A 72,089-nucleotide genomic window follows, 5' to 3' on the forward strand; every position below is an offset into this window, starting at 1 on the left:
GTCGTGGGGGCCAGGAAGAGAGATTCATAGAATTCATATTTTCACAGTGATCAGACAGTAGCATTCGCATACTGTGAACATGTGTCTTTCCTTCAAGGGAAGCCCTACTTCTAGGTCTTGTGCTAACACAACATTGGCAGAACAAGAACCCACATGTGAAAGGAAGGGAGTGGGAAAAAAGGCCTGGGAGTATGTTGTCCATTGTGCTTATTGGAGCACCAGCATCACACTTTGTGAGCTGCCTTTTTGTACAAGCCCTGCCAGCAGCAATGCAGGGCCAGAAAGGAGATGCCCCAAAGGCTGGCAGTGAGCTTTTCATAAGCCACAGCAGCAATGCAGAACCGTCTGTGCTTGTGGACTGAAGGTAAGACAGTATAGGATGCAAACCCTAGTGGGAATGAGAGAACCCTCCACAGCAGCCGGGCACATCTTGCTATGTGGCTGACTGCTAAAAAATAGTGGGCACTGTTTTTTGTTTTAATCTTCTGCAGTGCCACTAGATAGCTAGGTTTTCCCAGATTCTGGGCCCTGGTTCCTCTGACATCTGTTTCCCTGATCAGCTTGCCCGGCTTGCCTCTGTCACATCAGAAGGGCCTGCTCCTTGATCCCAGGTTTTGGCCTTAAAATCCTAGGGAGTGAGATTACTGCTCATGTGCCACTCCTAAACACAGAGGCACTCTCATTGGTGCCTCTCCCTGGCAGCCAAAAAGGACAAACAACAACAACAATAACAACAACTCTGCTTCCTTGAAGAAGGAAAGACCTAACATGGAAAGGATCAGTGGCAAAGGTCAAGATGGACAAGACACTCAGGCCCGCATGTCTAGCTATCTCAATTTATCACACACATCCCCATTGGTATTTTAATACTTATTATAACAAGCTGGGCAATGAACTAAATCACCCACATTCATTTTCCTCTTCCGCTCTTTCCCCTTACATACTCACACAAAACATGAGGATGGGACTTTCTTCAGGAGAGCAGTACAGGCAGAGAGCTATGACCTTCCATGTCCTGCAAGGAAGTATGCAGGAGTGAAAGGGCTGGGGATAGCCTATGGGGCAGCAACCTCTTTTCATTGGCGAACCAGCTTCCTGTCTGGTGCAAGGATCATTTGGTAAACTATTCCAAAAGCAAGCCTCTGCTTTCCTTTCCCTGTCTATTTATCTTAGAACTTCTCTTCCACATGTTTCTGCTTCTGCCGCCAAATCTGCAGCATGATTTATGTTACTGGAGTTGTTGGCATTGTTTCCTCAAGTGAGGTGTTAGCCCCACATGTGAAGGGAAACCTCTCGTGAGATAAAGGCTTTGTATGGCTCTCAGAACATCCTACCCCTTCTCCCTCCAGAGTCTTATAGGCACAGGGGAGAGGACTGGTAATATAGGACCCTGCCAGTCCATGCCAACCACCAGCTGGAGAGGAATGTCCAATAGAAACAGGACATATGCTTCCGTAAGCCCCTCACAATCCCCATTCATAGCTCCTTGGCATCTGTGCAGATGTTTTTATATGCATAATGTCACAAAAACCTGCAAACACCTGGATCTGCAAGCGCATAAAGAGCTTCATGATCTGTTCGTCATTAGCAATTCATTTCTCAAGCTGCCCCTCGCATGGTTTGTTATTGTGAAATTGTTGGCATTTTCGTGAGCCTCTGGTTACTCAGCCCAGAAAAATCCAGGTGCTGAGAATTCAAAGGAGACTATATTATAACCTTGAAAATGTATTGACAATGAGAGTTGCCAGGTCAGCAGCATCCTTTTACCTGGGACTTCAGAGGCAAAACCTGAGGCCGAGAGGAAGGTCCATGCAGAGCTGTAACTAGGAAAGGGTGACTGGGGCTTTGGCCCAAAATTTAAAGGGTGCAGATATTTGCTCCTGGAAGAGCACAAGCCCATCTACCCAAAGCATATATACTGCCTCCAGTTGCTCTTCCCCAAACACGACACACAAAACAGGTGGACTCAATGCAGAAACTATATGGCTTTTCCTCCCTGTTCCTTCATCCCTCTGTATGTGTTCCAGGCTCACATGACCAGGATTAACCAACAGGCCAGCAAACCTTTGCGTGTCAAATTGATACATTAAGAGGTTGTCCACACTGGTATATAAATCGATATATGGATTGCCAACGGTATACAGTGGTGCCTCGCACAACGAGCGCCCCGTAGAGCGATGAAGTCGCTCTATGGTGACGCTTTTGCGATCGCTAATGCGATCGCAGAGCGATGGCCCCAATGGGCGAAAATCACAGAGCGAAGGTCGGTAAGCGGTTCGCTTACTGACCTTCGCTTTGCGACCCGCCGATCAGCTGTTCCGCGGCTTCAAAATGGCCGCCGGAACAGCCGAAAGGGCCGGGCGCAGTGTTTTTGCGCCCTCCCCTCGCTTACCAAGGGTGTGAAAACGCTGCTGGAACAGCCGAAATGGCTGCGCGCAGCGTTTTTGCACCCTCCCCTCGCTTACCAAGGGCGCGAAAACGCTGTGGCCGGCCATTTCGGCTGTTCCGGGGGCCATTTTGAACCCGCCAGACAGCTGATCGCAGCCATTTTCGTGCCCTTGTAAAGCGAGGGGAGGGTGCGAAAATGGCTGCCAGCCATAGAGGAACATCGCACAACAGTGAGTATTCGGCCGAATTGGAACGCATTAAATGCTGTTTAATGCGTTCCAATGGCTTTTTACTTTCCGCTGAGCGATGTTTCACACAGCGAGGGTTAATTCGGGACGGATTAACCTCGTTGTGCGAGGCACCACTGTAGTTTGATTTGAACCAAATGATGCCGTCCACACACATTCCCACTTAGATCAATCCATCCTGACTCTTTAAGACTGTCGTGCACCGTCCTGGCACACTGGTAAGGCATGTATTCTTTTTGGTATGATTCCCTGTGATCCTAATTAGTTCATTGTGTAGCCTGTGTTGACAGTTAGCCTGCACCCAAGTGAAACCGTGGGTGCCGTTAACTGAGGAAACAATCCTGTGTAGTTTTAGGTGGTCGTGACATTAAAAGTTTGGATTGAGAAACTTCCTCTTCTATTTCCATCTTTGTCAGGGTTTTTGGCGACAGTAGAAATACGCAGAGTTATTGAAGACACAAGTTCTTCTTTTGTTGCAAGACGGTTGTATTTACAAGTATATACAGATATTTACAGGCAGGCATCTCAACAGCATGGCAGGAACTCTTTATACAATCAGGCATAATGCTTGGCAGCAAGTGGTAGAGGAGGAAGAGAAACACACAAAGACACAGTCCACTTATATACATGTACATGGCATTTTTAGTCCAATCAGAAGACAGATGACTTCATCCTTTGCACCTGGTCTTCTTCTGGTTTCAAGACATTGCATCATCTCCAGAGTGATTCAGCATTCTCACATCTGTGCACAATGGCAGCTCGTTAATGATACACTTATACATGTTCAGGCCTCCAAAATTTCTATATTCTGACAAACCTCCTAATTTTTATGCCTGAACATAACATTCCCAAGTCATTTATACTTTTCTCATGCTTCTGTGTACTCAAGGGCTTAGTCAGTATGTCAGCTATGTTGTCTTCAGTTTGGCAATACTCTAACTCAATTAATTTCTCTCTTATTGCCCCTCTTACATTATGATATTTAATATCAACATGTTTACTTCTGTTTTTCACTCTTTCTGTTTCAGCCATGTGTGTACAGGTAGTGTTGTCTTCCATCACTTTTATTGCACCATTTGTTTCAATTCAAGAACCATATATTTTCTAACTTTCATTTAAACACACATTTGTTACATGTAAGCTCTGTGTTCTGCAGGTAGCTTTGTTTCTGTAAACACCTTGTGCTTTTCCATGGATTTCATTTCCTCATCCATGGCATCTAGCCATTTCCTCTTTTCAAAATTAGGAAGTTCCATAACTTCTTTGTAATTTCTGGGTTCAACATACACATGACATACTCTCACTCCACCCATTCCAAATCTCTTGGGTGGCACACCCTTGTTTGTCCTTTCAGACCTCCTAAGACCCTGTGTTTCTGGCTCTATCTCTGACTGGCTAATGTGTTTTTCTTCATGTTCTTCGTGTTCTTCATGTTCTTCATCATCTTCTTCAGCAGAGGACTTCGTGTCTTGCTCATATGTTTCTGACTGTCTAAACTGACTTCTTCTTCTGTCATTTAATGGGATATATATTTGTGAATTCGCATGTACCTTATCCCAATTCTCTCCTTCATTGAAGCTAGCAGATCTGGAAATTACAATGTTTCTGTTACCATCCACAAACCTATATGCTTTTGATCCAGGCTGATAACCCAGGAACCTCATTTTCTTTGTTTTAGCTTTGCTTTTTCTTCTTAGCTGTTTTGTTACGTGTACCCAAGGAGTACAGCCAAATACCCTTAAGTGCTTTAACGAAGGTTCCTTCCCAAACAGCAAAAAATATGGGGTCTGATCTATGGCAGATGACCAAATTCTGTTCTTCAAAAAATTCGACGTCTTCAGGGCCTTGGCCCAGAACCCATGATGCATCCCTGCATCCACTAGCAGTGCATCCTTCATTTCGTGGAGCACCCCATTTCTCCTTTCAGCCATACCACTTTGAAATGGACTATATGGGCTGGTTTTTCTGTGTCTGATTCCTGTGCATTCTAGCCACCTTTGAAATTGTGTGTTCATAAACTCTAAACCTCTATCAGACCGCAATTGCACCACCTGGTGGCCAAAGCGTCGTTCAATTGATTTCACCCAATTATTAAATGTCTGAAAAACCTCTTTTTTTGATTTTAATGTAAAACAATATGAAAAACGTGTGGAATCATCAATTATCACCAATGCATATTTTGCCCCTCCTAATGAGGGTGGAAATGGTCCTATTAAATCAGCGTGTACCAACTCAAAAGGTCTCTTTGTCTCTCTGAGACTCTGTTTCCCTTTTGGAGCCACATGCGTTTTGCATTGTTTACAAACTTGGCAATCCAAGTAATTTTTACAATCCTTTATGTTTACACCTCTAGCAATGTTCTCCATTCTCTGCACGGTTTTAAAGTTCACATGACCAAGTCTTCTGTGTAGCAAGTGTATGCAACTGTTATGTTGGGGTTCGTTCTTATGCACCATGTGTGTGTCTCTATGTGTTCTGCTATTTAACACATACAAATTGTCCTCTTGCTTTGCTCTTGCAACTATGTTATTTTTCTTAATTATGCATTCCCCTTTTTCAAATATCACATAAAACCCCTGTCTATCAAGGGCTGAGACACTTAAAATATGATAGTCTATTGTGGGTACCAGTAAAACGTTACTTATTTCTTGCTTCAGACTGGGAACATACACTTTCCCTTGTGCTTCAACGTCTGCTTTCTGTCCATTTGCCAGCGTCACGCTCTTCAGCTCGGTGCTTCCTAAAAAACAAAACATCTCTGGATCATTAGTAAGGTGATTTACAGCTCCGGAGCCTATCAGCCACTCAACTGTGTTTGCGACCTTGGACGCCTTATCTCTTGTTTTGTTAACAAGAGAAATTACTCTCCTGCTGCTTTCTGCAGAGCATCTGTAATCTGCTGCTTCTGGTTCTCTTCTGTTTGAAATCATCTCTCCTTTCAAACAGTCTCTCTGAAAATGACTTCTCGATCCACATTTAAAACAGGCTTTAATCATCATGGCATGCCCACACTGCTCTCGGTCTGTAGCTGGCGTCCTTCTTCTCACGCTGCCGTCTGGAATCTGTCTCCAGCTCTCCCGGTCAGCTCCCACATGGCTTCCTTCTGCAGTTTGGGATCTCTCCTTCCAGTGATCCTCCTCCTGCAAAATTCTATTTGTACTGTACTCAAGTGACAGTTGTGTGTCAGGCAAACTCTAAACTTGTAATCAGCATATTATATTCAGGAGATAAACTGCTCAAAATCACGAAGACCTTCTGTTCCTCTGAAAAATGAACATTCATTAACTGCAGTTCATTGAACAGTCCCTTAATGGTTTGTAGATGCTTGGAGGCACTTTCCCCAGACTGCATCTGGCACTTATATAGCCTTCTGGTTAGGGAAATCTTCAAGCCTGCTGTTTCTCTCAAGTAAATACCTCTCAATCTGTCCCAGACTGCCTTGGCTGTGGTCAGTCCTTGTACATGCACTAACTGTCCGTCTTCAATCGACAAAATGAGAGTACTCAAAGCCTTCTCATGCTCTCCCTCTTGCTCCTCTGTTAACTGGGCTGGAGGATTACTCACATATGACCACAAAGATTCTCTTCGTAACAGCATCTCTGCTTTCACTGCCCATGTTCTATAGTTTTTGTCATTCAACCTGTTTATTGCTAATCCTCCTATGCTTCCTGTGCTGTACACCATCCTGCCTTCTCTTGCAGTTCTCTGTTTCCTTTCCCCTCCTGGGCTAACAGACGAACTGTCTTCTCCCAAATCTTCTATGTCACTGCCACTTTCGCTCTCCTCCTTCATTTATATACTTCACCCACGTTACTCACCACCGTCTTGACTTTATCTGGCTTGCGCAGCACACGTTGCTGGGCCCATGACCTCTGTCAGGGTTTTTGGCGACAGTAGAAATACGCAGAGATATTGAAGACACTTACAAGTTCTTCTTTTGTTGCAAGACGGTTGTATTTACAAGTATTTACAGATATTTACAGGCAGGCATCTCAACAGCATGGCAGGAACTCTTTATACAATCAGGCATAATGCATGGCAGCAAGTGGTGGAGGAGGAAGAGAAAGACACAAAGACACAGTCCACTTATATACATGTACATGGCATTTTTAGTCCAATCAGAAGACAGATGACTTCATCCTTTGCACCTGGTCTTCTTCTGGTTTCAAGACATTGCATCATCTTCAGAGTGATTCAGCATTCTCACATCTGTGCACAATGGCAGCTCGTTAATGATACACTTATACATGTTCAGGCCTACAAAATTTCTATATTCTGACCATCTTCTTGTTGTTTTTACTATTTCCCTAACTGATACAGTAACATTCTAAAACCATGCCAGGCTGATGCACTGCCATTTGAATATGTCACCTACTTTTTGGACAAACAAAGATACAAAAAGGAATGTCACCCCAGCTCCCTAAATTATGGCAGAGAGAAAAGGCAGGGAAAGGGGGCTATGTTGACCCCATGAATTCTGCCCCCACAAGGCAGCCCAGCCACAGCAGAGCCCCAGCTGAGGAGAAAAGCAGTGAAATAGGGCAATACCTCCCTTTCCTCTCCTCAAGCTTCACCCCAATGTTTTCTCCTCATGCCGCCACTGTCCTCAGCTGCCTCCTTACTTATGAGTAAACTGGGCAAACCTTGCTCTGTATGGATGAACTGCAGGGTAGATGGAAGGACTGGTTGAGAGTTAAAATGGACCACACTTAAGATAAGAACCTTTTAAACACAGACTGGACTATGCCAAATTTCCAATGTTTGATGCATCCATCAACTGCCTCCATTTCTGCTGGGACTTGCTCCCCGTGCAGCTTCATCAAATGTGTATATAACATGGGGGGATTCCCCCCCAAGCCCTGTAACACTGCTGGGGTATGCAAGTTTTTGTAGGCACTGCACAGCTGCTACCAAGGGTTGTGCAAGGAGGCAGCTCATCAGGTGCAGCTCTGGCGCTCCACTCTCTGCCTTCCTCCAATAGCTTGATGGGCCCCAGGTCCATTCACCTGCCAGATCACTCCCTAACAACCCCCTATTCCTTCTTGGCATTTTCCTGCACCAACATCACATGACAAAGAAGGCTCACAAGACCACATTTGTGGTGCCAGGTGGGAATAATTGGAGATGGGTGCCCAGGCTTTGAAGCCATTCCCACACAAAGGTCAAATTATCGGTACTGCGTACCCTAGGATTCTTCTCCCTCCTGGGAGACCCCGAGAATTATAGCTATTCCCTGACAAGTAGCAACACAAGCATTTCTTCTTCTTCCCAGAAATCCTAAACAAGTTGGGCTTAGGGAATAGAAAAGGTCTCCTTTTCCTGCCTAGAAGGTGAGTTTTTGCCTCAGGCCTGGTTACACGTCTAGCCTCCTGAAAAAGTAGGCTGGCAAGTGCTCAAGACGAAGCCTTTTGTGTAGCAACTAAGGATGTGCTTGGTGAAAACCTTGGGGTTTCATCCTTTTCAGGGCAGGCCTCATTTGTTTTCGGGTCATTTGGGCACCGATTCTTTATTTAAACATGGAAGGGAAAGGCTCTTTTGGGTTTTCTTGTTTCATTTTCCCTCATCTGTGTTTCTGGCACTGGACTGAATAAAGCGCACAGAATCCTAAAAACTACTCCAAAAAAGGAGGAACAGGGCAACAGACAATCACTGACTCAAAAAAAGCTGGGTTACAGCCGCAGTACATGAGAATGAAAATCATCAAACCTGTGCAAACACTAAAGGTACTTTAAACGTAATATTTATCATCCCATCACCATCGTGGCCCTCCTCCTCAGTTTATCAGCAGGAAACAGTACAGACGACAAAGAGAAATCATAGTCACGATCAACATCATCATAGCTATGTAGGGTGGCACTACTTTACATTCATCATTATAATCATAATCAATGATCATGGCAAACTGTTACCAGTGCCACCTAAACCAACAACAAATTCTTTTCACACCATCTGTATAAGAGAGTGCTGGCTGGCCTCAGATATGGGTCAGGTGCTTTTACATGTTTGGGTCAAACAAAGGGTCCAAATGAAGAAACCTGAATGAAATCTGAAATTTTCAGGTTCCTCTCATTCACGAAACCAAATGCTTCAGATTTCAGAGACTCTCTTTTTGGAAACAAATAAAAGAATCAAAAAGTGAAAGAAAGAGCCTCTTTCATGTTGTTTTTTATTTGTTATAAACTGGAAGTCCTGTCCCTGGTAGCAACACCCCACCTGTGGTACTCTCTCCTCCAAGAGATTAAGGCTATCTTCACACAGACTCAGTTTGTAAGTCCCAACTGCAGTGCGACTAGGATTCTTTAGAGCAGCACTTACATAAGTCCCATTGATGCAATAAATGTCCTCTTGTTCACATAGTTAGCACAAAAATCAAACCAGCTTTACCTTCTGGTGCTGCTCACCATGAGATTCTACCAAAGTGCTGCAGAAAAGGTCAATAAGATATGCAGGCGATACAACATTACTGGCAGAAAACATCATGACTTGAATGTCTACTGATGAAGGTTAAGGTTAAAGTGCAAAAGCAGGATTACAGTTCAACATTAAGAAGACAAAAATCCATGGCTACAAAAGAATTACCTGATGATATGTATGCCTTTGCAGAGGGAAGATTGGACCTCTTCGGGGTTCCTAAACTGTCTTTTACCTGCTTTGACCTCTGCTGACTTTTCTTCAACTTCAGATTGCTACCCTTAGGGTTGCCATGTGTCAGATATAACTTGATGGTATATAACATATATCTGAACTGTTAACAGAGCACAGCAAGGATGGAGGTGGTGTGGCCCTCCAGATGCTGCTGGACTCTGCAGCTTTCCTAGTTGCTCACCTCTACTTCTGCTAAGTTGAGTTGATGGACATTGTTGTCCAACCACATTTGGGGAGCCTCTTGTGTAAGCGCCATCAACATCTGTGCAAGCACGGAAATGGGTGAGAAAACTTTACAGTGGGCTTCAGCCCCTATGAACTAATGGAAGGACCAGTAGTAGAACTTGTGGAGAATCTTTGGCTTTTGCTGTTCAGGCACTCCAGTTTCTTCAGTGAGCCCCCCAAAAGTTCATTGTTTCTGTGTCTCTCTCTGTGTGTGTGCGCGTGTGTGTGTGTGTGTGTGTGTGTGTGTGTGTGTGTGTGTGTGAGAGAGAGAGAGAGAGAGAATTGCAACTCTTAGAATTCCTGATTAGAATGGCCAGTCTATGGTCATGCTCCAGATATGTCATTTAGATGTTCCTCACCATTCAGCCCCTCAGATGCAGCACTTACACCAATTGGAGTACAATCTTTAAAATAGTAAATTTATTTTTAAATGACTTGAAGAGTCAAAGTGGAAGAAAAGGAGATGAGAAGAAGCAAAGATGTTACAAAGATTTTATCTGCCTGTGTTTTTCCTCCCATGTATAATCTTATCTAGGTCTAGTCTCATATTGATTTCAGTGGTAACTATTTCAACTTTGAGTCATCTGTATTTCCAATCCAATGTAATTACACCTGATCTGCATTACTTTAATCTTCCCGGCATTTCATGCCCGGAAATAATGTTGCAGCTGTCCAATGTTTCATTGACCTTCTTGGCTGTATTTTCATCACAGTTGCATGAATCTGTGTAGCTTCAGCACAAAGGATGAAAGAGATATTTCTGAGATGATACAGTATTTTATTATCACCTACTGCTTTCCATAGGTATTCAATTATTTCTCCCCTTATCTCTATCCAAGATACTGGGGACAGGCTCCAACACATTCAGATGGCACCAAGTTGAAGAAGGCTGTCTTATTTCACAGATGATAAACCTGTTAATGACATTAGTTATGATGGCTGTATATTACCACCTGCATCAGAGGGGGGAGTGTCATGATGCAGTGCTTAAACTGTAGCACTGCAGCCAAGACTCTGCTCACAACCTGAGTTCGATCCTGGTAGGCTCAAGTGGCCAGCTCAAAGATGACTCTGCTTTCCATCCTTCCAAGGCTGGTAGGTTGAGTACCCAGCTTGCTAAGGGTGGCAATGTGTAGCACATGTGTAATTAAACTGCAAATTGCTCTATGGGGCAGTATATAAGCAGCACACTTTCAGCACCAGTTGCTGGGAAGCATTCCCAGGAAAGTGTTCTTGTACTCATGTCCTTCTTTTAGTTTCCCACAGGCAACAACCTACTCACAGATGCTGGACCAGAGAGAAGCCTTTGATGTGATTCAAGAGGGGCCCTCGTCTGTTCTTCCTCTTTTTTGAAAAAAAGTTTCTTTTTGCCAATTTCCCCCCAAAGTACGGCATATAACTGCCATTGTGCACAGCATTACATTCTGAAATTTAGTCAAAAGACAACATAATGTTATTTAATCACAACAACCAATAATATGAACACAGGGAGTGCAATCACACAGGGAAACAATCCGGACTGCTAGTGGAGTGGTTCCAGTGCAATCGTTTCTCCGGTTGATCACCAGATGCAAAGGGAAAGGTGCTCCAGCCCAACCCTAATCCATTACCAGGCTGAACACTTTTGGTCAGCTGTAGTGCTTCAACTTTTGTGGGCTGGGCCAAGTGACTTTTCCGCAAATGGAACGGTCCATTTAAGGGACCTCACTCCCATTAAAGCAACCCTTTCTGGTGCAATCAGATGCATTACTGCACCTAAAGTCAAGAAAAAGCAATCCTTTGGGACAGTTGCCATGTTAGGTTTAACAGCATGAAAGAATGTGCAACAATACTGGTAAAAAATGCAGGAAATGCTATGGGACTGGGGTGGGCTGATTCACATTTTTCAGTTGATCACATGGTGAATCAGCCCTCTTTCCCTAGTTTTGGTCTTTTGCCACTGGGACTGAGACAAGGCACTGAAGAGATTTCGTTCTTAGAGACTATAAAATACACCAAAAATCTAACATGGAGACAAAGCCTAATGAAAAATACTTAGTTCTTATTTCTGCTAACAGTCTGCAGGAACTGCAGACATTGTCATTTATTTGCAGAGCGCCAACAAAGAGGAAAGAAGAAAGAAGAAACTAGAAGGCGGGAACCTATCTGTGAAAGAAGACATTTGCCCATCCATATTCCCCTCCCAGAATCCTGACAGTCTCATGCAAAAGTATAAGCTGATTAACTTCACTCTGATCCCACCTTAGGATCCTAATGCCCAGGAGACTTTGGGGGCTTCACTGGTGTTCAGCTGTCACCCTCATTTTCCCATAGTGGCTTCCTCCTCATACCATGGTTTTACTCTCAATAATGCTGGAGTGAACTTGTGTGGTTTTTTTTAGGATGGCTGAATGACTGGGGGTGTCTTGCTCCACCCTGCCATCGGCGACAAAAATGCAAATACATGTTTCCATTTTGCAGCATTTCTCAGAAGACAGTGCACATGCTGAGTATTCTCTCATATTCTCTCTCTCTCTCTCTCTCTCACACACACACACACACACACACACACACACACACACACTTGCTTACTTTTAAGGGTACCTAGGACATAGAGTCAGGGTGACTTGATGGGAAGCAACATCAAGGACTATAGCCTTAACTCATGGCGCTAGTTTATCTTGTGTGCTTGGCCCACTGGGAAGGGCAGAGCTAGAGCTTGTCCACACTGGACAATTTCTCAGCTTTCCTTGCACCCACAATACCACCAGTTTTCCCACGGCCCACATGAGGCAGGACTGAAACTGCTGTCAGCGGAGTCAAAGCAGGACACAAACTCTTAATTTCCAGGATTTTCTTTTATACCACTACCTGGTTATAGTATATTTTTGTTGTGCTTTGCCCAAGTGCTTGTGTGAACCCTACAACTGTGTTGTTCAGTGTTGATCCATGCACTGTGCAGGTGTCTGCCATTAGATGACATTTACTTCTAATTGTGTTGCCACTGGTCAGTCTCTACCTCACTGTGTGAACTATCTGTCATTGTTAGAGGTAGGAGTGGCACTCATAGCTTCACAAGTTTGTGCTCCTGTTTATACAGTGCATGGAAAAAAATCATTTTCAAATATAACCAGAATATCCCTCTCAACCTGGCTGTGCTGGTGGTGGTTAAGGGATTCTGGATGTGATAATCCAGAAAAAGTAACTATTCCAAACTTAGAGATAATAAATGATAAGCAGACTTCTCCCGGCTTGCATTTCATAAAACTGTCCTTAAGAAGGATGCACTTGAAAGATGTATCTGACTAAAGTGAGCCAGCTTATTTATTCTTGTGGTTACCTCCGTGTTCAGGCTCTTCTAGGCTTCTATCAGCTAAATTGCAGTTGAAAACCAGAATAATTGAAATGGAAGCCCAGAAGGATCTTGCATTTAACGGAGCCTCTACATTTGCTCTTTGGTACGCATCAATTAAAGAGCAACATTGCTAGGAGGAATATCTAACAGAAGTAGGCCACAGTCATGCCAGGGGGGCATTTACTGTCCTGTGTGACTAACAATGCCATGTACACCTTGGGAGGAGCCTTATTAAAAAAGAACAAAATCGTGCTCCCAGAAGCCTGTTGTTTTTGTGGCGCTAATTGTGTTAAAGATTTACCACTTACACTGTCACAGTCTTTTTATCAGAAAAGATTACTGGGCATTGAAAATAAAGTGTCTATGCAAATTGTCTAAAAATGGTGCTGAGATCCAAAGCAAGGATACATTTTACACACAGACATACATACACAGACACACACACACACACATTCCAAGACGCATGTTCCCCTCCCAGCTATTTTTCACACTCCTGTACTAAAAGAAGCCAAACTGCCCTCAAGGGAGTTGAGGTAAGGGAGGGGCAAAAGAGAAGAATGTCTTGTTCCGATTGCCCAGGCAACCAGGCGACTGAGACATGGCATTGTTTTTACGGTTGTTGTGGACTGACCCGAAATCTATTAAAAGATGCAGGGTGGCGTATAAACATTTAAAAATCTGTCAGCTGTCATTGATCCAGTACGCTGATCTGTTGTAGTGAGGATACAAATGGGGAGAAGATTATACTCTACTTTGAGCAGGACATAAATGTACAAGTAAACAGACATGCAGCTGAGCAGTGGGGGGAAGCAGAAGCATGACATCTTGTCACTCATAAGAACCCACCCTCATTAATTACTGAGTTCCATGTGGAAAATATTTAAATGGGCCCTAGTCTTCAGAGCTTGAAAAAGTTACTTCTTTGGACTGGGACTCCTCAGATCCAAAGCTTGTCCAGTCTCTAGGTTTATTGTGAGACCTTGACAGTCCAATGTTGGTTGACCTACAAACCTATAAATAAAGTACTGGGGTTGTAGATCAGCAGCATCCCACTCCCTGGGGTTTCAGCACCAAACTTGAGACTAGCAAGTGGAGCCTTGTTGTGTCATCAGGTGTAGAAGAGTTGGGAAGAGGGCTTAAGGAAAATGCACTATCACCAGCTGTGATCGTAGGAGCTCTGTAAACACACTCAGCTGGGCACACTTACAGGCTCCTCAGCAGACTTTTGTGCTGAAAACACACAGGTCTGCGTGGCATCTGAATAGGGTAGAGATACAGCCTATGTGCCCATCTAACGTGCCATGCCATGATTAGATTCCTACCCACTTTCAGGGGTAACACCTGGAGTAGTCTCCCCAGCAATGGGTTCCAATTCTGTGTTGACATGCTGTTCATATTACCGGTGTGCCTCTTAGATTAAGCACAGCTTAAGGGGAATCTTGAGGATGCCACTCCAAAGATATTCTGAGACACTCCTTACAAACTTGGCACGGTGTTGGCAGCAACAGCCCGCCCTTTGATTTTATCAGATATTCCAAGACTTCATGGAGAGCGAGGGTCATTGTGGAGTGCTTATAGGATACTCTGCCTGAACTCTGTGAATGATACTGCTGATCATGAGGATATATGCTAGCAACATTGTGACTTTTGCCTAATGGGCTATTAAGGGAAGGACATCAGCAGGCTGTTGGATTGGACTGATTCAGACATTTAACTGATATGCTGGATTTGTAAATACCGTATGTTGCACACTTTTGGCCTAGCCACTAGATGCATTTGTACAGCAACATTCTTACAGAAGCAACAGAGACTTTTGTGCCATCTTAAGGACTAGCAACTCCTATTTGGCCTCAGTTTTGGTGGACCTTAGGCATTTTGTGGGATGCACACAGTGTGCAAATGGGCTGTCCAAAAAATACAGAAATAATTGCAGTCCCAAGTAATAGGTGTTAGTTTTGAATATGCCACAAAACCATTGTTTTTGCTGAAAGACCAAAATCCCCCTGCAATTTGTGGAGCAGTTTAGATTAGCAGAAAGCTATATGGCAGAAGGGACATGGTAAGAAGAAAAGTTGTGTAAGCTTGGAAGAAAGAATGAGAGCTCCAAGAGACGGTACCTTACGGCCAGAGAGAGTTAAAGAGTAAGAAAAACACGTGTTCTAGTAAACAAAACTAGATTCTGCTAAACTACTTTGCTATAAGACACTTGAGAAGCCGGCCTTAGGATAGCATTATCTGTGACACTGAAAGAAAAGACTACATGTAGTGCAATATATTTTGTGTGATGTATGTAACAGCAACAGTAAGGGGCAGAATCCTCTTATGTAGCTATGAAAATGGTGTAGTTTTTGGAGACAAATTGCCCCTTGTCTGGAAATCACTGTGGACATTATTAGTTGCATGCTGAGTCCTATAACTCAATACGTACAAAGAAAGATTTGGGAAACTCAATGCAATCCAGCTGGCTATATGATAAAGCTGCAGCACAAATGTTGGGAGTTGGGACTTACAGAAGACTTATGGAGTCCCTTACCAGGGGGCAGGCTGGGCGGGCACGATGAGAGATGTGCACTAGGATATCGGAGGCCCGAATTCCCCACCCCTGCATTAGAACTTCAAATCACTTTCTTTTCTCTACAATTCCTTCTTTAATTGTTGGTTCATCTTTTATTTCCTGACCAATTTGTTATGTGTGCTATGTGGTGTCAAGTAGGTTTTGACTTATGGTGACACTGCAGGAATCTCCAATATGTGAGATATTTAAGGAGGTATTGTATCAGTGCCATGCACTCTCTGCTTGCAGTGGAAAACTAATGTGGTGTAACAGAGTGACAGACTAGGCCTCAGGAGACCTGGGTTCAAATTACTGCTTGGCCATGGAAACCCACTGCAGAGTCGTGGCAATAGTAAAACCACTCCTTGAACATCTCACATAGATTGAGAACCCTGTTAGGGTTGCTATAAATTGGATGTAACTTGATACCACATAAGAGACCCTCATGGCCCGTAGTGAGCACCCATAGCCAAGCAGAGATTTGAATCCAGGTCTTCTGAGTCAAATACTCTACCCACTACACTAAACTGGCCCCTGCTCTTCTCTTTACTTTGTGTCTTTTCTGTTTCCTTTCTGTTTTCTCATAGTGCTAAGAAACTTCTCAATTTCTAATCAAGGTGTCTGTAAAATGTGGCCCATGACCCACATGCACCCTGCTGCCAATTTTAATTGGCCGGACCACAACTTGAAGTTGTTGTTCTTGAATAGAAAAGGAATTGCACTGCTAGAAGTCTGAAACAGTTAAAGAACATATATATTTTGGAGAGCTCAGTGGTTTAGGCAGCTGGTTGCAGAGCCAGATGTTGGAAGTTTGATTCCCCTTTGTCTCTCACTGACGAGCTAGACTTGATGATCCATAGGGTCCCTTCCAGGGTCACGGATCTAAGATTACTATTATTGCTTCATGAGACCTGCTAGGCAAAAAAGTAATAAATAAATATAACTAATAATTGTACAAACATCAAAATTTTGATAGAAGAAATAAGAAGAAAATATTAGGCTAAAACAATGTTACCCCCACCTAGTTCGTCAATTAATAGAAATCCCCCTGAGTTCAATGATCCTGTTGTACATGGGATTAAAGCCCAGTTCTGCTCCAATCAAAGTACTGTGAAGCCATGATTCATTTCAACATTCATTTGTGGACTCTTCCTCTTTATCACCATCACAAAGTACGTCAAGTGCTTTAGTGCAGTGGTTTTCAACCTTGGGTCCCCAAACATTCTTGGACTGCGACTCCCAGAAGCCAATGATAGATCTGAATCTGTTGAGTCTCTCACTCATGGTCTCACTAATTTTCACACCCACCCCACCCTTCCACATTTCTCGCGGGAAGAAACCCTGACACTCACTTAGCAGGGGGTTGGGGAAAGCCAACAAAGTGGAAGCAGCATTCCATCAGCATAAACACTTAATGACACTGCATCACAGTCTCTGCCTTCCCACGTTACCCATTTATGGACTCTTATCATTAAAAAAAAGCCTTCAGGGATTAGTAAAAGCCACAAATTATATTTTTAAAACTCATAAAATTCCAAGAAAGTGGGGGGGGGGAAGAGAGATCATTTTCAGCTGTTGTCTGAGGCTTTTGGACATTCCCTATAGACTTGCTTTCTAGCAGGGATGTGCTTTGTCTTCAGACAAATATGTAACTATCAACTAAATCAAGTCTGATTTGTGCTTTTCTGAGGTGACCACCTCAGAAGTAGTGAGTAGAGTAGGAAATGGCAAGCCACTCCAGTATCTTTGCCAAGAACGCCCCATGATGAGAAACAAAAGGCTAAAAGATATGACGCTGGAAGATGGGCCCCTCAGGTCAAAAGGCGTCCAACATGCTACTGAGGAAGAGTGGAGGACAAGTACAAGTAGCTCCAGAGCTAATGAAGTGGTTGGGCCAAAGCCGAAAGGACGCTCAGCTGTGGACGTGCCTGGAAGTGAAAGGAAAATCCAATGCTGCAAAGAAGAATACTGCATAGGAACCTGGAATGTAAGATCTATGAACGTTGGGAAGCTGGAGGTGGTCAAACAGGAGATGGCAAGAATAAACATCGACATCCTGGGCATCAGTGAACTAAAATGGACAGGAATGGGCGAATTCAGCTCAGATGATTATCATATCTACTATTGTGGGCAAGAATCCCGTAGAAGGAATGGAGTAGCCCTCATAGTCAACAAAAGAGTGGGAAAAGCTGTAATGGGATACAATCTCAAAAATGATAGAATGATGTCAATACGAATCCAAGGCAGACCATTCAACATCACAATAATCCAAGTTTATGCACCAACCAGCATTGCTGAGGAGACTGAAATTGAACAATTCTATGAAGATTTACAACACCTTCTAGAACTGACACCAAAGAAAGATGTTCTTCTCATTCTAGGGGACTGGAATGCTAAAGTAGGGAGCCAAGAGATAAAAGGAACAACAGGGAAGTTTGGCCTTGGAGTTCAGAATGAAGCAGGACAAAGGCTAATAGAGTTTTGTCAAGAGAATAAGCTGGTCATCACAAACACTCTTTTCCAACAACACAAGAGGCGACTCTATACATGGAAATCACCAGATGGGCAATATCGAAATCAGATTGATTATATTCTCTGCAGCCAAAGATGGAGAAGCTCTATACAGTCAGCAAAAACAAGACCTGGAGCTGACTGCGGTTCTGATCATCAGCTTCTCATAGCAAAATTCAAGCTTAGACTGAAGAGATTAGGAAAAACCACTGGGCCACTCAGGTATAATCTAAACCAAATCCCTTATGAATACACAGTGGAAGTAAAGAACAGATTTAAGGAACTCGATTTGGTGGACAGAGTGCCTGAAGAACTTTGGATAGAGGCTCGTAACATTGTCCAGGAGGCAGCAACGAAAACCATCCCAAAGAAAAGGAAATGCAAGAAAGCAAAGTGGCTGTCCAACGAGGCCTTAGAAATAGCAGAGAGGAGAAGGGAAGCAAAATGCAAGGGAGATAGGGAAAGTTACAGAAACTTGAATGCAGACTTCCAAAGAATAGCAAGGAGAGACAAGAGGGCCTTCTTAAATGAACAATGCAAAGAAATAGAGGAAGATAACAGAAAAGGAAAGACCAGAGATCTGTTCAGGAAAATTGGACATATTAGAGGAACATTTTGCGCAAAGATGAACATGATAAAAGACAAAAATGGGAAGGACCTAACAGAAGCAGAAGACGTCAAGACGAGGTGGCAAGAATACACAGAGGAATTATATCAGAAAGATTTGGATATCCCGGACAACCCAGACAATGTAGTTGCTGACCTTGAGCCAGACATCCTGGAGAGCGAAGTCAAGTGGGCCTTAGAAAGCCTGGCTAACAACAAGGCCAGTGGAGGTGATGGCATTCCAGTTGAACTATTTAAAATCTTGAAAGATGATGCTGTTAAGGTGCTACATTCAATATGCCAGCAAGTTTGGAAAACTCAACAGTGGCCAGAGGATTGGAAAAGATCAGTCTACATCCCAATCCCAAAGAAAGGCAGTGCCAAAGAATGCTCCAACTACCGTACAATTGCACTCATTTCACACGCTAGCAAGGTTATGCTCAAAATCCTACAAGGTAGGCTTCAGCAGTATGTGGACCGAGAACTCCCAGAAGTACAAGCTGGATTCCGAAGAGGCAGAGGAACTCGAGACCAAATTGCTAACTTGCGCTGGATTATGGAGAAAGCCAGAGAGTTCCAGAAAAATATCTATTTCTGCTTCATTGACTATGCAAAAGCCTTTGACTGTGTGGACCACAGCAAACTATGGCAAGTTCTTAAAGAAATGGGAGTGCCTGACCACTTTATCTGTCTCCTGAGAAACCTATATGTGGGACAGGAAGCAACAGTTAGAACTGGTCATGGAACAACTGAGTGGTTCAAAATTGGGAAAGGAGTACGGCAAGGCTGTATATTGTCCCCCAGCTTATTTAACTTATATGCAGAATACATCATGCGGAAGGCTGGACTGGAAGAAACCCAAGCCGGAATTAAGATTGCCGGAAGAAATATCAACAACCTCCGATATGCAGATGATACCACTCTGATGGCAGAAAGTGAGGAGGAATTAAAGAACCTTGTAATGAGAGTGAAAGAGGAGAGTGCAAAAAACGGTCTGAAACTCAACGTCAAAAAAACTAAGATCATGGCCACTGGTCCCATCACCTCCTGGGAAATAGAAGGGGAAGATATGGAGGCAGTGTCAAATTTTATCTTCCTGGGCTCCATGATCACTGCAGATGGAGACAGCAGCCCTGAAATTAAAAGGCGCCTTCTTCTTGGGAGGAAAGCGATGACAAATCTTGACAGCATCTCGAAAAGCAGAGACATCACCTTGCCAACAAAAGTCCGAATAGTCAAAGCTATGGTTTTTCCTGTCGTGATGTATGGAAGTGAGAGCTGGACCATAAAGAAAGCAGACCGCCGAAGAATTGATGCCTTTGAATTGTGGTGCTGGAGGAGGCTCTTGAGAATCCCCTGGACTGCAAGGAGAACAAACCTATCAGTTCTAAAGGAAATCAACCCTGAATGCTCACTTGAAGGACAGATCCTGAAGCTGAGGCTCCAGTACTTTGGCCATCTCATGAGAAGAAAAGAGTCCTTGGAAAAAACCTTGATGTTAGGAAGGTGTGATGGCAAGAGGAGAAGGGGACGACCGAGGATGAGATGGCTGGACAGTGTCTGCGAAGCAACCAACATGAACCTGACACAACTCCGGGAGGCAGTAGAAGACAGGAGGGCCTGGCGTGCTCTGGTCCATGGGGTCACGAAGAGTCGGACACGACTAAACGACTAAACACACAAACACACGAGGTGACCACAGGGCAGAGCAAAGAGCACAAGGGCACTCATGGAGTGGAGCTGCACCCCCCACAGATCCCTCATGTTTCATCTAGCATTTGTATGGATAAACATATCACAATTTCAAAAATCCTGTGAGATTAAATTGGTCAGAAAAGAATCCAAAGCAACACCACCTTACATTGATCCTGGTGCTGAAAAAAAATACTGACAGCTTCACTATCCAATGAAGCTCAAGGTATCTCTTGCACACTCCAATCATGGAGAGTCTTGGAATGAGATCCCAGAGCTATGGCAACCAATTCCCTCTTTCTTCTTTGGCAACCATGCAAAGTAAGGCATTTCCATTGGTGATGTTGCCTAGACTTTGATTTTTTGACTCCCCCCTCCCTTCTTTTTAAAAATTCAGTTAGCTATACTATACAAGTAGGACAGAAATTACATACACTCTGCACTCCACTCTATCAACTCTGTTCTTTCATACTAAGCAAATTAGAATTTGCATGGGCACAGCAGGTCCTTTTGATCCTTGTTAGACGCTAAAGCAGAGGGGAGGAAAAGCACAGGAAGCACATGGAATGGTCACCCTTCATAGTCCAGCCCAATTCCTCAGTTTAGCAATATCATCAGAAAATCATTTTGGGTATGACTGTAATGAAACGGGGCTGTTCCTATTTGATTTTTGGTTTATTCAAAGTTTCCTATGGCAATTCAATCACTGCTCTCATTCCCACAGAACCCCAGGAATTTTCAGGGAAAGAGTTCACACTGCATCTCAAATAACAATATTCTCACTGGTATCACAAGTCGTCCATCCTCTTCTATCATTAACATAGTCCCCCCCAAAAAGGCAACTGATGTAGCACTGAATTGATATAATAACTAGTGAAACGGCACTGCTTATCCACCATAGCACTAAACTCGACAAGGAAAAATTGTTTGGTGGGAGTCAAGAGGTATTCACTTGAGTGGAATGTTTCCACTGTGCTGGCACACCCTTGTTGGGGGCATATTATGCCAATATAGTGACAACATCCCCTTCAAGTTAGTACCTTTTGTTTTTCTCCAAAACATTTTTCTTTGTTGTGATTTTCCAGTATAGCACTATGTTAGATAAGCACTGCATTTTCACAAGTTGTTACAGGATGTCAATTCAGTGCTATGTCACTCGCCTTTTAAAAAAAGATGCCTCATTCTTAATGTCTCCTTAGAATACACCCTCACACTGCCCCCTTGAACCATATAGGTGATCGCACATTCTATATGTGCAAAAAAGCTATGTAAGCAAAATCATTACAGAAAAAAACACTATCTCTTGCTGGCTGAATTAAAAGCAATAAATGTTCACACACACAAAAAGATTGGACATCCTTGTGATTTGCTGCAAGTTGTGCAGTTGACAGAAAATACATTGGGCAAACTCTGGCACAAACTGCAGCATACACTGCAGTGAAGTTGCACCCTTAGAACATACAATATAGTATTGTTCAATCCATATTAAAGGGATATTTACAGTCATTTTTAGGAAATGTGTATGTGTTTTGTTGTTGGAGAAAGATAGCCCTTCAGCCTGGCTTGGTTTGCTGGCTGGGGGGGTCGCATAACAAAATACAGATCAAATCTTACTAATAAAACAATAAAATTATTGGTTTTGAAAGCAGAGAATCACTGACACACACAGTATGTGTAAAGTGGTTCTCACCAAATAAAGTTACTCTTTTATAACTCCAAGTGAAAAGTTCAAAATAGCAACTGAGCATGTGTAGGAATGCATAAAATTAAAAAAAAACTACTGAAAAGCAATTACAAGACGGGCATATTTCTTTTATTATACCTTCATCTGAATCTAATCCCATTTCTCACATGAAATGCTCTGCATACAGATTGAATACATAGGGAGACATATTTTACATTCCTGTCTATCCAGTCTGTACACAGAACATATCAAATAAAAATGGGATTAGATTAAGATGAAGGATTCAAATGATACTTTTGCCAAATGGAAACAATTTTGTTTCTCTATATTCTGTCCTAACAGTAAAACATGTCCAAAGTATAAGCTATGCAATAGGACAATCAAATATGATGGCACAGCTATTTCTTTTAGAACAATACATAGCTTTTCACAGTAGGTACAATCAAAGTCTTTACTGTAATCTGTCTTTGAACTGCAGAGCTGGAAGGGACCCTGTGAATCCAGCCGGTCTCAAAGAGGCACAGTGAGAATTGAACTCCCAACCTCTGGTTCCACAGCCAGATGCCTAAACCAGTGAGCTATCCAAGTACAAACTGATTATCTTTTGAAATTATTTGGCATTCTTCAGTGGCCAATGTTTATTTGCACTCTAATCTCTAGTGCCTCTTCCCTTTCTGAATCCAGCTTGAACATCTCATATTTCTTGCTCCATATAAAGTACAACATTTGCTGTGAAATTCTGAGCATAATTTGCTTGCATGTGAAATGAAGACAATAGCCCTATAGTTCTTTCTTCGGCATCTGACTTTCTATGGGATTAGAATGCATATTAAACATATCCACTTTGTGGATCCTTATTTTGTTTCCCATATTGATTGGCATTTCTTGTTATGATTTTGATAGATTTGCTCTCTGTTGATTGAAATAGCTCTATTGGTATCCCTTCAATTTACTTATATATCTTCCAATTGCTTTGAGAGCAATTTTCACTTCATTTTCTAAATCTGGATGTTCCTCATCAAAGGACTCTTTTTTGAAGGAATCCATCATTCTTTAATTTCTTCTGTATATTTTTAAAGTATGTTGCTTCCATTTTCTCTTTATGTTACCTTGATCAGATAATACATTCCCTTGTCCATCTTTGATCTTGGTTTAAATTTCCCTTTGATTTCTTGGATCTTATAGAAGAGGTCTCTTGTCCTGCTCCTGCTCTCCCTTTTTGCTATTCTCTTCCACTATCTTTGCAATGATTATTATCATAGTTCACTTTGTCTCTATATTCAAGTTGCTGAAAAGTTGCATCTAGGATTCTGACCCTATTTCTGTTACATATTAATGTTGCTTATTGTCTACCATTATTCTTCTTCTCAATTGATCCATGAGAACAAACATGTATCAAGAACAATCTGATGCAGACAGTTACCCATATAGTATTCAGCAACACAGACCTGGGATAACTATGCACGCCCAGAGTACATAGGAATAAATGCGCATGCTAAAATATAAAAGACAACCATACTTACAGACAAATTTACTCAGGCAGCATATTACATAGTTATTTCCTTTTTATCACTCTTCACTCCAACGTAGTTGTCCCAGAAACTGTGAGATATAGATAAATATTTGATCTTTTTTTTTTTTGACAGCTGAGCAGGAGTTTGTCAAAGTTTGAATTTTAATGTAGAAAAAGAATAACCTGAAATGTGTCTAATTTAGGAAAAAAGTATGAGATGTAGGTGGGAACAGAACCCAGGATCCCTCATTCACCAAAGATTGGACTCTCATATTATGCAGGTCAACAGAAGTCATTCAAGAATACCGTACAATAAGTTCATCAGTTTCACCTTCAGAAAAATAGTCTAGGCATTCAAGCCAGTGGCTCATCAATCCTCCAAAAAGATGTTCTCTGATGACAACAGAGCTGAGAATGAAATCAAATGGAACAGCCTAAATTATGGAGAACACGAGAGCTTCTGGATGATGCAGAACAACAGCTCTCATTGTGTCTCATCACTGATTGATGGGAGTTGAAACCAGTAACATCTGATAGGTGGGTGCATGTTCAGAGGCAGTGGCTAGTAGGGAGGCCATGGGGCCCATGGGAATGGAGCGGGCGGGCATCCCACTTTGCTGAGGCAAAGTGAAGCAAGGGGGTGGGGAGTTCAGTGTTTCATTTCACTTTGGCAAAACCAGATTCCTAAACTGGGTCAAGAACCAGTGAACTAGCCTGGTTCATCAGTTTTTCTGATTTGTGGTTCAGTTCATGTCCATCTCTAGTTGTGGATGTTCAATTCCCCTCTGTGCCTCCTTGACAGGGGCTGGACTTGACAATCCATAAGGTCCCTTCTAGTTTTAAGATGATGATGATGATGATGATGATGATGATGATGATGATGATGATGATTGTCGTCATCATCATCGTCATCGTCATCGTCAACAACAACAACAACAACAACAACAACAACAACAACAACAACAACAACAATAATAAATGGGACCTGCTTCCTGTTTCAGTAGAAAACCAGCTTAGGCCAGCACAGCTGGATCCTTCTTCAGCACTGGTGATGGAGAAGCCTTCTGTACCACCCCTGAGGCAGGAGGCTAATTTATGGTGGCATAGGACAGGTGCACAACTCTTTTCTCCAATTATGTTGTTGCTGTCCTCCCCCAGTGTCTGTGATCAGAGACTTACCATCACACACTGCCTAATGTTAGGGCCAACCATGGCTTCGGGATAGATGCTCCTTAAGTACAGTACATGGTTTTTTCCTTCAGTTGAAACAGTAGCCTCTTTTTAAATCGGTGAGGTGATCAGCACTGGTGGTGCATAAAATAAAAAAGACAATGTTCTGGTTTGAAACATCCTACTCTGCAACCTGCTACCAAATAAGGAATGGACTAAGATATTAAATCCCCGGAGAATGAACCTGAGATCCGTAGCATGTAATTCCGTTCTCTGTGTGTGACTTGCACCTGGCCATATTTTGCAGAAATGCATTTTATCATTTCAAGTAGGACAGAGTCTTGAGGCAGGATTTTGCATCAAATTATCATGGTCTTGTGAACCTGTGGTGAAGGATGAGCCTCTCAGGTCTGAATGGTCATCCAGCTGAAAATCAAAACTCACAATTTAGTAGCACTATGAAAGAAGTTTGAAGAGTAGAAAATATTAGTCTTGGGAGGATATACAGTATGTCTGCACTACACTAAGAAGAATTTCTTTGTTCTCTGAGATAACTAACTGGTAGCTACAGAAGAGGCTGGGACCTTAGATGCTAGATGTACAGGTGCATGGTAATTCCTTTCTATCTGGGCAAAGAGCAGCAACAGGGGCCATTTATACAAAATTGAAAGCTTAGGGAGTTGGCCAAGAATACTGGCAACGTACTTGGTAACACCAAGGATGTTACCAATTACACCAGCTACAAGTAAACTGGAGGAGTGGGAAGAAATAACTCCTTCATTCCTAGTGTGGTGAACTTGTCGCACTCCAGCTGTTGTTGGATTCCATCATCCATCACTTCTCATCAGTGATTATGCTGGCTAGACCTGATGGGAGCTGAAATACAAAACATATTGACGGCTAAATGCCCCCTTTCTGTCTACCTGAAAAGATGAACAGAGATACACCTTGTTGCACTGAGAATTTGTTTAGCTCTTCTTTCCTCCATGATATTGGAACCATATCCTGCTATCCACACAACACAGGGTTGAAACTAGTGTCAGGAGAATCAAAGTGGAACGTAAAACCCTGTTTCTGGTGTTTTTAACGCCATTACTGCAGAGGTGGTGTATTTTTGTTTGGGTTTGCCCTGTTCCAGTGCAGGATCTATTCATTTGGAGTCTACTATGGCTTTGTTTCATGATGATCCATGCACTTTGTGAGTGTGTGTCATTTGATGACTGTGACGGCTGCGATGACGTCACCTGCCTATCATGGTTATGCTGGAACCCATCTGCCTATAGCAGAGCAGGAGGTGGGACTCCAGGAGGTAGAGCTGTGTATATAAGGGGGGGGGTGAATGATGTGAGACAGTTTTTAGTGAGTTAAGAGTTATGGAGAGTTAGAGTGAAGGTCTGAGAGTGAGTGTGTATGAGGGGATACTTGATTATTACTGATTGCCTTTTTATTTTAATTATTAAAGTGATTTACCATTCCTTCTGTTGTTATCAATAAAATACAAGTTTTTATAATTTTTAAAATCATACATTTGTCTGAAGAGTCTTATGAAGGAGTGGTTGGTGGCAGCGTAAATAAAGTGTGAATGAGAGAGTGTCCTGACGATTGTGACGTGAAAGAAGGACTTTGTGAGTGTGTGTCATTTGATGACTTTTCATGATGGGCAATTTTCTGCTGGTCAATCTCCATGCCCCATAGACAGATAAAACAAGGAGAGGAGGGAAGAGGGAGCGAAACAGGCAGGCAGAGAGCAGGGAAGATCGAGAAAGGCAATCTGTGCTGGGATTATGAGTCCAGGAAGCAATTCCAGATGTGTGCAGACAGGCAGTATTGGGAGGACCCAGTGCATCCCAGTACATCCAGCAGCAAATCCCCATCCCATATGTGGACACCAACACTGGGATGATTTATTCAAATTTGCAGCAGAAATACCAGAAGAACAACTGTGGGCAACAACCAGAGACAAGTCCATTGTGTGGAAGAGCCCATAGAGAGGGATCCCTCTCCTTCTGATGCTGTGCAGCCACCAGTATTTTAAAATATCCTCACAACTGGGAACACTGCCATGGTTCTTTTGTCATTTAGCCCAGGAAGAGTCGACGTGGTCTGAACAGAGAAGAATTTTAAAAGCCCATCCACCCACAGGTCCATTCTCTACATAGAAATACTACTGCATTCCACAAGGGACCCCAGTAAGGCTGGGACGTCATCCAGAAGGGTATCCAGCAGAATAATTAATTCAGGGCGGAACAGATTTCCTTCTGACTTCTCACAAAATCAGTTGATTTTGTTGCATACTAAAATATACTGAAATGTAGTTTTCTTTAAAAAAGAAAGAAATTCTGCTGCTTATAAATGGCAGTTTTTCCTTTTGCGTAGCATCATCTTGTCTTATTAAAGGAGTTGTGTCATTTGAAAAATAATTTTCTTAAACCCTTAAGATTTCAGTACCTCACCCAAGTATAAAAGCATCAGATTTTTTTTTCTTATATACAAACCTGGGGCACATCAGTAACCTTAATTCAGCTCTACTTGGTAATGGTCTGAGGGAAGGGTTCTATTGTTCATTTAATACATTTTTGTACATAAACCATTTCTGACCCTAATAAAAAAATCTGATTATTTCAAAGTGCTCAAAAGAGCAACTCTAAGCAGTTTGGTGCCATTTCCAGAGCTCAAAGGTGCCATTTCTTTCAGTTCTACTGTCAAGGAATTTACTGTGTGGAAAAGAAACAACAACATCATATGAGTCAATACAGAAACACAACATAAATGTCACAATAGGCAGTAAGCTTTGGCATTACAGTTTAAGCTGCAAATCACATATCAGCATTGTGTGTGCGTTTCACTACAAGCTAGTAGCCCAGGAAACTGCTGCTGATTTTGTGCGTACTGTAAAGTAGCAGAGATGTGATTATCACACATGACCATTTGCATGGAAATATGTTTTCCTTCCACAGAAGTCTCTGGGCCAACACTGTGGGACATAGAATGAATTATAGGGATAGGGGGCTTGACCCACGTTCTTTTTGTGTTGGCCCATTTTTTAAAAAGAAAATTTTAGATAGGTTGTGGTAGACAGGCTTTTAGATTTCTCTCTTACCTACAGATACAGACACAGACACATATAGGCACAAAGCAAAGAAAAAAAGAAAAAGAAAAAGAAAAAAGCAAAGCATGCCGCTTATATACTGCCCCATAGTGCTTCAAGCACTCTCTGGGCAGTTTACACGTTAATTATGCAGGCTACACATTAACCCGCCCCCCCCAGCAAGCTGGGTACTCATTTTACCGACCTCGGAAGGATAGAAGGCTGAGTCAACTTTGAGCCGGCTACCTGGGATTGAACCCCAGGTTGTGAGCACAGTTTTGGCTGCAGTACAGTGGTTTAACCACTGCGCCACGAAGCTCAATGGTTTCTCTCCCCTTGACTTACCATTATCAATCCCAGCTAGTTTTAGTTGCAGTTTTGGAGTGGAACTTCCCAGCATTAAGAAGAAGAAAAAACACTCAACGTGAAGAAAGGAGATGATGTGAGTGATGCCCTCGGCTCACCATTTCACCCTTTAGAGCCAAGCCGTGTTTAAAATGTACACGTTTTTAAAGGACCGCACTCTAATGTTAGTCAACCACAGAGGGTCCTTCAGAGTCCACCACTGCCTCACCTTTTTGGGGTCTGACACAAGGGCCACTTTCCTCACAGGAACCATATCAGGAGCGAAATTGTGAAGGCGGTGACCCTCAGTGAGGATGCCCGAGTACTTTCTCCCTTTGGACGGCAACAGGGACTTGTCTCAGGTCATGCTTTCTGTGTAGGAAAAAAATTGCACTTGTTAATAGGACTGAGTGTTTCATGAAAGAACTACAAAAATCCCCATTAGAGCACACAGCCATTTTGTCCCCTGTCAAAAGAGGGGTGGCTGTATTTAGCTGCCCACAAGTGTTGTCAGTGACTCACTTGGAAAAATGCTTTCCCCAAAACTCTTTTGAGCCATCAGGAGGTATTTGTTCTACTAATCCCATTTGGCTACACACTTTTTCTCTGCCTGTGGCCCATTGCAGAGATGGACTGCATTGGTTAACAATACAGAAGGGATGTGGCACAAGCACCTGCCTTACCCTTCTAAGCTTGTAGTCCCAGTTTCCCATCTGCTGCTCCAGGAACTGCCTTCTGTGACACTAAACCTAACCCTTTCCCTGGCAGTTAATGCCTCTTTTAATAGCCAACCAGGTTGTTTCCTTCTCCCTTAGATTGTTTGGGCCTTACTGGTAATGCTTTCCATTTGTTCCCTGCCGTATTGTTGGAATGTTCCAGCTTGTAAGGCACGGGTGTCCAGAGGGAAGATGAAATGAAAGAGTTGTTGTTCTTTAGTCATTAAGTGGTGGCCGACTCTTTGTGACCCCATGGACCAGAGCACGCCAGAGAGTATAACAAAATCCAGAGTTTTTTCATACTCGCAAATGCTCCGTTGGTTGCTGCTCTTTCACAAGCAGACAGAGCTGATTCGTATTAAGAATGGGATAGTACAGGATGTCTTCCTCTCTCAGAAATGCTAGCTCTCTTTCATCTGAGCCATTTAGAAAGAGTTGTACATAACGATATTATGCAGCCACCCCTCAGGTATTGTGGGTATTCATACAAAGAAGTCACAAACAGGATGGAAGGTCAGCTAGGGGAGACAAATTCTGCCTACAAACAGGTGTAACACCTTTGGGGAGGGGCTAACCCAGCTCCAAGCCACATCCTTTGAGCTGTGCATTCTGCAAAGGGACAACTAAATGAGCTAACACGCTTCCTCTCACAATGTGGTAGGCACCTGGCCTGAGAAAGCTCCCACCCCACCCAGCTCCTCTGTAGTGGTGGTCCACCAGGACTGCCTTGAATATTTTACAAGTCTGCTTGAATTATTAACCACATGTTACTGACTTAATTGATGAGTCTGTGAGTCCCTTGGGCCATTGCGGTGTGAGGTCTTGGAAGACGCCTAATGTGCCCCAGGACCATGAATAAAGGATGGCAGGGCTGTGCCTGATGAGGTGTTGGTGATGGCTCCACCTCCCATGCGGGACAGGAATGGGGACCAGGAAGGGGGGGCAGAACGGACAGGAGGACCAGCTGCTATGACAGAACATGTCTATATTAAGCCATCTGTTCTCTCCCCCCCCTTTCTGTGATGCATTCACGGTACATATTTGGTCCAGGAGTTGTGAGGGGCAAAGAGGTGGGGAGTTGATAAAAACACCAAATATTTTCACTGATGGATTTGCTATGGTGGGCAGGGGCTTGAGAAGAAACAAAGCACACCACAGGAGGCCATTGTCCTTTGTTTCAACTTTGATATCTTGCTTTACCCCCTCATATCATGTGAGTTCATGCTCAGTTTGGGGAAACAAAGGAGGCACAGCTTGAGCTTTCCATTCTACAGCCAGCTATGGAAATTGTCCCTCACAGAAGCCTCCTCCTCATGGAGCCATCAGAGAGAGAGAATACATCCACCCCAAAGACTTGGGAAATGCGCGGGGGGAGGGGAGGGGGAGGGAGTTCTTATAAAATACAGCAGAGGCCTTATAGCATCCACTCTGACCAGCTTGTTGAAAGCCTAAAGTGCCAGGAGGCAGAACCTGAAGGAATTCACTTTTCAGCAAGACAGCAAGCTGTAGTTCAGAAAAATGGTAAAACTGAAAAACTCAGATAGAAGTAAGGTGACAAATGATAGCCACTGGAGGCCTCATATGAAACTCCCCTCGGGACCTCACATGCAACTCAAAGCACATTTTCAACATGGCTAGGAAAAGATTCAACATGGGCCCCAATGAAAATCTAGTTGAAAGGAAGAATCGTGAGATTTCTAAGCCCTGTCCCCTTTTCTGGACCCGATTATTTGTGGTTGCCTTGCCAACTTGTCCTCTGACCCTGTGTTGAAGGGGGGGCACTCACTATCCTCATCATCTCCAATAACTTGGAGACAAGCCAGGCACAAGGAGGAGGCTCAGGAAAGAGAGCTGTCAGTCACGTCTGCTGCACCTACAGCAGTGATATACAAGTTAGCTGCGTGTCTGGAGACCTCCCTCCTCTCTGTTTTTCTATACAGCTCAGTAACTTAGAGCCTGTTGACATTGCTGCAATACATTGCAATATGCTGCAGTGTTTCTGGAATCAATTTAAAGTCATGTGAGAGTCACGGAGTATTTGTATCACCATTTGCATTTTCTTGTGTTGTCAGCTGATGGGCAACCCTGCTCCAGGACACAGGCAGCCCCATGAAGGAGGTGTGTGAAACTGGGCTGTTACTGTGAGCAATCTTGGTATTGATTTTAACATTTCCTGGGCCATTCCTCTTCCTTCTCTGTTTTCATTTCCACGTGTTATCGCTGCAGCTGCTGGGCTTCACCACCCATCAGCTGAGCAGTTGATTACATAAGGAGCAGTGATGTTTTTATTATTATGTTTTAATTCCTATCTGGTATAGCGCTGTATCAGATAGCAGGAATTAAAAAAAATAATGCAGGCAGGAGTGTTCACATGTGGAATCAATTTCAGTGAATCGTTTCCACATCTGCGATAAATAGACTTCTAATGGAGGAGTAAAAAACAAAAGACTCATTGCCACACAAACAAACCACAATTTCCTTTTCAATTAATCCATATACGTTGTGTAACTGTAAACCACCCAAATTTAAATCTATCTAAAATGTACAAAACCCGATTTAAATAGGTTTTTTTTAAGTAATAGAATTGGGCTAGACCTCTCTTCTCAGTCAGCATCGTGAGCTCCATAGATAGGAAAAACTGTGGTTTTTTTTTTAAACAACAAAAACAGAACAAAAGTATTGTGGCATCTTCAAGACTAACAAATTTACTGTATGTCAGTGTGAGCTTTTTGTCAATTTTTCAGACCAAAGAAATAAATACCGTAAATAAAAAAAGAAACAGGGCAAATTCGAGACAAAATAGTGGCTCTAATGTGGGACAAGGTTCCTGTACTGGTTTGAAATCACGGAGAGCTTAAATATTCCTAATAGTGGTATAAATAAAACCTCCACCCAATTTCATGCTTCCATGTTCAAACTCCACCTCCCTAGAAGAGAGCAGTCCTCAGTTAAAGGGGCAGTAGCCTGCTTCTAAAAATATGATCTGGTGAGATTGGTATGTTCTCTGGAACCTCCGGGTCAGGCATGGGGGTGTTTGGAAAATGGGGGAATTTCCAGAGAATAATCTCCAGTGCCTGAAACCGTTGGCAGCAGGGCTGGTGCCAGGTTTTTTTCCACCTTAGGCAAGACTAACTACTTGCGCCCCCCCCAACCAATTTTTTAAAATAGACAAATTGCAGGAAAAACAGAAAGTACAGAAGACTGCTTAAAAACTCTTAACTTAAAAACACATTCAGAACAAATTATTATTAAAAATCACATAATTAAATTTATGGGGAATGACCACCGGGTCACCTTTGTAGGAACTGTCCTCATAACTGTGCATCGTTTTGTCCGGCAAGGTTAACTTGCTTTCAACCTGTGACGTCCAATGCGGTGGACAGGGTGCTTGCGCGCTGTCGTGCCACCACCTCCTCTTTAGACCCTTGTCCGGTCTGGTACATCAAAGCAGCCAAGCCTGTAACAACAGAATGGGCCAGTGTAATAATTAATGGGTCTCTCCAGAAGGACATGGTTCCCCCTGCCCTCAAGGAGACACTCATTAGGCCCATTCAAAAGAAACCTAATTTGGCCGGGGATGAAACTGGTAATTATAGGCCCATCGCCAATGTTTCTTTCTTGAGTAAAGTGGTTGAGAGGCTGGTGGCTGATCACCTCCAGGCCCTCCTGGAGGAAACTGATTCCCTTGATCCATTCCATTCGGGCTTCAGGCTGCAGTATGGTACGGAAACAGCATCAGTCACCCTGCAGGATGACCTCCTGAGGGAGGCCGACAGGGGCAATATGTCCTTGTTGGTCCTCCTTAATATCTCAGCAGCCTTTGATACCGTCGACCATGGTATCCTTCTGGGGTGGCTCTCCGAGCTGCGAATCGGTGGCCTCACTTTGGCGTGCCTCCGTTCCTTCTTGGGGGACCATCTCCAGAGAGCACAGTGTGACAAACCCAGACCTACTGGGATCTATCACACAGTTACTAAGCTGCCACCAACCATTCCCTATAATAAGTCACACAGACCAGGGATGGATTTTTAAACAACAAAAGAATAAGGTTTATTTTAAATACAAACAGGGTAAATAAAACAATCAGGTGAATAAAATAAAGTAACGTGGCTTATTCTCACACACACAAGCATACAGTTTGGTTCACCTAGAACCTTTAACTTAAAGCACAGACCCTGAACCCATCAGTTCTGGCTAACCAACAGACCCCTGAACCTTTCAGGCTGGTACTCTGACACACAGTAGTACCCTGTCAGACACCCAGACTCCCACAACAGCTTCTTCTTCCCCAGCTGCTGCTTCGTCCCAACCCAGTGTCTCACAGTCTGTCTCAGCATCTACTCTTCACCACACAGGCATCACATATTTATACAGTACAGCCCCTCCTCCTGATGTCCCGCCTTCCACTCCCCATAGGATGGAACTTTCCCTCCAAACCCATGACAGACAGGTAACATCAGTGCTGTTATGTAACACCTCCCCTCTTTAAAAGTTGTTTTGTAGGGGGAAAGCTAAAAGTGCTTTTCACCAAAAAAACAACCTGCATAAAATACACAACAACATTTATACATACCATATAATACTTACATATACTTACACTCCAAGTTAACCATAGCAAATATGCATTTAAACATTTTACCATATACAGTACATCAATTTACCTTTATTAATACCAACCAAATTCAAAACCAGGTACATTTTAACTTTTTGTTTTCATTATATACATATAGTCCATGTTCTTTCGCCGTCTTCAGTCTTCAGGTCTTCTTGATAAGGCGTCAGCAACACAGTTCACTGACCCTCTGACCACCTTCACTTCAAAGTCATAGTCCTGTAGGTTTAAAGCCCACCTCATAAGTTTGCTATTGTGGGTTTTCATTGTCTTTAACCATTGCAATGGTGAATGGTCAGTACACAGAACAAAATGTCTTCCCCAGATGTAAGGCTTGGCCTTCTGGATCGCGTAGACTATGGCCAAACACTCCTTCTCCACGGTTGCCAAATGTCTCTCACCTTTTTGAAGTTTCCTACTCAGGTAGGACACTGGATGCTGGTCACCATTCTCATCCTCTTGGCACAGAACTGCTCCTACCCCGCTGTTAGACGCGTCGGTGTAGATGATAAACTCCCGGTCGAAGTCTGGAGCACGCAGGACAGGATAGTTGATTAACGCCTCCTTCAACCTCTGGAACGCCGCCTCACAGTCGCCGGTCCACGGGATGCGGTCATCAGCCTTCTTCCTCGTCAGATCGGTCAGCGGAGCCGCAATCTCGCTAAACCTCGGGATGAACTTTCTGTAGTAGCCCACCAACCCAAGAAATGATTTGACCTTTTTCTTGGTGTTGGGTCTAGGCCAATCACGAACTGCTTCTATTTTGGCCTCCAGGGGTTTTATCATTCCTCCCCCTACCATGTGACCCAAGTATTTTATTTCTGGGCTACCCAGCTGACACTTGCTGGCCTTTACTGTTAGCCCTGCTGCACTTAACCTCTGCAGCACTAACTCCAGGTGTATCAGGTGATCTTCCCAGGTATTACTGAAGATCCCTATGTCGTCAATGTAGGCCACTGTAAAGTCACTGAGCCCTGCCAAGGTCTGGTCCATCAGCCTTTGGAATGTGGCTGGTGCATTTCTGAGACCAAAGCTCAGGACTCGAAACTCATAGAGACCAAAAGGGCTGCAAAAGGCAGTCTTTTCTTGATCCCTGGGATCAATTCTTAATTGCCAATATCCCTTTACCAGGTCCAATGATGAGATGAACCGACAACCCCCTATGGTTTCAATCAGGTTGTCTAGCCTGGGCATTGGGTAGGCATCAGGAGTGGTTACACGGTTTAATTTCCTGTAATCGACACAAAACCTAATGCTCCCATCAGGCTTGTCCACAAGGACTATCGGAGAGGACCAAGGACTAGAAGAGGGGACGATTATGTTCTCCCTCAGCATTTCGTCCAACTCCTTCCGCACCTTGTCCCTATAGGGTCCCGTTACTCGGTATGGGGATACTGCCTGCGGGGGTGCATCCCCTGTGTGGATCCGATGCATCACTCCCTTCACTATCCCCGGCTTGTTGGAAAACACCTGTTGATATTTTCTAAGCAGCATTTTTAGTTCTTGCTGCTGGTCTTGGGTGAGTGCAGGACTGATCTTTACCTCCTCTGGGTTGTATTTTACTTCCCCTCTACCCTCCCAGAAGGGTAATTCAGCTTCCTCACTCTCAGCTGCTTTTATCGCGAATAAAACCCTCTGTTCCCCTCTGTAGTAGGGTTTTAGGGCATTCACATGAACCACCCTCCTTGCTTGGTTCTCCTCCTGCTCTATTAGGTAGTTCAGGTCTGACATCTTGGAAATGACCCTATATGGTCCTGCCCATTTGAGCTGCAGTTTATTCTCTCTGCAGGGCCTAAGCCAAAGCACTTCCTCCCCTGGGTCAAAGTGCCTCTCTCTAGCTTTGTGGTCATACCATGTTTTCTGTCTGACCTTCTGAGCTTGCAGGTTTTCTGCTGCCAGCTCTAGATTTCTCCTTAGGTCATTCATCAAGGTGTCTATGTAAGTCACAACGTCTTGTGGGTCATCCTGGGTGATCTGCTCCCAATTTTGTTTGATCAAATCAAGGGGCCCTTTCACCCGTCTCCCAAATAGAAGTTCAAATGGACTAAACCCGGTACTGGCTTGTGGCACTGATCGATAAGCAAACAAAAGGGGTTGCAGCTTCTGGTCCCAATTGTTTGGATTCTCTGCCAAGTAAGCCCTAATCATGCGCATTAGAGTCCCATTGAACTTCTCAGTTAACCCATTACTTTCAGGATGATAGGCAGTGGTTTCCTTGTGCTTAATTCCACAGATCTGCCATAAGCGTTTCATGAGCTTTGATGTGAACGATGCTCCCAAATCTGTGATTATCTCTGAGGCAAATCCCATCCTGGACATATACCCCACCAAAGCATCGGCCACTGTGTTAGTTTCAATGTTAGTCAGGGGTATGGCTTCAGGATACCTTGTGGCATGGTCCACAATTGTTAGGATGAACCTGTTCCCCCTCTTTGTGGCCTTGGGCAAAGGTCCCACTATATCCACCCCTATGCATTTGAACGGAGTGTCAATCACAGGCAAAGGGCACAACTTTGCTTTGGTCCTGTCGCGGTTATTCCCCTGCCTTTGACACACATCACATTGTTTACAGAACTCCCTGATCTGCTTCCCTATGTCAGGCCAGTAGAAATTCTGTGTTATTCTCTGCTGTGTTTTGTTCACTCCTAAGTGTGCAGCAAACATGTCAGAGTGCCCCCTTTGTAAGATCATGGGGCGATACTTTTCAGGTACCACCAGCTGACTTCTGATCCCATCTCCCCCTTTTGAGATATTCCTCAGGGTTTCTCTATATAAAATCCCCTTTTTCTCCAGAAATCTCACTGGGGTTTCAGGTGTCAGCTGGGCGTCAGTCACCTGTTCAAAACACTTTTGGAGAGTGGCGTCTGCCTGTTGCTCCTGTCCAAATCTGCTGTCTGTGGTTAAGGTTTCCACCACAGCTTCTGAACTCCCCCCACCTGCTTCCGTCTCTGGCTCATCATTACCCCCCTGAACTGTCCCTGTGGTGGCTTGTGAGCGTGTAATCACTAGCACCCGTTTCACATGTTCAGCCAGGTCATTTCCCACGAGCACGGCTGCTGGCAGAGTCGATGAAATCGCTATCCGCCAATCTCCCCTCCGGCCTTGAAAGTTGACAGGTACCTCTGCTACTGGCAGAGAGATTATCTGCCCCTCAATCCCTGCCACCTTCATGCTCTCATTTGGGATTATAAACTCCCTAGGGATGATATCTGGATGGCATAGGGTTACTTGGGAACAAGTGTCCCGCAGCCCCCTATACTGACGGTCAAGTATTCCTACGTCCACCCCTGCTGTCTCAAACAACTGAGAATCTGTTTTTATCAGCAAGCAGCGCTTTACCTCCAGAAGAGGACCATTTTCCTCAGCCTGATCAGCAGAGGCAGCTGTCCCAGACTGAGTAGCCATGGCAACAGGCTCCCTCTGTGACACTGAGCCTTGCTCTTTCTGGACACAGAACACAGCTTTTGGCTTGGTCCCACTAGAATTCTGAGGCACCATTCCTTTTAGCTGCTTTAATTTTTCACACTCTGAGATTAGATGACCCTTTCCCTGACAGAAATAACATTTTCTAGTGTATTTGGATTCTCTCTCCTCTTGTTTCGGTTTTCCCTCCAAATTCTGAGGGCTTGGTTTCATGCCTGAGGGCTTCCCTTCACCATGGGCCCCTCCCCCTTGCTGGCTTTTCCCTGGTCCCTGAGAGTACTTGCTGTAGGTTTCTTTGGGTTTACCTACAGATTTCCCCTCACCCAAGGGCTTTCTTATTTGGGAGATAAAATCCGCGATTTCTGCGGCTGCTGCCACAGATTTCGGTTTCCTTTCCCTCACCTGGAATTTCAATTCCCCCTGCAGGACTGAATAGAACTGTTCCAGGGCTATCAAGTCTTTAAGCTGCTCATAGGTCTCTATTCCCTCCTGCGATAGCCATTTCTCAAGCAGCCTCACCAATTGGGCCCCCACTTGGGTAAAAGTCTGTTCTGGTTTCTTGGTGAGGGACCTGAATCTTTGTCTCAGCTGCTCTGCATTTATCCCATGTCTGGCAAACACCAGTTTTTTAAACTCTGCAAAATCTTTCATCAATTCCTCAGGCATCTCGGCATAAACCTCAGCCAGGCTACCACTGATTAAAGACCGCATGATGGTCATCTTCTCAGTTTCCCTTACTGAGAAGTCCACAAACGCTCTTTCCACTAAGGAAAAGAACACCTCAGGACAATCTCCCTTGTGGTACACAGGGAATTTCTTCAGGTCAGCCTTAGACAATTGGCCTCCCTCAGAATCCCTATTATTATTATTGTTCTGGTTCATCAGTTCCAGTTTTCTTAATTCAAACGCCATTTTCTCTCTCTCCAATGCCAATTCAAATTGTCTCTGTTTCTCCCTTTCCTCTCTTCTTTCTCTCTCTAATCTTTCCTCCATTTCCCTCACCCTCAGTTCATGCTGTTGGGCTAGGAGTATTTTTCTGAGTTCTGGGTCCTGCTCTCCTGTGCTGTCACCTTGCACTGAGCCAAATTCATCCTCAGAACCTTGGTCAATCTGGGGGTCTTTCACCTCACTCATGTCTGCTACTTGGCTTCGAGTCAAGGGCATACCCCCCCTCAGAACAGGCTGCTTTAAAAAGTCAAGCCTCAAAATAAAACGACCACTTTTTTCCTTTTACCTCAGAACCAGCTCTCCCTAGAGATTGCTGCTGTTCTTCAGCACTAAAGTTGCAACAGTATCGAGTCAGAGCCTACCCCCCTCTGCTGGGCCTCTCAGCTGGCAAGCTAGCTCGCTGTTGCTACGCAGTTTTTCCTCAGCTTTTCCCGCCAAAACTAGGCTGCCTCAGAGCACCTTAATCTAAGTCTCCCCAGTTGGCACGTTCTTCTACTAGCGCACCTCCCCGTGAGGTACACCTAGAAGATTACCTACGCGCCTCAGACTGTCCCTGACTAGACCCCCCTTGCTCTGGGCACACCTGCCAAGGCTTTGCTGGACCGCTGGACAACTGGACCAGTCGTATCCCACACGCTGGACACCAATCAATGTGACAAACCCAGACCTACTGGGATCTATCACACAGTTACTAAGCTGCCACCAACCATTCCCTATAATAAGTCACACAGACCAGGGATGGATTTTTAAACAACAAAAGAATAAGGTTTATTTTAAATACAAACAGGGTAAATAAAACAATCAGGTGAATAAAATAAAGTAACGTGGCTTATTCTCACACACACAAGCATACAGTTTGGTTCACCTAGAACCTTTAACTTAAAGCACAGACCCTGAACCCATCAGTTCTGGCTAACCAACAGACCCCTGAACCTTTCAGGCTGGTACTCTGACACACAGTAGTACCCTGTCAGACACCCAGACTCCCACAACAGCTTCTTCTTCCCCAGCTGCTGCTTCGTCCCAACCCAGTGTCTCACAGTCTGTCTCAGCATCTACTCTTCACCACACAGGCATCACATATTTATACAGTACAGCCCCTCCTCCTGATGTCCCGCCTTCCACTCCCCATAGGATGGAACTTTCCCTCCAAACCCATGACAGACAGGTAACATCAGTGCTGTTATGTAACACACAGCTTGGCAACATGACTTCGACCCCATGAATCCTCAATTGTGGGATTCCGCATTTGAGGCCGCTGGGCAAGATCAGCCGGAGTTGTGGGGCTCAATGTCATCAGTATGCTGATGACACCCAGCGATGCCTCTCCTTTTCTCCAACTGCAGTGGATGCTGATCTGTCCCTTGAATACTGCTTGGGGACTGTACTGGGGTGGATGACAACAAATGGAGTGAGGTTGAATCTGGACAAGACGGAAATCTTCCTAACCTGGCATCTGCAGGTTAGGAAACTTCCTCTCCTTTGGGGGAGTGACTCTTCCCACGAAGAATGAGGTTTGCAGCTTGGGCATCTGTCTGGACTTGGATCTCACCATGGAAACCCAGGTGACATCTGTGGTCTGGGCAACCCATTTCCATCATTGGAGGATTGCCCAGCTGTGTCCCTATCTAGACTTGGGGACACTCACGACTCTGATTCATGCACTCGTAACCTCAAGAATAGACTACTACAGTGCTCTCTATGTAGGGCTACTCTTGAGGTTGATGCGGAGACTACAACTAGTCCAGAATTCGGTGGCCAGATTAATAACTGGGGTGAAGAAATTTCATCACATCTCCCCCATTCTGGCCACCCTTCATTGGCTACTGGTTCATTTCTGCATCGACTTCAAGGTTATGATGATAACATTCAAAGCCCTAAACGTTCAAAGACCTCGGCACCTATCAGAACACCTGCTCCAAGCCAGATCTGTCTGTAATACCCATTCTTCACAAGCAGGGCAGTTGAGGGCCTTCACCCAGAAGGAGACCCAGAGCCCAGAGGGAATGAACAAGAAACCAGGCCTTCTCGGCTGTTGCCCCCTCCGCCTGTGAAACTATCTGCCCATGGAGATCCACTTGGCACCCTCACTGGATGGGTTCAAACAAGCATTGAAGATCTGGCTCCTCTGCCAGGCCTTCCCTGAGCATTAAGCTTTTGATATCTCAGCTTCCCTTTTATCATCCTTTTTGCCATCTTTTCATCATCCTTTTTATCATCTTTATAGCCATCTCCTTTAATTTATCCTACTAGTTATTGTATCTGTTGAATGTATGTATTATTTTATTTTTATCGTGTTTGATATTGTGTTGTCTGTCGTGTTGTTAGCCACCCAGAGCAATATGGTTGCCAGATGGTGCAGGGTATATATCAAATAAATAAATAAATAATGTTTTTTAAAAAAAGAAAGAAAGAAGAAGAAGAAGCCATGTTGGATCAGGCCAAAGTGCAACAACTGGGGGAATGTAGCTTAAAGGAGACCAAAACCTACATAATTGAGAGAGGGAAGCTGCAGTTTTCTCCCCCACTGCTGCCTGTCCATTAGCCCTGTTTGATGACTTATAACCACAATGGCTGGTGTCAATGAGGCATTTGTAAGAAATAGGGTTGCAGCAGGGGTCACCTTGGGGGGGGGACGGCTCAAGGGTACCCAGTACTGGCAACTCTGAAAGTGCTTATTTATTTATTTTTACTGACCCAGTGTTTTTTTGCTTATTTCCATTGATGCCAGGGGTGATCTATGCAAATTAGTTATGCTAATGATAGTATCAGCAGCCCTTTTTTTATGAAATGACCCCTGGGTTGCAGTATATAGAAAAAATCTATAAGACTTTATAAATTATTATATTCCATAGCACTGTTGTGGTATTTATCTTTAAAATATAAATATTCAGTTGCATTTTTTTCAAGAAACTCGTCTGTATAAAACTGTGCCTCTCTCAGGTCTGCACTCTAGGCGGTCGCCTCGTTCACCTAGTAGCAGCTCTGGCCCTGACTGGCAGTGAAACTTTTTTGGGAGCAGGAGATTCACAAAGCATTGGCTCTCTTTAGGTTTCCTCCTCTATTATGGGACAGTCTCTGCAAAAACAGTTGCCTGCCTCCTGGGATGGTCCAAGGAGAGCATTTCCCCTAATCTTGGAGTCCTTGGTCTTCCAGGATTCCTCTTCTGGAGGAGAAAAGCCATTATGACTTTATATGGGAAAACAGGGGTTAATACTGGAGCTCTGCAGTTGCAGTAGATACAGAACCACAGCCAGGAAACTGCAGGACATCTGGCTGTTGATATGCAATAAAACTGCCACTGTAAATTTCATTAAAATTGGGTAAAAGGAAAAACAGACAGACAAACTTTCTACTTGAGTTTTTTATTTCAACGGAAACAAAAGCAGAGTGCATATGCTGGATTTTATGAAAGCCAATTTTAATAAACTTAAAACAATGATAGGCAAGATCCCATGGCAGGAGATCCTAACAGGAAAAGATGGGTGGCAGTTTTTCAAAAAAGGAAATTCTAAAGATACAACTACAGACAATTCCAACAAGAAAAAAAAAGATGAAAGACAGCAAAAAAGAGGCCAATGTGGCTTCACAAAAAAACTCAGAGAGGGCCTGAAAACAAAACAAAAAATATATATGATACATATAGGAAGTGGAAAGAAAGCCAGGCTACAAAGGAAGAATATAAACAAGTAGCAAAAAATTGCAAGGATGATGTTAGGAAGACAAAAGCTGAGAATCAGTTAAGGTTAACAAGAGATTCTAAAAGCAACAACAAAAGCATTCAAGTATGTGCATAGCAAAAGACAGAGAAAAGAAACAGTGGCTCGGCTACTCAATGGGGATGGGAAAATGATAACAGATGCAAAAAAAGAGGCAGAAGTGCTCAATTCCTAATTTAGCTCAAAAAACAATCTATGACTCTCCTGGCAAATGTGAAGTCGAAGGGCATAGGATTGCAGTTTGAGATTGATAAACAGTCAAGGAATATGATTTTTCTTTTAATGAGTTCAGATCCCCAGCACCAGATGAACTATATCCAAGGATATTGAAGGAACTGGCTGAAGAGATCTCAGAACAATTGCCTATTATTTTCTTGAAATTCACTTAAGTGGAGTCATGATTGGAGGAGGACTAACATTGTCCCTATCTTCAAAAAGGGCAAAAAAAAGAGGAACCAGGGAACTACTGACTAGTCAGCCTGACATCAATCCCAGGGAACATTCTGGAACAGATAATAAAGCTGTCATTCTGCAAGCACCTGGAAAATAATGCAGTAATAATTAGAAGCCAACATGGATTTGTCAAGAACAAATCCTGCCATACTCACTATCTCATCTTTTGAGCGGTAACTTACCTGATAGATGGTGGGAATTGTGTTGACATATATCTAAACTTTAGCAAAGCCCTTGACAAAGTGTCCCATGATATTTGCTGATAAGCAAATTAAATAGGTGCAGGCTAGATAGAACAAGTGTCAAGTGGTACACAGTTGGTTACAGAATTGTACTTGGAGAGTGTTTATCAATGGCTCCTTTTAAAACTGAGAGGAGGTAATAAGTGGGGGTGCCTGTCCTACAAGGCTCCATGGAAATTCAAAATGAACTTGATAAGCTTGAGCGCTGGGCTGAAAACAAGAGAATGATATTTAACAGGAAAAAGTGCAATGTTCTATATCTAGGGAGGAGAACCCAAATGCACAATTACAAGATGGGGGATTCTTGTCTCAGTAATACTGTAAGTAAAAAGGATCTTGGAAGTGTTGTAAATCACATTCACAAACTAATATGAATCAACAGTGCAATGTGTCTACAAAAAAGGCAAATGCTATTTTAGGCTGCATTAACAGACGTACAGTCTCCAACTCCCGTGAGGTACTATTCCCCCTTCTATTTAGCAGTAATTAGGACTCACTTTAAGAAGGATGCCAACAAACTGGAGCAAGTTCAGAGGAAGGCAACAAGGACGATCAGGGGTCTGGAAACCAAGCCCTATGAGGAAAGACTGAAAGAACTGGGCACGTTTATGTTGAGAATGTTGATTAAACGTGTACCCTCATAACATTAGCAGAGTAAAGAGATATTAGTTTGCATAGACACCATGACACTGAGAGAGTAAAATATCAACTTAGTCTGTTTACATATATGCAGAGAGAATAGACATTCACCTGGCAGCATAACATGACATGATACAACACACAACATAGGAAAAAAGTGATCTAATTTACAGCAGATAAAATGTCCCCTTTACACATGACTTACGCACAATTCTGGGACCAATCAGAAAATACATTACTTCATTTTCAGTTACACAAAGTTTCATCATGTACCACAGCTCTACAACATTAAGTCTCAAACCTTGATACCCACACCTGAATACAATCTATACATGACTCGGGTAAAATCAGTCATTTTACTTTCAACTGTACAACATTTGTATTTAATACATATTCATATCAAAATCTCAACAGATTAGCCTTGAGAAAAGAAGACTGAGAGGTGATATGATAACACTTTTCAAATACTTGAAAGGTATTCGCGAAGGCTTTCACGGACAGGATCTAATGTTGTGGGTTTTTCGAGCTCTTTGGCCGTGTTCTGAAGGTTGTTCTTCCTGACGTTTCGCCAGTCTCTGCGGCTGGCATCTTCAGAGGATTGCAGTAGGAACTCTGTCCATGCTCTGTTGGTGTTTGTTGGATAGTTGAGTATTTATAGCTGTGGGAAACAGCTTTTGTCTTTTTTCAGGAGATAAGGTGATCAGCATGTTTTTGTTGTGATAAGGCACCGAACTCAACCATCTGAATTGGGCCCTACAGGCGAATGGCTATTCCAAGAATGAAATCAAAAGAGCCATCAAACCAAGAAAACAACACCAAACTGAAGAGGAAAAACAGCCACCCACAAATAAAGTATTTCTGCCATACATCAAAGGGGCCATGGACCGCATGGGGAAACTTTTGAAAAAACACAACCTACAAACAGTATTCAGAGCCCCCACAAAAATTTATTTATTTATTTGATTTGATTTGATTTGTATCCCACCCATCTGGTCTATGCGACCACTCTAGGCAGCTTCCAATATAATGTAAACAACTAATAAAATAAAACAAAAGTATTACATAAATCTTCCAATAACAATTTACAAAACAGAAAAATAGAGTAAAGAGTAAATAAAGAATAAAAAGAAAGAATCAAGAACTGACTGGAGGGAAGGCCTGAATAAACATCCATGTTTTTAATTGGCTTTTAAAGATACCCAGCATGGGGGCCGCGTGAATCTCCGGAGGGAAATTGTTCCAGAGGCGAGGAGCCACCACCGAGAAGGCCTGATTTTGTGTCTTTTCCTTCCGGGCCTCTTTCGGCATTAAGCTCCTCAGCCTCACCTCCTGACTCACACGGGTGATCCGGGCAGACCTTGGTGGAAGCAGGCGTTCCACCAAATATCGAGGTCCTAAACCATTTAGGGCCTTATAAGTAAGCATTAAAACTTTGAAGTCAATGCAGAACCGAATGGGCAGCCAATGCAGTGCGGCCAGAATAGGAGAAATATGCTGGTATTTTCTCGCTCCACTAAGGAGTCTGGCTGCGGCATTCTGCATCACCTGGAGTTTTCGCATCAGCCTCAAAGGCAGCCCCACGTAGAGCAAGTTACAGTGGTCTAATCTTGAGATTACAAGTGCATGCACCAAGATAGTGAGTGCCCCCGTGTCGAGGTAGCGCCGCAGCCGGGCAATCCGCCATAGGCGGAAAAAGGCGGTGCGGACTACCGCCACCTGCGTTTCCATGGTGAGCGTCGGGTCCAGATGTATCCCCAAGCTATGAACCCCACTCTTCGCAGCCAGGGTCACCCCCCCAGAACGAGAGAGAGTCACTCAAGCCATTAACTGCTGGGACACTCACCCTCAGAACTTCTGTCTTGTCCAGATTCAGCCTCAGCCCATTTTCCTGCATCCATTGCAGTACGGTCCCCAGGCCGTACAACATACAACAAATGTTACGGTCAGCAAAAGACAAAAGGGACCCCCTTACCACTGCAGGAGAATACCAGATACTGTGCAGTTGTGGATAGGTATATATTGGAACCACAAAATGCAGCATTCACACCAGAATCAAAGAACATGAGAGACACTGCAGATTAAAACAACCGGAAAAATCAGCAGTAGCTGAACATGCCCTAAAACAAGCTGGACATGAAATTCTATTTCAAAATACTGAAGTACTGGACAACACCAGCAATCTGTATGTTAGACTGCACAGGGAAGCTATTGAAATCCATAAACATAAACAAAACTTCAACAGGAAAGAAAAAGGCCTAAAACTAAACACGGCCTGGCGCCCCATTCGTAAAAATACAACCTGCAAAAGGTTAATGAACTCTATCCAGCCACAAGGGCCAGGGATCATTGCACAAAAAAGACCAGCTAACAACACCCATCAATCACAGTGACAGATCATCTCTCCCTCCCACCTCCCTTATCACAACAAAAACATGCTGATCATCCTATCTCCTGAAAAAAGACAAAAGCTGTTTCCCACAGCTATAAATACAGTACTCAACTATCCAACAAACACCAACAGAGCATGGACAGAGTTCCTACTGCAGTCCTCTGAATATGTCAGCCACAGAGACTGGCGAAACGTCAGGAAGAAAAACCTTCAGAACACGGCCAAAGAGCCTGAAAAACCCAAAACAATCACTTGAAAGGTATAGTCATACAGATGAGCAGCACGATATGTTCTCGATCATCCCAGAGTTCAGGGCATGTAATATTGGACTCAAGCTACAGGAAGATTAAAGTTGACTATCAGGAAACACTTCTCTTTTTTAAAATTATTTATAAACTACAACATAAAATACATAAACCAAAATACAAATCAATTGTGTTCCCCACCACCCTAAGTCGGGACCTCTTGCAGTAGTCTTCTTTTTCCATTGTCTTTATTCTTTTTCTTCCTTTATTGTCCTCTTCTCTAGAACTGCATTCATTCCCGATTTGGAACTTTCCCTTTTCCTCTTGTTAGCACATATTCAATAAATCTGCCCCATACATCATAAAATTATTATTATTTTATCTCTCCTTTCTTAACCTTTAAATTACAAATTAATTTATCATTTATAGCAATGTTCCATATTTCATTATACCATTCTTCCATTTGAAATTCAAGTTTTGATTTCCAATTCCTGGCTATTATTAATCTGGCTGCTGTTAATAAATTGGTAATCAACTCTCTAGTCATCATATCATATTTCACATTTACAAATATTGATAACAAAGCTGTCTCAGGATTAATTCTATGTCTCTTTCACATATATCAGTTAATTCTTTAAAAATTAGTTTCCAAAATCTTTGTACTTTTTCACATTCCTGCCACATATGAAAGTATGTACCAATTTCCTTCTCACATTTACAACAGACATTCAGATAATTAGAGTTAATTTTATTCAATTTTATTGGTGTCAAATACCATCTTAAACCTAGTCTATTTTTTTCTTTTATTCTCACTGACATAAATCGCAAAACCCTCATTTTCCATATCTTCATCCATTCTTCACCATTTATTCTTTTTCCAAAATCTTGTTCCCACACTAGCTTCAATCCTTCATTCTCAATCTCTTCTTCTTCTAAATCTAGCAGACATCTATAAATTTTACTTACTACACCCTTCACTGATTCAGTCAGTGAAATTCTTCATACTTTGTACATTCTCTGCCTTTGTTGTACTTTACCCATTCATTAGTCCATCTTTCTAATTGCATATAATTCAACCATGATATATTCTTATTTTAAAGAGCTTGTTTCATTTGATCATTTGATCTCATTTTATCCAACCAATCTTTTAATCTAATCACTTTTTTCCCTTAAATAATTCTCGTAGACTTTCATATTGTCAGGGAAATTCTCTATGTCAGTCACTAACCCTAATGGAGAGTTAGATGGACATAGATTTTTTATACTTATACCACATGTTTAACATAGTTCTTAAGAAGGGGTTACTGATTTTGCTTATTTTATATTTTTAATTATATGGAACAGATGTTTTGCAATATCAACCTGTAGTTCTGATGATTTCATTTTCCACCAAATTAACCTTTTTGGGTTATATATAATTTCCTAAAAAAACCTCAGCTGATTAGCCATATAGTAATTTTTAATATTTGGTATACCTATACCTCCTTCTTTCTTGTCTTATGCCAATACCTTTTATTTATTCAGGCTTTCTTCCCTTCATTACAGTATCTATTAATCAATCCTTGCCAAAATTTAAAATCATCTTCTGTTAATTTTACTGGCAACATCTTAAATAAAAAATTAATCTTTGGTAAAATCTTCATTTTCATCAGCGCAATCCTTCCAAACCAAGAAATTACTGGAATATTCCTGTAATTTCTTTTTGATATCCCTTTTTAGTTTATTATAATTATGCTTTTATTTATTTATTTATTTTATTTATTGGATTTTTACCCCGCCCCTCTAGACCATGTCTTCTTGGGACGGCTATTTTCTGAGTATCCTTTACTAAATCTATGCCTAAATATTTAACAGATTTACATATCCTAAAATCATATTTATCAGCAAACTTTTCTTGTTCTAATTTATTATGATGAAACATTATTTTAGATTTTTGCCAATTTACACATAATCCAGTTATTTTTCAAATTTTTTCTAAATGATTTTTAATTCTGTCCATACTTTCTAATAGGTTTTTCACTGTAAAAAAGGAATCATCAGCAAATAAGTTAATCTTTATTTTGTTATTCTCACCCATACCACTAATTAAATCATCATTCCTTATTGCATTTCATAATATTTCATTAATCAAACAAAACAAAACTGGGAAAAGAGGGCAACCTTGTCTAGTGCCTCAGCCTAGAACTTCCTGTTATGTGATCCTGTCATTAACTATTACTGCAGAAGTGTTCTCCAAATATAGTTGATCTATTACCCCCATAAACTTCTTTCCAACCCTTTAAAAGAATTTTTAATGTTGGCCATTCTACACAATCAAATGCCTTAAAAATATCTAATGATAAAATACCTGCCTTTATATTATCATTTTCTATATTATATATAATATTCAGAACCCTCCTAGTTAAATTTGCCTTTAAAAATTCATTCTGATCCTGTTTAATACATTTTGTAATGAACTTACTCATTTTATTTGCTAAAATTGCTGTAAATATCTTTGTATTTTGATTTAATAACTAGATAGGCCTATACGAGCTTGGATCTGTTAGATCTTTATTGGGTTTTGGGATAAGAGTAGTGTTACATACAGCACTGATGTTACCTGTCTGTCATGGGTTTGGAGGGAAAGTTCCATCCTATGGGGAGTGGAAGGCGGGACATCAGGAGGAGGGGCTGTACTGTATAAATATGAGATGCCTGTGTGGTGAAGAGAGAGATGCTGTGAGATACTGTGAGACACTGGGATGTGACGAAGCAGCAGCTGGGAAGAAGAAGCTGTTGTGGGAGTCTGTGTGTCAGACAGGGTACTTCTGTGTGTCAGAGTACCAACCTGATAGGTTCAGGTGTCTGTTGGGTAGCCAGAACTGATAGGTTCAGGGTCTGTGCTTCAAGTTAAGGGTTCTGGGTGAACCAAACTGTATGCTTGTATGAGTGAGAATAAGCCACGTTACTTTATCCTATTCACCTGATTGTTTATTTTTCCCTGTGTGTATTTAAATAAACCTTATTCTTTTTATTGTTTAAAAATCCATCCCTGGTCTGTGTGACTTCTTAAAGGGAATGGTTGGTGGCAGCTTAGTGTAACTGTGTGACATATCCCAGTAGGTCTGGGTTTGTCACATTGATTGGTGTCCAGCGTGTGGGATACGACTGGTCCAGTTGTCCAGCGGTCCAGCAAAGCCTTGGCAAGTGTGCCCAGAGCAAGGGGGGTCTAGTCAGGGACAGTCTGAGGCGCGTAGGTAATCTTCTAGGTGTACCTCACGGGGAGGTGCACTAGTAGAAGAACGTGCCAACTGGGGAGACTTAGATTAAGGTGCTCTGAGGCAGCCTGATTTTGGCGGGAAAACGCTGAGGCAAAACTGCGTAGCAACAGTGAGCTAGCTTGCCAGCTGAGAGGCCCAGCAGAGGGGGGTAGGCTCTGACTCGATACTGTTGCAAATTTAGTGCTGAAGAACAGCAGCAATCTCTAGGAGAGCTGGTTCTGAGGCAAGAAGGAAAAAAGTGGTCGTTTTATTTTGAGGCTTGACTTTTTAAAGCAGCCTGTTCTGAGGGGGGATTATGCCCTTGACTCGAAGTCAAGTAACAGACATGGGTGAAGTGAAAGACCCCCAGATTGACCAAGGTTCTGAGGATGAATTTGGCTCAGTGCAAGGTGACAGCACAGGAGAGCAGGACCCAGAACTCAGAAAATTACTCCTAGCCCAACAGCATGAACTGAGGGTGAGGGAAATGGAGGAAAGGGAAAGAGAGAAACAGCGGCAATTTGAAATAGAGAGAGAGAGAGAGAAAATTGCTCTGGAGAAAGAAAGAATGGCGTTTGAATTAAGAAAACTGGAAATGATGAACCAGAACAATAATAACAATAGGGATTCTGAGGGAGGCCAACTGTCTAAAGCTGACCTGAAGAAATTCCCTGTGTACCACAAGGGAGATTGTCCTGAGGTGTTCTTTTCCTTAGTGGAAAGAGCGTTTGTGGACTTCTCAGTGAGGGAAACTGAGAAGATGACCATCATGCGATCTTTAATCAGTGGTAGCCTGGCTGAGGTTTATGCCGAGATGCCTGAGGAACTGATGAAAGATTTTGCAGAGTTTAAAAAACTGGTCTTTGCCAGACATGGGATAAATGCAGAGCAGCTGAGACAAAGATTCAGGTCCCTCACAAAAAAACCAGAACAGACTTTTACCCAAGTGGGGGCCCAATTGGTGAGGCTGCTTGAGAAATGGCTATCGCAGGAAGGGACAGAGACCTATGAGCAGCTTAAAGATTTGATAGCACTGGAACAGTTCTATTCAGTCCTGCATGGGGAATTGAAATTCCAGGTGAGGGAAAGGAAACCGAAATCTGTGGCAGCAGCCGCAGAGATCGCAGATTTTATTTCCCAAATAAGAAAGCCCTTGGGTGAGGGGAAATCTGTAGGTAAACCCAAAGAAACCTACAGCAAGTACTCTCAGGGACCAGGGAAAAGCCAGCAAGGGGGAGGGGCCCATGGTGAAGGGAAGCCCTCAGACATGAAACTAAGACCTCAGATTTTGGAGGGAAAACCAAAACAAGATGAGAGAGAATCAAAATACACCAGAAAATGCTATTTCTGTCAGGGAAAGGGTCATCTAATCTCAGAATGTGAGAAATTGAAGCAGCTAAAAGGAATGGTGCCTCAGGAATCTAGTGGAACCAAGCCAAAAGCTGTGTTCTGTGTCCAGAAAGAGCAAGGCTCAGTGTCACTGAGGGAGCCTGTTGCCATGGCTACTCAGTCTGGAACAGCTACCTCTGCTGATCAGGCTGAGGAAAATGGTCCTCTTATAGAGGTAAAGCGCTGCTTGCTGATAAAAACAGATTCTCAGTTGTTTGAGACAGCAGGGGTGGACGTAGGAATACTTGACCGACAGTATAGGGGGCTGCGGGACACTTGTTCCCAGGTAACCCTGTGCCATCCAGATATCATCCCGAGGGAGTTTATAATCCCAAATGAGAGCATGAAGGTGGCAGGGATTGAGGGGCAGATAATCTCTCTGCCAGTAGCAGAGGTACCTGTCAACTTTCAAGGCTGGAGGGGAGATTGGCGGATAGCGATTTCATCGACTCTGCCAGCAGCCGTGCTCGTGGGAAATGACCTGGCTGAACATGTGAAACGGGTGCTAGTGATTACACGCTCACAAGCCACCACGGGGACAGTTCAGGGGGGTAATGATGAGCCAGAGACGGAAGCAGAGGGGAGTTCAGAAGCTGTGGTGGAAACCTTAACCACAGACAGCAGATTTGGACAGGAGCAAAAGGCAGACGCCACTCTCCAAAAGTGTTTTGAACAGGTGACTGACGCCCAGCTAACACCTGAAACCCCAGTGAGATTTCTGGAGAAAAAGGGGATTTTATATAGAGAGACCCTGAGAAATATCTCAAAAGGGGGAGATGGGATCAGAAGTCAGCTAGTGGTACCTGAAAAGTATCGCCCCATGATCTTACAAAGGGGTCACTCTGACATGTTTGCTGCACACTTAGGGGTGAAAGGGCCCCTTGATTTGATCAAACAAAATTGGGAGCAGATCACCCAGGATGACCCACAAGACGTTGTGACTTACATAGACACCTTGATGAATGACCTAAGGAGAAATCTAGAGCTGGCAGCAGAAAACCTGCAAGCTCAGAAGGCCAGACAGAAAACATGGTATGACCACAAAGCTAGAGAGAGGCACTTTGACCCAGGGGAGGAAGTGCTTTGGCTTAGGCCCTGCAGAGAGAATAAACTGCAGCTCAAATGGGCAGGACCATATAGGGTCATTTCCAAGATGTCAGACCTGAACTACCTAATAGAGCAGGAGGAGAACCAAGCAAGGAGGGTGGTTCATGTGAATGCCCTAAAACCCTACTACAGAGGGGAACAGAGGGTTTTGTTCGCGATAAAAGCATCTGAGAGTGAGGAAGCTGAATTACCCTTCTGGGAGGGTAGAGGGGAAGTAAAATACAACCCAGAGGAGGTAAAGATCAGTCCTGCACTCACCCAAGACCAGCAGCAAGAACTAAAAATGCTGCTTAGTAAATATCAACAGGTGTTTTCCAACAAGCCGGGGATAGTGAAGGGAGTGATGCATCGGATCCACACAGGGGATGCACCCCCGCAGGCAGTATCCCCATACCGAGTAACGGGACCCTATAGGGACAAGGTGCGGAAGGAGCTGGACGAGATGCTGAGGGAGAACATAATCGTCCCCTCTTCTAGTCCTTGGTCCTCTCCGATAGTCCTTGTAGACAAGCCTGATGGGAGCATTAGGTTTTGTGTCGATTACAGGAAATTAAACCGTGTAACCACTCCTGATGCCTACCCAATGCCCAGGCTAGACAACCTGATTGAAACCATAGGGGGTTGTCGGTTCATCTCATCATTGGACCTGGTAAAGGGATATTGGCAATTAAGAATTGATCCCAGGGATCAAGAAAAGACTGCCTTTTGCAGCCCTTTTGGTCTCTATGAGTTTCGAGTCCTGAGCTTTGGTCTCAGAAATGCACCAGCCACATTCCAAAGGCTGATGGACCAGACCTTGGCAGGGCTCAGTGACTTTACAGTGGCCTACATTGACGACATAGGGATCTTCAGTAATACCTGGGAAGATCACCTGATACACCTGGAGTTAGTGCTGCAGAGGTTAAGTGCAGCAGGGCTAACAGTAAAGGCCAGCAAGTGTCAGCTGGGTAGCCCAGAAATAAAATACTTGGGTCACATGGTAGGGGGAGGAATGATAAAACCCCTGGAGGCCAAAATAGAAGCAGTTCGTGATTGGCCCAGACCCACCACCAAGAAAAAAGTCAAATCATTTCTTGGGTTGGTGGGCTACTACAGAAAGTTCATCCCGAGGTTTAGCGAGATTGCGGCTCCGCTGACCGATCTGACGAGGAAGACGGCTGATGACCGCATCCCGTGGACCAGCGACTGTGAGGCGGCGTTCCAGAGGTTGAAGGAGGCGCTAATCAACTATCCAGTCCTGCGGGCTCCAGACTTCGACCGGGAGTTCATCATCTACACCGATGCGTCTAACAGCGGGGTAGGAGCAGTTCTGTGCCAGGAGGATGAGAATGGTGACCAGCATCCTGTGTCCTACCTGAGTAGGAAACTTCAAAAAGGTGAGAGACATTTGGCAACCGTGGAGAAGGAGTGTTTGGCCATAGTCTACGCGATCCAGAAGGCCAAGCCTTACATCTGGGGAAGACATTTTGTTCTGTGTACTGACCATTCGCCATTGCAATGGTTAAAGACAATGAAAACCCACAATAGCAAACTTATGAGGTGGGCTTTAAATCTACAGGACTATGACTTTGAAGTGAAGGTGGTCAGAGGGTCAGTGAACTGTGTTGCTGACGCCTTATCAAGAAGACCTGAAGAATGAAGACGGCGAAAGAACATGGACTATGTGTATATAATGATGACAAAGGTTAAATGTACCTGGTTTTGAATTTGGTTTGTAAGAATAAAGGTAAAATTGATGTAATGTATATGGTAAATGTTTAAATGCCTAATTGAAATGTTTAACTTAGAATGTAAGTATGAGTAAGTATAATATGGTATGTATAACTGTTGTTGTGTATTTTATACAGGTTGTTTTTTGGTGAAAAGCACGTTAGCTTTCCCCCTACAAAACAACTTATAAAGAGGGGAGGTGTTACATACAGCACTGATGTTACCTGTCTGTCATGGGTTTGGAGGGAAAGTTCCATCCTATGGGGAGTGGAAGGCGGGACATCAGGAGGAGGGGCTGTACTGTATAAATATGAGATGCCTGTGTGGTGAAGAGAGAGATGCTGTGAGATACTGTGAGACACTGGGATGTGACGAAGCAGCAGCTGGGAAGAAGAAGCTGTTGTGGGAGTCTGTGTGTCAGACAGGGTACTTCTGTGTGTCAGAGTACCAACCTGATAGGTTCAGGTGTCTGTTGGGTAGCCAGAACTGATAGGTTCAGGGTCTGTGCTTCAAGTTAAGGGTTCTGGGTGAACCAAACTGTATGCTTGTATGAGTGAGAATAAGCCACGTTACTTTATCCTATTCACCTGATTGTTTATTTTTCCCTGTGTGTATTTAAATAAACCTTATTCTTTTTATTGTTTAAAAATCCATCCCTGGTCTGTGTGACTTCTTAAAGGGAATGGTTGGTGGCAGCTTAGTGTAACTGTGTGACATATCCCAGTAGGTCTGGGTTTGTCACAAGTAGTTAGTGAATGTTTCCAAGATTCTAGTATTTTCTCTCCTTCCAATATTCCATTATAAAGTATTTTTAACTTGAGGATCAGTATTGATTTAAAGGATTTATAATATTCTGATCCCATTACATCAAAGCCTGGAGTTTTATTTGTTGATAACCTCTGTAATCTCTTCATCCTGTATTTATTTTTCTAATTCTCTTTTGTCGTTCTGGAATAGTTTACTCTTTACATTTTCTTTAATATAACTTTCTATCTTCTTTCGTTATATTATTTTCTTTATATAAATTTTGATAAAATTCTTGTAATATTTCTTTCATCAGGCTGCAATTCTTTCGTGTTTTATCTCTAATCACTCCAATTGTATTTTTTAATCTTTTAGTTTGAGATACCCTGGCTAAATGCTTTGAATTTTTATTACTATACTCGAAAAAAAATCCTCTTCAAGTATATCAAATCCCTCTGAACTTTTTCTAACTCTATGCTTTCTAACTCTTTCCTTTTGGCTTGAATCTCTAATAGTTTCTTATTATCTCTATCCATAAAATATTTACTTTCTAGATCTTTTAATGATTCTACTTTTTAAATATATTTTCTTCTCTCAATTTTTTTATTCTGCATGATTCCCCTATGATGATTCCTCTTATAATTACTTTTATAGTGTCCCATAACACTCCTATTTTAAGCTGCATTAACAGATGTATGGTCTCCAACTCCTATGAGGTACTATTCCCCCCCTCTATTTAGCAGTAATTAGGCCTCACTTTAAGAAGGATGCCAAGAAACTGGAACAAGTTCAGAGGAAGGCAACAAGGATGATCAGGGGTCTGAAAACCAAGCCCTATGAGAAAAGACTGAAAGAAGTGGGCATGTTTAGCCTTGAGAAAATAATACTAAGGGGAGATATGATAGTACTTTTCAAATACCCAGAGTGCAGGGCATGTAATAATGGACTCAAGCTTCAGGAAGATTTAGGCTATCAGGAAACACTTCTTAAATGTTAAAGCACGACGACAATGGAACCAATTACCCCTGAAGGATGTGAGTACTCTAATGCTGGAAGTATTCAAGAGAAAATTGGACCAATTGTCAAATCTGCTTTGATTTGGATTCCTGCACTGAGGAGGTTTAACTTGATGGCCTTACAGGCCCAACTCAGTTACTCTGTGATTCTATGATTTTGTGAAACAAAAAAAAAAACCCTTATATTATACATTACAGTAGGACCCCCATATTGCTGGGGATTGGTTTCAATACCTCTGTGGAAACCGAAAACCATGGATGTTCTATAGATGGCATAGTAAAAAGAAAAAGAAAAAACAGGAAAAAAATTATGCTCACATGCATTGCCAGAACTGGCTACTGGAGGGCACCATAGACCATGCTCTATATTCTTCACTAACAAGTATTCATAACATGGCCTCTAGCACCCTCTAGTGGCCAGTTCTGGTAATACATGTGAAAATAGTTTTTCCAGATTCGTTTTTTTAAATATTTTTAAAATATTTTCAGACTGTGGAAAGTGAAACCCTAGATACTGATCCCATGGATATGGGGGTCCTAGTGTATTTGAAATTGCATATTGATTTACGGGTTCAATTTTCATATTGGATGCAATGTGATTCACATTCCAGCCACAGCCACTCTTCCTTCCTTCCTTCCTTCCTTCCTTCCTTCCTTCCTTCCTTCCTTCCTTCCTTCCTTCCTTCCTTCCTTCCTTCCTTCCTTCCTTCCTTCCTTCCTTCCCTGATCCCACCTCTACCAATCTGATGGGGAACTTTTGTTGTTGTTTAGTTGTTTAGTTGTGTTCGAGTCTTCATGAACCCATGGACCAGAGCACGCCAGGCCCTCCTGTCTTCTACTGCCTCCCGGAGTTGGGTCAAATTCATGTTGGTTGCTTCAATGACAAGACTGTCCATCCATCTCCTCTTCTGTTGTCCCCTTCTCTTCTTGCCTTCACACTTTCCCAACATCAGGGTCTTTTCCAGGGAGACTTACAGGGGTGTAAATATGAGAAATAATAATAATGTTTTCCAGTAATAAGGTGACAGGGTGATCTAGTGCTAATCTCATTTAGATAATAAATTTTTTAAAAGTAAAAAAAATTCAGAGGACAATTAAGGTAGAGAGAAAAATTGGGGGGGCATGGTCCCCTGGTCCTGAACATTACACTGCAACTGCTTATGTCATTGAAACATCACCCATAGACATGTCTCCCATCTTTACAAGAATGGACCACAACTAACCACATGGGGAAAAGCCAGTTCCAATAATTCCAGGTTGAAAAAAATAAAAGCCCTCCAGGGGCAGAGAAAAAAACCACTTAAAGAGCAAAAAGGGCTGGATCAATTTGAATCAGCCTTTGCACCATGTGATCATTTAAAAAAATACTTCACATTCACCAATTTTATAAGTGGAGTAAATCATGCAGTATTTGACCATGTAGTCTCAGTCTTCAAAAATCAGCCACAAAACATGCTCTCTTTTGGCTTCTTCTGGGACAAGAGTCAAGCTCCGTTTTCATCTCTGCTGAAGAGTCCACAGTCCTTGTGGATCGAAAATACAAATGGCTACAAGGTCAGAAGATGATCTCCAAAGCCAGGCACAGACACAGACACAGATTCCCACCCATCATGTGTACAGAAGCCAAGACAGTTATGCCTGAACCTGGCTAAAGTTAAGTCAGCCTATTTGAAAGAGTCTCCATTTCTTCCACTGTCTCATTAAATGTTGTGGGTGCAAATTATTCTTGATAATTGCAATATTTAAAAGATTGCTCCAAGCCTTTGATTCCACATTTGAGTGTGTTAATTAGTGCAGAACCAAAAGAGAGGCACTTTTCATTAAAATGTCAACAAGCACCTTAAAAGTACCTCTCTTTCAGCAGTTTCAAAATGGCTAAGGAATGGTTTTCAGCCATCCAGTGAGGAAGTGGCATTGATCTAGGAAGCAGTGATCTAGGAACTGGCTTGGTGACATCACCACATAGCCAAATCCAATTGTCTATGGAGAATTTTGATACCAGTGGGTTGAATATGATATCATTACATGATCATTATGTGATTGCCCAGGATTGCACATGTGACTGCACCCAGAAAGAAAAAAAAAATAATATTTCATAAAAGGATTTTTAAAAAGCCTCTGTAAAACAAATGACTTTTCCAAGCTTGACACAAAAGGGTGAGCTACATTCAGTGATCTAGCTGAAGAAATGTGTAGTTTTGCCAATCTTTGCCATGCTGCTCCCTGTATTTCTTAAGGTGTGTTATGGCAGAGGGCCAAAACAGTGGGCAAGAGGAGTAGAACTCTATCCCATATCTTAGATATCAGCCATTTCTAGGCAAGGCAGGAGAGCAATTGTCTTTTAGAAGCTGCATCACACTGTTCTTTCACATTTCATGTGTTATCCTCTGTCCTTAGTAGCGCCGATATTCCCCAAATTAGGTCAACAGACTGTTCTGTCAGACGCTGCAGACGAAAGGTGAGAGGCAAGCTCTCCCTCAAAGAGCTTTCAGACTGTGTAGAAAAAGAAAAGCAAGCAAGCTAGGGATTGAACCCAAACGTCCTGCCTGTCAGCTCAGTAACTAGACAGTGAGGAGAGAGACTGATGGGGGGGCGGGGGGGGGGGAAAGAGAAGTCTCATGCAATGAGACTAGACTGCCAAGGCGAAAGACACCCAGAAAGAACTAATCTGACTGGCCAGAGGCATCCTTCCATCCTCCTCTCTCCCTCCCCCCTCCCTCCCTCCCCTTCTCTCTCTGTATCACGCACACACAAACACATACATGTACACACACTGGAAATGCTATACAGAACAGTATTTTAAGGCATTTCACTCATTTGTCTTTCTGATGGTCCACACTATCTGTAGAGTTAGGAGACTGTGAGGAAATTTCACATAAATCCTTTTTTTTCAAGTCAGCTTCATTTCCTGCCCAGCATTCACATGTGTGCAAAGCCATTGGACAGACTACAATACGAATGACCTTAGCCTGGGTCTGCAGTGGCACTTCCTTACATTGAGTGCCAGTCCTCCATAGCTACCTTTCCAAGTCTCAGTCTTCTTCTAATTTCCTCACAGTCTCGGGTTTTCTTACAGTCTTGTTTTTCTGATTCATGGATCCCATTCCTTGTTGTCAGTGACCGGCTGTGCTTTTGGGGACAACATGACCCAGTGTTGGCCTTGCCCTGCCACAAGCCTTTCAAAGGCCTCTGCCTTCTCATCACTGTCCCCCACTTTGAGATGTTGACTTTGTATACATTTGATACCTGGGGGAGACTGGCAGCATTGTGTGAAAAAGTGTGCACCCATGTTTTTTGTGTGTATGTTAGTGTACTCCAGTATGGATGAATATAAAATATTCAGTGGCTGAAATCCTCTTGCTTTGTGTGGTAAGTTGCAGCTAGAAAAGGATCATTGGAATCAATGGCACTTCCGGTTGAGTTGGCTCACCAAATTCCCACTGACTGAATGGGCCTACTCTAGTGCACCTTATTATGCTAAGCGGATTGAGGCAATGGAGAAGTCGAAACGGGCGGCACTGTCTTTCAGCAGAGCCACAGATGGTGGTTGTGCTTCAGTTTAACTGCCCAGGCCCTCCTAGGATGCTCAGGAGTCCAAGACATTATTATTTATCATTTATTGAACACTGTCAGTGCTGTGGAGGCCCAGAGGGACATAGTCTCCGCCCCAAGGAGGTTGCTGTCTGGATGAAACAGGCAAGGCAAAGGCAGGGCATGGATGGAGACGGCAAGGGAAGGTCTGAAGGCCAAACTGCTGACAGATGCTTGGCTGAATTTGAGGGATCACTTTGGTGGAACGTGCACAAGGCCAGCTGAACACTGACAGCACAAGTTTGAGGAGAAGAAGAATGTAAAGAAAGGGAAAGATGGGGTCTGAAAGATAAAATGGATACCACCAGTAGGAATTGGGATGCCAGTGATGGCTTGGTTTTATTATATCCACCCCTACCAGTCCCCCACATGGATGACAGAAGACAACTGACCTCCTCACTTCCTAAGACTGCACAGTACCAAGGCAGGATCTGAATTACACAGAGTCAAAGGACTTCTGTCTCCTCCTCCCTCTTGTGATGCTCCTCTCAGCTCATTTGAGAAGTCCATCATGGGCATGAGAGGGACTTCCTCTTAGTCTGTGGCAGGTTCCAGATGTTGCCTTGCTGGGACCCATCATTTGCAAAGGGACTAATCTGTTGTAGCAGAAACAACCGAAGGTCCCATGGCACCCCAGAGACTGAAAACTGTCATACAGTATAGGATGAGGGGTTCTGCTGGCCTGTAATTTTTGTGGGCTCTTCCTTCATTTATCCCTCAGTAGGCTGTCACGTCATCGTGTCTCTTGTGTTGTTTCCTCCTCTGTAGAGTGACACTCTCCATCTGAACTTCCCTTCTTTCCACACGCCTCCTCTTCTCTTACTTGGCCATGTGGCCATAGGTAGCAGCCCTTGTATTTCCAGTCTCCCAGATAATGGCATTCCCTCTAAAAACTTGTTCTCTTATGTGAAAACAGTATTTTGTTGATGTTTCCCAACATCAGTCTCCATACTAGCTAACACCCAGGGCTCTTTGCTATTTTTTTGATAGATGGTGTTTCTCTGTGGCCCTGTGCCTGATTAAAGGGAGACAATCTGAATGCCAGGTCTTCCCCGCCTTATTTATTTGGGCTCTTCTATTTGTTTGTTTGTTTAAAATATATCTATAATATTGCCTTCCCTTAGTCAAAATCTATAATAAACCACTGTGGCGTAAAAATGCAAGAGTGTCCAAATCTACCCCCCAGGACACTCTCTAGCTGTCTGCCTACCCTGAAGTACTTGGTTTGATCAGAGGCTGCTTTGGGTCAGTCAGACTCTTGTCCCACTCCTCAAAGGTCCCAGCTGGCAAGTGTATATAACTAAAGTCCATGAATTGAAAGAAGGCACCAGGTATATGTATGTGTGTGTGTGGGGGGGGGATCAGAAGCTAGTTCTCTCTGCTGCCACAGCCTCCTCCTCTCCAAACACTTATGGATTCAATGTTTGTCAAGAGGCATTACAGCTCCCATACAGCAGTATCCATTCTGATCTCTCTCTCGGCCATCTGCCAAATGCATGGGCACTGGGCAAGGGGAAGATACGGTATGGCCCATGACACCTCTGTCCATGTTTCCATTCATGTAGGAAATAATGGCTAAAAATATACCTTGAGCCCGGGGCAATGCCGGGATCCAAAAGAGCTGTAGATCTAAGCAGAATATATCCTTCAACACCGGCAAGAGGATGAGCGTAAAGCAGTGTGCTGGAGCGACTCTTAAATAACTATCACAGAGGTGGTCGAGATTCTGTCTTTTTCATTTGGCGCAAGAGCAGAACATGCCTATTCCAGCCATTAAACTCATTTAACTGGCATGTATTTCGGGCCAATATGTCCTACCAGCCGGATTAGTTTCTAACCACTATGAAATCTGTCCCTTCGATCCATCTTCACAGGAACAGTGCATCATTCTTGTACCCCTTTCTCTGCCCTGGCCTTCCCTGGGCAGAGAAATGGGGTGTGCTTTTGACTAGAGATGGGCAGGAACCCAAAAACTGGTGGTTCATGATGGTTTGTGGTTCACAGCTACTCGAAAACCATAAACTATCACAAACCTCTAAAAATATATATATATATCCCGAACCGCCTGCCTATGCCTCCCCCTGCCCTGTCACCTCTCTACATTGTCTTGAAGCTGCCACCACTGCCACTACCCTCCCGAGAGGCAGCAGGCCTGGCTCCTTGCAGGAAAGCCGGGCCGGCTGCCTCCCAGGATGGTGGTGGTGATGATGGCAGCTTCAAGATAAGGTAGAGAAGCGACAGGAGAAGGGGGAAAGGTGGGCATCCCATTTTGCCAAAACAAAACGAAGTGCCAAGGGGGGAAAAAAAGTTTGCCGCTTCATTTTGTTTCGGCAAAATGGGATCCCCAAACCGGCCCAGTTTGTGTGTTTTTTTTTCCCTGGTTCATGATTTGGCTCATGCTCATGTCTACTTTTGAGGCTTCCCTTTCATGGGAACTCCTTCTATCCTTTGGATTGACCAAGTTCTTCCGAGGTCCAAATCCTTGGTGGATCTTGCTGAGGGTTAGGGTTTCTGGGACATCAAGTCTTAGTGAACTTCACTGTTTCTCCGGGGGTCCAGGCTGGGAGACAGAACTGAGGGCAAGTAATGCTAGAAGAGAGGACAGTCTGTTTTTATTGGATATTGTGGCTTTAATGCTAGGGTGCCCGCATCTTCCCTCTCACAACCCTTAGCAACACTCTCTGGTTCAGCATGAAGATGTTTGTACTCGATTATGTAATATTTGCTTAGGAAGGACTACAGGAAATCCACATTATCTCTCTCACTCCTACACAGATAGATGCAACAACTCCAGGCACAATTCAAAGTTCCCGTTTTAACCTACAAAGCCCTAGTGGTTTGGGTCCAAGCTATCTTAAATACTGAATCTCCCATTATGAGCCCTCTTGGGTGTTAAAATCATCAGGAGAGGCCTTTCTCTAGGTCCCACCACCTTCACAGGTGGACTAGGTGGGGACACAGGAGAGGACCTTCTCTGTTGTTGCTTCCGGACTCTGGAACTCCCTCCCACAGAAGGCCAGACTGGCTCCATCTTTGCTGTCCTTCTGCAAGCAGGGAAAGACCTTTCTCTTCAAACAGTCTTCCCCTTAGTAATTGACTGTCTGGGAGGGTTTTTTAAATGGAGTATTGTGCCTTGCTGCTTTGAATCTGGTTTCAGTGTGGATTTTCCTTTGTTTTTGATATTGATTTTTTAAAACTATTTTTAGTACAGTAATTTTTAAAGTTCCTTTTAACATCTGTATACGTAATTGTGATTCCCAGTGTAGTGTAGTAGATAGAATGGTGGACTAGGATTTTGGAGAACAGGGTTCAAAATGCCACTTGGCCATGGAAACTCACTTGGAGTGTGTGTGGAACTGGTAAAACCACTCCTTAAATATCTCACTTACCCTACCTTGAAAGCCCTATTAGGGTCACTGTATGTTGGTTCTGACTTAACAGCAGCGAACACACAGATTTATTTATTTATTTATGCTTTTAAAATATTGCCTTTTAATGATGTGAGCTGCCTTAGGTCCTTTTTAAGGAGAAAAGTGGGGTAATAAACAAACAAATATATAGACTCTAACTACTAGGCTTCAGCTATCTGGCGTTCGGAAGGTTTACCTGATACACCTGGTTTTCACTTAAGGTAGAAAAGCTAGAAAAAGAGAATCTACATGAGTACTGTTTCTTCAGGAGGATGGACATGCAAATGCACGTATATGCTCACAGCATGACAATGAATATACTGTATAAATCTAATTGGTGGAGTTTCTGCTGGCTGTAGTGTATTCCTGGGGTATCATGGCGGAAAAGAACACCCCCAAAAGAATATGGCACTCTTACTCACTCTTAGTGTCTGAGCCATCAGACAAACCCACTCATTCTCATCATCATGTCTTTTGGATTTCATGCTGAATAAGACAGCAAGAAAGCAGCCAGCTTGGCATCTCAGTGGGAGATCTGAGTCCCCAGCTAGTGCAGAGCAGACCTGAAGTCAGTACAGATCATTTTGAACTAAGTCAGAGTTTAGATGCAGTAGCCTCCAAAGTGTCAGCATGTGCACCAGGAGCTCACAGGAGGAGGGGGAAAGGGCCAGGATGGCCTCACGCCGAGGTGGCCCACAGAGCAGGTCCTGGCGCTCAGCCCTGCACCCTGACCTTTTCTCCCAGGCTCAGGCACAGGCATCTGGCAAGCTGCTCCGCCTGCTCCATTTGGATTCCTCGCACACCACGGTGCCTGTGTATAGGTAGGAAGGTGGCTGGTGCTGGAGAAAGCCAGGGAGGCCACCTCTTCCCAGCCTGAGCCATGTCCCTGTCCTGCTATTACCATATTTATGAGGCTCAGCAGAGCGGAAGCAGCCTAACCTGCTGCCGACCTCCCCCCTTCACAGCGTTCTTCCCCTTCGCCAGCAAGGGTGCCATGAGATATTCATGAGCAGCCTCGTTTCTGTCGAGCCGGGGCCTAAGGCTGGCTGGCAGCGAGTACATTTTTTATTAATGGGCTTCTGGAGTAGGGGGTATGCAGATGGGGGTGCGTGTGTGTGCGCGCGCACAAGTGTACACAGACATACTGTCCAGAACCTGCTAAAACAAGGGGCCAAAGAAAAGAGAGATTCTCATAGCTATTATCAAGCACCCTGAGATCCCCACATGCATGCGCCCATACTGGACCAGAGCTGGTGAAAGTTCCTTGGGAGGCAGAAACTACAACTCCCAGAATCCCCCAGCCAGCATGGCCACTATTATAACTGGGGGAGGGGGATACCTAGTAATTTTCCAAACTCTTTGCTATACATTACACATGTAGATATATAGATCAGGTGCATCTGTCCTCTCAGTGTGCAGGTGTAATGTTGCCCAGTGTCTTTCCATTCCAAAACATACAAGATGCTGATATTTAGCTTGCTTTGGATGATGCTCCGGAGGCTGCTGGTTCAGAATACAGTGATCTGGCAGAAATTGCAATTCCAAGTCTGAAACCCAGGACAGAACAAAACGTAGAAACACATATGCATCTATATGGGGATGCATATGTGAGTGGTTCTGCCTAAGTAGGAACCTAATCTGGAGGCAACAATAAACTAGGATTCTAATGAACGGTGGCTCATTTGGAAAGAGCAAACATACCAGTAGTGCACAAGCTGCTCAGCTGTTCACTCTTGGATCCTCCAGCCAACAGCAACCACTAAACCAACCAGAAAGCCTTCTTTCATGGTTTGTTTGGTGCCCTGTTCAAGCCAGAACCCTTGGCTTGTTCCCTATTCCAGTGAGCCAGAATCAGAAGCCAGGCACAAACTTTGACTTACGATCTTGGCTTGTCATTAGAGCCACACAAGGCAAGGATTTCCAGTTCAGAGGTAACACTAAACAAACCATGGATATTGGCAGGCTGCTTTGTTGAAGCACTCCCATTGGTAGGAGGAGCCAACCAGGAGCAACTGAACAATGCCCACTAGGGTGTAATCCTGCCACAGTTCAATTATGCATATCATTATAAGTCATGCTTCTTAGAAGTAAGTTTCAAAACACCGCCTGAGGATGGCCAGATCCAGATGAAGCCAGGGCTCCTGGTAAAGTTAGAATGTTAGCAGATATTTCAGGTTTCTCTATTCAGGCTGAGAAAGGACTGTGGATGTCAATCAGGAGACAAGCAAATGAATATATAACTAGCAATATCATTTAGAACACAATCAGGATTGCACACAGACAGGTATGTACTCCAAAGGAGGAACTGTAATCTTTAAACCATGCTAAGTTACAGATGTAATGGGATAATTGGCCTTCACATTCTCAGATCAGCAAATTGTTGTTGTTGTTGGTCTCTGCTCCTAGATCTTGTTAACCCTCACTGGCAAAGGATGCACTGCACTGCTGCCATCCCTGAACTTCTTTCGCAGGAGTCCTATGCCACTCTTCTCCTTCCTTCTCTTGTCTTTCTCCTTTCTTCTCTTAATTTTTTCCCTCCTTGTCCCTCTTTCTTTTACCCCAACTCTGATCATCCTTTTGCATCCCACCTCCATTCCATGCTCCATGCTTTAATGTCCTTCAGGGCAGGGTGCTTCAGCCTAAACCCCAGCTGCAGGAACAGGAACTTGGGTCCTCCTTCTGCCTCTTGCCACTCTTCGGGACTGCCCTGATTCAGCAGCAGTCCCATCTCTGGTGCCTGCTCTCCTGCCACTACAACTTTGACCTATTATTCTCTACACCCCATTTCCGCTCTACCTCTCCTATATTCCACCCTAACCTGTTGTTTATCCTGTCCTGCTTGATGTGTCTGGTGCTCTCATGGGTTGATATCCTTTACCATGATTTCCCGTCTATAATCTGACTGAATAGGCATTCAACTGCCTTCATAATTTTGTTTGGATCTGATACACACAAGCTTCCCCCCCCCCTTTGATGCCATCCAGTGAAGGCCCACCCATGCTGATTCTTTGCATATTCAACAGCCTGATTGTGTTTGGGGGCAAATACCCTGTATTTCTCCTGAAAGAAGTCTGCAGGAATGCAGCCCTAAGGAATCATTGTGCTGCACATCAGTTCTTATATATATACAACACCCTTGGGCAATATGAATATTTCACCCAGTAGTACAGGGATAAACATAGCCAGGCCTTTGTCTCCTTGGCCAGTGGATTAATTCCTGATCAAGAAATGAGGCCTTTTATAAAGCTAATGACTCTTGATTGTCCATTCAAAATTAAACTACCACCTTGCATTACAACAGGGATGCTTTGCAACAAGATCCTATTCTTAGGAAAATCTGTTTCCCTTCCAGGTACTGTGAGGGTTCAAGCTCAACGCAGAGGGATGGCTGGTGAAGTTGTACAGTAGATGCTGCTACTGGAGGCAGGTGTAATGTTGCATTGCAAGCATTGGCTGCATTACACTTTTTCCACTATTCTATACATGTAGTTTGTATGTAAAATAGAGGTGGGTGGGTATAAAAGAAAGTTTTAATTATTGTTGTTATTAAGTAAACAGACATATTACATCAAACCAATTGCCAACTATTATTTCTGATGTTTCCCAGAACCATTTCTTCCGCAAGCTTTCAGCTGGGATACAGAAATATTTATTGCCATCAAATCAGATAATTGGCCAGCATTTTTAATTCTGCACTGACCAGTGTGTACTGGTAAATTTTGAAGGCCAGGTATGTGTTGACCTGATATTTGTTTGTGTTTGCTGTGGTACGTAGCACAAGGCTGGAACTAGTTTCCTGGATTGGGATCAGTAGACAGTCACCAAATAGTCAGCTGGAGAAGGGATGCCTAGTGGGAAGTCTTGGCCTTTGGCTGGAGAGACCAAGGCAAGAATGCACCCCTAAGGAATCATTGTGTTGCACATCAGTTCTTATATATATACACACACCCTTGGGCAATAGGGAGAGAGATGGACACAGGACAGCTCCAAACAGCACCTGGCCACCAGTTCATGATTTTCCAGGAACTTCTCTTCTCAGGCACAGAAAGAAACACTCAGTCTCAGGCAACAAACTTGATCTATGCATTTCTCCAGCAGGAGCAGGTATTTTGCAGAGTTAATGGGTCTTAGTTGTCCATTCACAACCTATATTTTGCATAATCAGCACAACTCACAGGAACGTTGTTGCTGAGAAAATCTACTGCCCATGAAGAAGCTCCCTGTAACCAATAATTGCCTAGGAGTGGTTCACCAGGGATTCAAACAGCAGTCTTCACTATGCATATCCAGAGATGCCAGGTAGCTAAACTGAGATGCACCCGATCCCCAAATACAAGCCCTCCCCCTTCTCATCAGGGGAGAAGACCCTGCAGTAGCTCCAGAAGAGACCAAGCACCATGGGCTGACTCTGTGTGGGAAGGCTGTCCAAGCTGAAAAGCATGAGAACTAAGTGCTAAATGCCAAATTTTAAAAAGCTACTTGTTGAGGCAAAAAACCATGGCCATGTTCAGGTTGCAAACACACATCTCTTCCATAGTCTGGAGCACTGGTTCTTAACCTTTGTTACTCAGATGTTTTTGGCCTGCAACTCCCAGAAGCCTTCACCATCAGCTCTGCTGGCTGGGGTTTCTGGGAGTTGCAGTTCAAAAACACCTGAGTAACAAAGGTTAAGAACCACTGGTCTGGAGGATACTCTGCTTTGTATAATCCTCCTTTGTTGTTGTTTAGTTGTTAAGTCGTGTTGACTCTTCATGACCCCGTGCACCACAGCATGCCAGGTCCTCCTTTCTTCCACTGCCTCCTGGAGTTTGGTCAAATTCATGTTGATAGCTTTGATCACACTGTCCATCCATCTCGTCCTCTGTCATCCCCTTCTCCTCTTGCCCTCACACTTTCCCAACATCAGGTTCTTTTCCAGGGAGTCTTCTCTTCTCATGAGATGACCAAAGTATTGGAGCTTCAGCTTCAGGATCTGTCCTTCCAGTGAGCATTCAGGGTTCATTTCCTTCAGAATGGATTCATATTGAAATAATTCTATCATTTTTGAGATTGTATCCCAGTACAGCTTTCCCCACTCTTTTGCTGACTATGAGGGCTACTCCATTTCTTCTACGGCATTCTTGCCTGTCCATTTTAGTTCACTGACTGCCAGGATGTCAATGTTTATTATTGCCATCTCCTGTTTACCAAAGTTCATCAATCTTACATTCCAGGTTCCTATGCAGTATTTTTCTTTGCAGAATCGGACTTTCCTTTCACTTCCAGGCGCGTCTGCATTTGAGCATCCTTTCGGCTTTGGCCCAACCACTTCATTAGCTCTGCAGCTATTTGTACTTGTCCTCCGCTCTTCCTCAGTAGCATGTTGGACGCCTTCCAACCTGAGGGGCTCATCTTCCAGTGTCATATCTTTTAGACTTTTGTTTCTGTCCATGGAGTTATTTTTATTTTATTTTATTTTTTTGCAAAGATACTGGAATGGCTTGCCAATTCCTGCTCCAGGTGGATCGCGTTTAGTCAGAACTCTGCACTATGACCTGTCCATCTTGGGTGTCCCTGCATGGCATAGCCCATAGCGTCTCTGAATTACTCAAGCCCCTTCGCCATGACAAGGCAGCAATCCATGAAGGGATAAATCCTGCTTTACTTAATCCCACACCAGCTATTGTTACTCAAGGGTAAAAACTTGTTTGCAAGTTAGCAATCATGAGGAAAGCTTAGAAGAAGGTCGCAACAGCACCACCTGGTGCTTCCTGACACAACATCATCCAACTTTACAGATGTTAATGATGATGATCAACATTTATAATTATATGGAGTATTATAATTAATTGACACAGAAGGAAGTGGCAATTACTTTCTTTGTGCATATAGTTATAGGTGGTCTTGCACGTCTCCATAATAACCAATTACAATTATTAATCAATTCCTAAGGTTCAGGGGTGGAAAATCCTGAGTGCTAGTAGCCCTGCCATAAATGGTCACTAATGTTGGAAATAAAGACTATCTGCCATTATTGGTCTGTTCAGTAATTATCACTATTTGTTATTAATTATTACCATTGTGTTTTAACAGCCTCATTCCCATCGAAAGTACAATGGTGTGTGAATTTGTCCTTGAGGGACTTTGCCAAGAGTGAAAATCTCATTAAGGGGCTTGAGGTTGTTTTTTTTTTCCTTTTTCTTTTTTTAATAGATTAGGGTTTCTGCTAGTTGTGTTTTTTTCCCTGCCTATTTGATTTGAATTAGTGAGATAATGAGCTCCCAGAGGTGTGAGATGCCGACAATTCCCAATCAAAGCACAGGAGAGGAATTAAAGAGAGACAGAAAGAGAAGGTAAAGCCAACCCTGTGTTACAAAAGATCTAAAATGTCATTTTTGGGAAAAGAATCGGTGGTGCTTTCTGTGCCTTGTGAGTACTGAGAGCAGCCCTGCCATCAAGACCAGGGCTTTGGGACAAGCCTCAGAGAAAGGAGCAGGAGGGCTCTCGCCAGCACAGCAGGGCCAACCGACTGCATTTTGAAGTAAACGAAGTAATAATGCATGATCTCTCATGAGCAGGCCAGGGGAGAGCAAGACCAATGAAGTGAACGTCTCAATTTACCTTCCTGTACTGCTGGCTGAAAGCCGCCGCCTCCTCCACCAAAATCTGGTCCTAGGCCCTGGCGTCAAGTGGTGGTGGTCGGGGGGGGGGCCTAGAAGGAGGAGATGCCGCACCGTGGTCGAGAGTACCGAGGCAACCTCGTCCCTGTGAGCCTAAACCCGAAGAACTTAAATTGTAGACTATGCTTGAAAATAGTCACGAAAACAGACAATAGTAGCTATTGTTCAGAACTCATGAAATTGCTAGAACCAAACATGAGTGTATCTCATGCTGTGGGTCCCGAGGCAGTAAAAAAGCAGACAAGAAAAGAGTATGCTTTGTTCTAGTGGCTAGTAGCATTGAGATTTTAAAAAACTTAACTAAAACTATGCTAGGTACTTAAGAGCTATTTAAAAATTGTGATGGAAAACTTTCTTGATATCCGCAAATAATTACTTTTAAAAGAATGTTCTGAGCTCTGCTGATTATTATGGTGCTTTTCTCCACCCACATGCGTACGCACAGGGAGCTGTGGGACTGGGTGTTCTTGAGAGGGAATGCTACGTAGGAAAGCACACATCTCTTTAACATTTCTCACACTTCAGGTCCTCATTCAGCTGCATTAGCACCCATCCTCTGCTCTCCAGAAAGGCATGTGCCCATCAAATCACTATTCACAATGTTGCTTGTTCCGTTTCATCAGTGCTGCTACAAGAGTAGCTCTTATGTTGCTATCACATCAGCACACAATACATATGATATAAATAAAATAAAATAAAATAAATAAATATGAGGCACACTCTCATACCGGAACCATGTTTTATACCACCTTCACCATTTAGTGAGGTTGCATGGCCATAACTATGATAGTAACAACAAAGGCATAGTTTACTCTGCAAAGGCGTGATTAGTTTAAATTAAGCTAATTAGGACCGTTAATCCAGCAGACAATGACCGCCAATGCTACTGGTAAGATTTACCAGTCCAAAATATGTTCAGTGAATGTTTAGTATGCATCCAGGGACACAGACACAAGAGAAGAACCAGGGCGATGCAGCCCTCTGGGGAGGAAGTCAATTGAATAAGAGAGCGGCTTCCTAGGCCCTCCTGGACCAGCAACAGCCACGGAGGAAATGGGAGGTAATGCTCCTGTTTAGTCGTTTAGTCGTGTCCGACTCTTCGTGACCCCATGGACCAGAGCACGCCAGGCCCTCCTGTCTTCTACTGCCTCCCGGAGTTGTGTCAGGTTCATGTTGGTTGCTTCGCAGACACTGTCCAGCCATCTCATCCTCGGTCGTCCCCTTCTCCTCTTGCCATCACACCTTCCTAACATCAAGGTTTTTTCCAAGGACTCTTTTCTTCTCATGAGATGGCCAAAGTACTGGAGCCTCAGCTTCAGGATCTGTCCTTCAAGTGAGCATTCAGGGTTGATTTCCTTTAGAACTGATAGGTTTGTTCTCCTTGCAGTCCAGGGGATTCTCAAGAGCCTCCTCCAGCACCACAATTCAAAGGCATCAATTCTTCGGCGGTCTGCTTTCTTTATGGTCCAGCTCTCACTTCCATACATCACGACAGGAAAAACCATAGCTTTGACTATTCGGACTTTTGTTGGCAAGGTGATGTCTCTGCTTTTCAAGATGCTGTCAAGATTTGTCATCGCTTTCCTCCCAAGAAGAAGGCGCCTTTTAATTTCAGGGCTGCTGTCTCCATCTGAAGTAATCATGGAGCCCAGGAAGATAAAATTTGACACTGCCTCCATATCTTCCCCTTCTATTTCCCAGGAGGTGATGGGACCAGTGGCCATGATCTTAGTTTTTTTGATGTTGAGTTTCAGACCGTTTTTTGCACTCTCCTCTTTCACTCTCATTACAAGGTTCTTTAGTTCCTCCTCACTTTCTGCCATCAGAGTGGTATCATCTGCATATCGGAGGTTGTTGATATTTCTTCCGGCAATCTTAATTCCGGCTTGGGTTTCTTCCAGTCCAGCCTTCCGCATGATGTATTCTGCATATAAGTTAAATAAGCTGGGGGACAATATACAGCCTTGCCGTACTCCTTTCCCAATTTTGAACCACTCAGTTGTTCCATGACCAGTTCTAACTGTTGCTTCCTGTCCCACATATAGGTTTCTCAGGAGACAGATAAAGTGGTCAGGCACTCCCATTTCTTTAAGAACTTGCCATAGTTTGCTGTGGTCCACACAGTCAAAGGCTTTCGCATAGTCAATGAAGCAGAAGTAGATATTTTTCTGGAACTCTCTGGCTTTCTCCATAATCCAGCGCAAGTTAGCAATTTGGTCTCGAGTTCCTCTGCCTCTTCGGAATCCAGCTTGTACTTCTGGGAGTTCTCGGTCCACATACTGCTGAAGCCTACCTTGGAGGATTTTGAGCATAACCTTGCTAGCGTGCGAAATGAGTGCAATTGTACGGTAGTTGGAGCATTCTTTGGCACTGCCTTTCTTTGGGATTGGGATGTAGACTGATCTTTTCCAATCCTCTGGCCACTGTTGAGTTTTCCAAACTTGCTGGCATATTGAATGTAGCACCTTAACAGCATCATCTTTCAAGATTTTAAATAGTTCAACTGGAATGCCATCACCTCCACTGGCCTTGTTGTTAGCCAGGCTTTCTAAGGCCCACTTGACTTCGCTCTCCAGGATGTCTGGCTCAAGGTCAGCAACTACATTGTCTGGGTTGTCCAGGATATCCACATCTTTCTGATATAATTCCTCTGTGTATTCTTGCCACCTCTTCTTGACGTCTTCTGCTTCTGTTAGGTCCCTCCCATTTTTGTCTTTTATCATGTTCATCTTTGCGCAAAATGTTCCTCTAATATGTCCAATTTTCCTGAACAGATCTCTGGTCTTTCCTTTTCTGTTATCTTCCTCTATTTCTTTGCATTGTTCATTTAAGAAGGCCCTCTTGTCTCTCCTTGCTATTCTTTGGAAGTCTGAATTCAAGTTTCTGTAACTTTCCCTATCTCCCTTGCATTTTGCTTCCCTTCTCCTCTCTGCTATTTCTAAGGCCTCGTTGGACAGCCACTTTGCTTTCTTGCATTTCCTTTTCTTTGGGATGGTTTTTGTTGCTGCCTCCTGGACAATGTTACGAGCCTCTATCCAAAGTTCTTCAGGCACTCTGTCCACCAAATCTAGTTCCTTAAATCTGTTCTTTACTTCCACTGTGTATTCATAAGGGATTTGGTTTCGATTATACCTGAGTGGCCCAGTGGTTTTTCCTAATCTCTTCAGTCTAAGCTTGAATTTTGCTATGAGAAGCTGATGATCAGAACCGCAGTCAGCTCCAGGTCTTGTTTTTGCTGACTGTATAGAGCTTCTCCATCTTTGGCTGCAGAGAATATAATCAATCTGATTTCGATATTGCCCATCTGGTGATTTCCATGTATAGAGTCGCCTCTTGTGTTGTTGGAAAAGAGTGTTTGTGATGACCAGCTTATTCTCTTGACAAAACTCTATTAGCCTTTGTCCTGCTTCGTTCTGAACTTCAAGGCCAAACTTCCCTGTTGTTCCTTTTATCTCTTGGCTCCCTACTTTAGCATTCCAGTCCCCTAGAATGAGAAGAACATCTTTCTTTGGTGTCAGTTCTAGAAGGTGTTGTAAATCTTCATAGAATTGTTCAATTTCAGTCTCCTCAGCAATGCTGGTTGGTGCATAAACTTGGATTATTGTGATGTTGAATGGTCTGCCTTGGATTCGTATTGACATCATTCTATCATTTTTGAGATTGTATCCCATTACAGCTTTTCCCACTCTTTTGTTGACTATGAGGGCTACTCCATTCCTTCTACGGGATTCTTGCCCACAATAGTAGATATGATAATCATCTGAGCTGAATTCGCCCATTCCTGTCCATTTTAGTTCACTGATGCCCAGGATGTCGATGTTTATTCTTGCCATCT

The 72,089-nt window shown here is 43.4% G+C and overlaps 2 long non-coding RNA genes across 2 annotated transcripts; both read right to left on the bottom strand.

The window, feature by feature from the left end:
* Window positions 1-3,460: 3,460 nt before the first annotated feature.
* LOC140704148 (uncharacterized) lies at window positions 3,461-25,900 on the bottom strand. Its single transcript, XR_012083274.2, has 3 exons — window positions 23,732-25,900; window positions 23,411-23,489; window positions 3,461-16,305 (listed from the first exon to the last, which is right to left on the bottom strand). It is a non-coding gene; the product is annotated as an uncharacterized LOC140704148 (long non-coding RNA).
* Window positions 25,901-25,920: 20 nt separating this feature from the next.
* Window positions 25,921-32,082, bottom strand: LOC144586885 (uncharacterized). The gene is made up of 3 exons (XR_013541959.1): window positions 32,014-32,082; window positions 28,233-28,375; window positions 25,921-27,284 (listed from the first exon to the last, which is right to left on the bottom strand). It is a non-coding gene; the product is annotated as an uncharacterized LOC144586885 (long non-coding RNA).
* Between the last annotated feature and the right edge of the window lie 40,007 nt (window positions 32,083-72,089).

The sequence above is a fragment of the Pogona vitticeps genome, chromosome 2 (assembly GCF_051106095.1).
Source record: "Pogona vitticeps strain Pit_001003342236 chromosome 2, PviZW2.1, whole genome shotgun sequence".
Taxonomy (NCBI): domain Eukaryota; kingdom Metazoa; phylum Chordata; class Lepidosauria; order Squamata; family Agamidae; genus Pogona; species Pogona vitticeps.